The sequence below is a fragment of the Pyrus communis genome, chromosome 11 (assembly GCF_963583255.1).
Source record: "Pyrus communis chromosome 11, drPyrComm1.1, whole genome shotgun sequence".
NCBI classification, from domain to species: Eukaryota; Viridiplantae; Streptophyta; class Magnoliopsida; order Rosales; family Rosaceae; genus Pyrus; species Pyrus communis.
Genome location: NC_084813.1, coordinates 9,456,900 through 9,528,988, shown reverse-complemented (window position 1 = coordinate 9,528,988; position 72,089 = coordinate 9,456,900). Strand labels below are relative to the sequence as shown.

Below are 72,089 nucleotides of genomic sequence, written 5' to 3'. Positions count from 1 at the left end.
TTCAAGCCTTCAACAAATGCATGAAAAGCTAAACTTGATCGATAGTCATTAATCCAAAAGCTCAAGGAGATTAAAGAAAACATGATGGAGCAATGAAGAGTTAAGGGCCCACGATTTTTTCCCTTAGAAAACGTGGGTAATTTAATCTGGACATCCAGTAATCTAGGCTTTGACACTATTTAAGGGTGTCCATGATGAAAGGGCCCAAGAAAATGATTGCTATAAAGAAAAATTAAATCGTATAGGAAGAGAGTGCGCTTTTATTTCATTGTCTTTTGCAGAATGAACCTCCAATCCTTATCCAAAGAGGCAAATTAGGGTCTAAGTTGGGGGTTGTTTAGCTGAGATTGCATTGGTTCTGATTTTCTTTTTAATATTTTTTTTAAAATAAATAATATTATCTATACTAAAGAATTTGGACTAAGCCTCACAATATGCTAACAATAATGTGGTTTAAATTCGCTTTTGGTGAGAATCGAACCTAAGATCTCTCACTTACAATTGAAAAAGAATACTACTAGATCGTAGTACTGAGTGATTCATTTTCAATATCTTAGGTAAAGATGTAAACATTTCGATTAGAATCTAATAAAGCCTATATATTGTATACGGTAAAGATCCTAGTATAATTACAATTAATATAATTTGAAATATAATAAAAACTAAATCAAGACTACAAAGTCTATGGATTGTATATATAGGCCTTAAAACACTTTTTTTTTTTTTTTAAACAAACAATATTATTTAGAACGGGATGAACTTAGCCTCATAAAAGCTTTAAAACACTTACTAGCAAAGAAATTTATGAATATCCAACAACTTGTAAAATATATAAATTTTCAAGATTATTTTGACATTGAAAATTATGATCTGATCCTATCGACTCCAAAAATCAAAATCAAAAACCTTCTTTTCGATCCGATCCATCGGAAAATCATCTGAGTAACCGTCCACGGACCCTTGACCAATGAGAGAGTTTATGATGTTGGTTGGCTTGGATAAACTTCGATTTCTAATTTTCTAGGTCTACCTGAAGCTTAGGTCAAGATTCACTTTTACCATTTTGTTTGGTGTTTTTTGACAAGTCTTGAAAGTAATCAAGAGTGACACAACTTTCAACTTTATTTAATTAGGTGATTATTTACGGTTGTCACTCGCCATTACTTGATTAGACGCACAACTTTTTACATAATCAGCACTTGCTGGGGATTGCCAAAGATGTGTTTGTTGGATAAGATAGATTTTATTAAATTCTAATTGAAATATTTATATTTTAAGCAAAGATGTTAAAAAGAAACTCGAGACTAATACAATCTCATCCAAATGAACCACTAGTTTTTTATTTAACGCTGCAATAGAATGTGCCGCTTAACAAACTCTAGGGTCATACATATATTATAGTATATCGTGTTAATTCTAGATGAAATATACGTTAAGCCTCACGAGAGTAATTAGAATTCTTACTTAACTTAGTCAAGATGTAATCTCATATGTGTGCATTTACACTATCACAATAAATGAGAATTACAATTTCTACATGGTATTAATACACAAGCCTCTATGCCTACATTTTAACATGTAAAATGCTTTGTCACTGTCACATTTGCAATATTGTAATTTCTTGAATAACTGACTTACTTTAGGGCACTTCCACCCATTTCAAATCCCCTAGGGCATAGTCTATTTAATCCCCTTCCCCCCCCCCCCCCCCCCCCCCCCCCGGGCCTCAGTTGCTCACCCAGTCAGTAATCAACCGCCTAGCCCCTAGGCCATGGGACTGCAATGCTGACATCGCCAGTAGCAATTTTTATTTCCTGAAGGTTTGGTGAACCCAGCCTTCGAGGGAGAAGAGGTCAAGCCTTCGTCGTTGAAAATTCACAAACCCAACATCCACATCGTTGTTGCCCGCCTCCACATCCTTAAATCCCAGCCTTCGAGGAAGAAGAGGTCAAGCCTTCGTCATCGAAAATTCAAGGGGGAAAAAAAAAGAGAAAATATAATCAATTATGAAATTTTATTAATTTTTTAGTATCAATTGCCAGGGTAATTATTTTATGGGATGGAGATGCATTGGGTAATTAGTGTTCATTAAAGGCAATTACTGTACACTTGGGTGGGGAGGGGAAATTGAATTGCCTATTGCCTAGAGCTTTTTCGGGGTGAAAGTGCTCTTAGAAACGACAGACTTGAATGCTTTAGTTTATGTGGAAAGGTTTACCCTCGGTACCATATATAGATTACATATTTTTCATTATTTCTCCATCAAAACCTAGTTGAAACCTACCCACAGATTTTTTTAAGGCTTATTTTTAGCTTTGACAATCATACTTTTCTCCAAATTTCACTTTGCCTCCTATACTTTATATTGTCTTATTTTACTACTTACATTCTTCTTTTGTGTCCTACTTTACCCCTTATACTATATATTGTCTCATTTTAACATTTGCACTCTTCCTCAATGTCTCACTTTACCTCTACGCTCTATCTCATTTTAACATTTGCCCTCTTCCTCAATGTCTCACTTTCTATTAAAGAAGTTAAGGGACTCATTAATTGTATTGATGTGGCATGGATAATATAGTCCTTTTGTAACATCCCACATCGACCAACGGAAAGGGGGTGATGTGCTTTATATGTACATGCCCACCTCCATATAGCACGAGGCCTTTTGGGAATTCACTGGCTTCAGGTTACATCGAAACTCCGAAGTTAAGCGAGTTCGGGCAAGAGCGGTCCTAGGATGGATGACCCACTGGGAAGTTCTCCTGTGAGTTCCCAGAAACAAAATCGTGAGGGCGTGGCCGGGGCCCAAAGATGACAATATCGTACTACAGCGGAGTCGAGACTGAGATGTGACACTTTTCAACTATGTTGGCGAGTTAAATCTTGTAACAAAATCATAAAATTTTGAAATTGATTCGTGAATCATGAAATTCAACCCTCTCTTCTTCTTTTTTTGTTTTGTTTTTTTTTTTTTCTTCTCTTTATTTGGAGAAAATCAAACCCTAATTCAATCTCCACTAACATAACATTTCATATGCCACACAACCAACTTAGTTGATGGAATAGATTAAAGTGCGACATGACATGAAAGAAGAGTGCAAAGATAAAATGTGACAATATAGAGTGTAGAGTGTAAAGTAGGACATGGAAGAAGAATGTAGGTGGTAAAGTAAGATGATATAGAATATAAGAGAAAGTAAGTATACATAAGGGACAAGGACACTTTGGGCTAGTTGTAGGAATTTATTTGAATTCAAAATGGCAAACGGTTTGGGCCTTGTGGCCCATGGACATCTATTTTATCAAAACTGAAAAGTTTGTTGGAGTGGATAAAGGATATGTGATTTGCTTGCTTTTCTTTATTCTTGCAATGAGATGTCATATAAAAAGATATGGTTATCCAGAAGGGTTTGATAATTTGATTGATTGTCAATGATCGCGTTACAAAAAAAGAAAGGAAAGTAAAAATACATTTTGGTGAATACTGTAATCTTGATTGACAATATTCTTTGTTTTTGATTTAATGGATGAATTTTATTTTATTTTTGATCAAACGATAGATTTATTATATTAAATGTTAGTTTAGAGAGCCAACGAGATTCAAACTCACGCCGTGATGTAAGAGCAACACTTCTCTCCACCACTGTAGTAGAGGGTCACTTGGATTTAATGGGTGAAATTAGGTGTTTGGTGAATTACCCTTAATAACCATTTCATTAGCTAAAAAGAAGGATTATGCACGTTATTCAAATTCAATTTCATAACGTTTTTTATATCATGCATTGTAGTGAAAAAATCTCTGATTTCTCTTATGGTTGTATGAGTATTACTTTCAAGTCTAATATGTGGACAACACAAATTGGATGAAATGGATCACGTATGGCCGTTGAGCTTTACACATGAGATAATCTGATTTGATGTTATAAAGAAAGTTAAGGTTCCAACATAAAACCAATTGAAAATATGGAGAGTAGTCTTCTAATAAGCACCCCATATGAGATTTATATTCTCAACACAGTCCAAGTACTCATGATGAAAAACTATCCTCAAGGAAAGACGGTTTATGATGTTGGTTGGCTTGGGAACACTTTGATTTCTAATTGTCTACGTCTATCTAATATTGGCTTGGATTAGACATTCAACTTTATACATAATCAGCATTTGCACACAGGATCGACAAAGATATATATGTTGGCATGCTGCTATTGACATTTGTTTCAGAGTTTGGCAAGTAATGCATTTTGTTGAAACATAACGAACCTGCACAAGGCATTGATGAATGCATTTGCAACATGTAGACCTTTGTAATTTATTTTGTGCTGATACTTGTAAGAACTTATTCAGTTGCAGACTTGCAGTGGCAAAATCATAGTTTAGTAAGTTGACGGATTAGTCAAATCACCTAAATCAAATTGTTTAAAACAAATTTGAACTTATGTACAACTACAACTAGAAAGAGTTTACAAAAACAATAGGCATAGCATGCGGTTATTTTGACTATTTAAATTAATTCAATATTATATGTACCACCTAATCCGCCTAAAATGATCAATTGCTTTAAGATACACAATTGAAACACATAAGCAGCCACCTGTGACAACAAAACAAAACAAAAAACAGAGAAAAGCTACGGCAATAGAATTCACATCGTCTTCTGCAACATTTGTCTCAGTAGTTGCCTATAAAAACATTAGATGACCAGAAACCAAATTAGTGATCACGAGAAGACTTGTCAGTTATTAAATAATGTTTAAATGGATGGTTTCATAACAATAAGCACTTGTTTTCAACACTTACTTTCATAACAATAAGTGTGAAAGTTTTAATCATTCATATTGTGGTAGACTGAGACTCCATGTATACCCATCCCACACCAAAACCGAAGAGAAGTTCCAATAGTCTCAGAGCAAGAACAAGCACTCAAGTCCATGTCTCCAAGCAGTATCAAGTGGGGTGTTGATATGATTGTTACCACGTGTAAATGTAGGGATAAAAATACTTAAAAATACTTGTAAGAGAACAAGGTAGTTGTAGTATAAATTGTTGGAACTTTACAATTAGCAAGAACCCTAAATCACAAGCCACATACATGTATCTGAACAAGAGTTTGGTTATGAATTCAATCCAAATGCATTTGATGGAAAGAAATAAATAACTTCTCACCCTTGGCTGTTGTATGTCTAATAAAGCCGTGAAACGGTGAATAAGGAATAATCTTCTACTTAATGGGGACCTTATGTTCTAGCTAGAATAGGGCTAGTTTCCGTGTAGAACTATTTCCTCTTGAGCAGGGACCATTCCATATATAGACGCTGATCCAAACTGCATTCCACCTATTATGGACAACAGTTGGTAATTGAAAGCACTACTCAATCCTCAGAGACGTGGGGCTTTCCATCACTTCAACATGTTTGCCTTAAGGTCCTACTTTAAAGGAAGTTAACCTAATAATTAACTCTAACTGATTATAATTATAATGTGACAATTCCTTATCATGATTTGTAGAGTCCAAATAAGATTCCAACATAAATGGCTCAAGCAATGTTGTTCTCCATAGAGATTGAATGAATAATTTGTATTTAAACTAAATCTTAATTAATTACATGAAACAAAGTTTGGAAAAAGTTGATTTCGTTGTAGGCCTAATTTACTAGACAATATAAAGGGCAAAGAGATGTGTAACCCCATTGTGCCTTTATTTATAATAGCAAGGAAGGTAGACTCCTTACCCCAATGGGATTACAACTCTAAAAGGATAATATCTAGTCCAAGAGATATGATAGAATCCCACAAGGATATCCCAAATATTATAGGATTTACACAATCACATTCCTAATCTAATAGGATTGCAACACTCCCTCTTGAGTGTGTAAATACTCAAGTAAACGGCGCATTAGGTCTTCCGCGATGAAGTAAGTTTAGTTGATAAAATTGTCGACACGATGAGCGAATGCGAGTCTCAAATCAACGGAAAAATACATAAAAAGTAAAACTCATAAAACCTCACTATGGCAAAACCCAAGGTGGGATAAAAACCCATAGACTAAGGAGAAAAGTGAGAAGTTGCATTAAGTCAAACTGTACGTCTTCTGGAAGCAAGTGGAAGAGCTCACAAGGGTATGACCAGCCCAGGATGGGTGCCTCGTCAAAACCTAGTTAGGTAGCAAAAACTCAGTAGGACAAATGCTCCTAATCGTTGGAAAAAGAGTATATTAAGATCAAGTGAGTATACTTCTGGATACTCTCCCTGAGTTTAACAAAACTTCCAAATAAGAACTACAAGCATTGCATGTGTATAGTTAGGCATACTAATTCCTCGAACAAGCTTCTGGAAGATGGACTTCAGCAGTGACATGTAGAGGACAGCAAGGTTGTCTAGGATCGACTTGCATGACTTCAATTTTCTGATACTTTGCTGATGTGATGTAGACATAATATGTCTTAACATTGATTTCATTGATGTATCATGTCTTGGTTTGGTTGATACATGCGGTATAGTCCTCATCGATCGTTGTTGGGACTCAACGATGGATAAAAATAACAAGTAATTAGAATATGCTCAACAAGAGCTCTTAATCATGTCTCACGTATAATGTAGTGAAGAAAGGTGAGTCTTGGAATGATCCAAAGATTTTGCAACTAAAGTCATATCGTGGACCTCCAAGATATTGCGATATCCCTAACGGTAAAAATATAACCATTTGGGAATGTGCCCTGTGCAGGTTTGTTAAGTAACTTGCATCATCATAACAAACAAGGCAAACATCATTCCAAGGATTAACGGGGTCGGATCCGTTCAGGATGTGTTGGGATTAGCCCAAATCCGTAGTACCTTCAAGGTAGCGGAAAAACATCTTTAATACCCAATTCAGTGGGTACATGTAGGCGCAGTGATGCATCTTTACCAATAGATCAATAATGGAGGAAATTTCATATCTAATACAATGAGCTAAGTACGACAAAACGTAAAGTTGGACTTAGATATGAAACTTCGGGTTTCATAACCTTTTCAAAGGTAACACCTTCGTGGTGTAGTTCGACTAGTGGATCAAAATACCGTCAGAACAATGCTTGAAACTTCAGGTCAAGGCATAAACGAGTTTTCCCAATATCCTTCATCTCAAATTTCGTCTTAAGGTGCGAAGCATTTTTCTCAAGCTTTTCCAAAGTATTAGTGAGATTCGTGTCAACGAGATAAACTGCAACTCTAGCAATTTGTAATACGACTTCATATTGGCTGCAGGTCACACAAAATGCAACTCTAGAAATTCATAATATTTCTAAGCCCATATATGTTTTAATGTTGGCTGCAGGCCACACAAAGAATTAGGCCTAAATTAGGCTCGGGTAGGCTGCACGTGTTGCCTATTTGTACTGTGCAAGTTGCAAGCTGCAACAGGATGGGCTGAGAGGACAATAAGGCATCCCAACAGCAGCTGGGTACGAGCCAAAACAAAGAAGCCTAAGTGGGCTGTTAGGACAAATCAGCCCAACTTCAGGCTGGTTGTGGGTCGATAGGGCAAGAAGCCTAGAAGAAAAAACCGAAGTCCAAGTGGGCTGAGTCTGGGCAAGGCCTAAACAAATCGGATTTGATTTGAGCACCCTAGCTTCGCTGGGAGTGTGCTATCGCCGCAGAGTTGAACAGTGCCGCCACGATCGGTATTCTTCTTAGACGAGGCCGAGTTGGGGTTCAATGAGAACCCTTAAAATCACGACAGAGAACCTGATACTCCCAATCTCCGTGTCAGGCTCCCTGCCATGTTTGAGGGTTTGTATAAGAATAGATGAGTCTGACTCGATGATTAAGCATAGAAGAATATGAAGATTGATAGAGAAGAGGAAAAAAAGGAAGGGGAGTATCAGAGAGTCAAAACACAATTAACTATTGCCACACCTCCATTCTATATTTATACAGATCATATAACAAGAAGGATTCCAATTTTTCTAAAAAAAATGGGGAGCACCATCTTGACCATTGGATTGGCTTTAAAGAAATTATGTGGTTGAGATTAAATAGCTCATAAAATCTTTTGGGTAAATTACATAAAACTACCTCAAATATTGGGTTAGTTACAGTTTCATACCTCATCTTTAAAAAATGTCAATGTCATATCTAATCTTACGAATCTATTTCAATTTCATACCTTCCGTCAGTTTGTTTGTCAATTTTTCTGTTAAATAGTGACGTGACTTGAGACGGAACCTACTCTCTATTAAAAATTTAATTAAATATTAAAAAATAAAAAAATAAAATCATTAAAAAAAAAATTTTGCATGACGGACCCACCCCTTATCCCCCTCACCTTTCTTCTCGTCTTCCCCTAACCCAAAACCAGAACCACCTAACCCAGATCCTACCCGCCTTCGCCTCCTCCACTTCCAGCTTCTCTTCCCGCCCTCCACCTTCTTCGACCACGCCGCTTCACCCCCCCCCCCGAGCCGCTTTAGAGCAAGAGGTTGATCTCGAGGTCGCCACCGTGGAAGAGGATATGCATGAGGCCGACGCATGAGAGGAGGATGAGGTCGTTGACGGCAGAGGCTTGGAAGGACTTGGATTTCATGGCGGCCTCTTGCCTTGAAATTTTTGGATGAAGGGGAGATACTTGGCAAGGATGTCGACTTGAAGTTGTCTCGGAGTGGGATCAGGAGACGATGGGGACGACGGAGGGAGAGGTTGTTTGGGAGCTTGAGTGATGGCAATGGGTTTATTAGGGTTTTAGCTGCCAACATGTTCCTTTTCAGTGAGGCAGTGGAAGCGTGAGAGTGAAGTGAGACTGAAGTGAAAACTGGGCGGAGAGGGTGATGGGTAGTGGTGAGGGTGATGGGTGTGTAGGAAGGGGATAGGGAAGAGCGCCATGAGAGGGAGGTGGAGATGGAGGAAGAGAGGGTGGGAGTTGCAGAGAGGTGAAGGGGAAGGAAGGGGATCTGGGTGTGGGTGTGGGTTTTTATTTATTTATTTTTTTCTAATTTTTTTTTTTATTTTAATTTTAATTTTTTAATATTTAGTTAATTTTTTAAGCTAGTTGGAATTGAAAGTGGGCCCATCTTAAGCCATGTCACTATTTAACAGAAGAATTAACAGACAAACTGACAGAAGGTACGAAATTGTAATAAATTCGTAAGATGAGGTATGACATTGACATTTTTTAAAGATGGGGTATGAAACTGTGATTGGCCCAATAGTTGAGGTAGTTTTGTGTAATTTATCCAAATCTTTTTTTGTCCTTTTTTTTTTATCCTTTTTTTTTTCCCTATTTCCTTTTTCTTTTCTGGTTCTTTCTTGTTCCTTGCGACACAGAAGCACATGCATCTCCCACGAATAGAGCTTCGCACTCAGCCAAATCACAGGCCATCATTCTAACCTTTAAGATTTTAGGTATGGGTCTCCTTCTCATTCACTATTTTAGGTGATTAATTTGGATATTGGGTTGAACAATTGGGGGTTTATATTTTCAAATTCTAAACGCAAAAACCTATTTCCGTTCTGATTCATGATGGTTCCGGTTTCGTATGGGTCCATAAATTTGGTGGTTTTCTTTCGGATTTTAGGGTAAAAACCTTTTGAGTTCTAATTCAAATTGGTTATAGATTTGATGGGTCCATAAATTTGGTGGTTTTCTTTCGGGTTTTAAGGTAAAAACCTTTTTAGTTCTAATTCAAATTGGCTTACATATTTGAATGTGTTAGTGGAGTAGTTGAATAATTTGACTTTTGTTCTTCTTTTCAAGTTTCGTTGATGTTTTTATTATTCTTTTTGGTGTGGATGTTTGATTGTGCTAATGTTCATGTTTAAGTTATGGAAGGTAAAGAGATGGCTATTGAAGTTATGGAAACTGACGAAATGCCTATTCAAGTTATAAAAGCTACTGAAATGCTAGTTCCCATGAAAAATCAGTAAAAAATTGTAGCTGGTATTTGCTTTTTTTCTATCCTCAAGTAACGGATAAGCTCAAGCCTGCCATAGGTCAATATTTTGAAACATTAGACGAAGTGCTTGAATACAACAACTATGCAAGGGAGGTTGGGTTTAGTGTCTAAATGCATTCAAGTAAGAAAAATAAGGATGGTGAGATTACGAAAAAGGAGTTTGTGTGCAACAAAGAGCGAAGTAATACAAAAGAATGGATTGGTGACGAACAATTCGTGGATTAACCAAAGAGGGTTGTAAAGCAAGATTGATATTTGTGAGATCTAAACTTGGTGGGTATGCAGTTACTATATTGGACGAGGGTCATAATCATCCAATGGCATCCCCACGAAGACGCTACTTGATAAAGTCTCATCACAAAGTTACTAAATGTCATAAAATATTAGTTGATCAGTTAGACATGGCAAACATACCTCCACACAAACAATTTGACGTTCTTGGATTGCAGGTAAGTGGAATTGAAAATATTGGTTGTACACAAGAAGATTTATATAACTATCGAATAAAAGTGCGAAATCAGATGAAGGGGCATGATGGAAAAATGTTGCATGATCATTTTTTGCTAGAGCAAGAAAGAAATTCTGAATTCACATTCAAAATTCAAGCGGATGAAGAACACAAGATTACTCAATGTTTTTGGGCCAATGCAAGTTCTAGGTAGGCATACAAGTTTTATGGTGATGTGGTCATTTTTGACACTACATACAACACCAATTAGTATAGTATGATACTAGCTATAATTGTCCGCACTCCGCAGTGGGTTATGAATCCATAATCACAATTTAAAACTTTTATTTCTAAATAATTCATCAATATTGGATTTCTAAGTACCAACAATATACAATTCATATGATGAGTTTTTCATATGAATTTGAGAGTGATGGATGTTTAATTGGTATCTAAGGTGCAATACTAGTTGGTGGTGATGTGGCTAAAATGAGAGACTCAAAATTGAGTCATGATTCCTTGTAACATAAGTAGAAAGGGAGGTGGTGCAGCAAAATCTGTCAGTGATAATGTAACTTGTATCAAAGCTTTACTCAAAATTTACTATAGGTATCAACAATAATTTTATGCATATTTGAGACAAAGTTGAACCTGATGTTGCAACACATACATTACTATACACAAATCAACACATTCATTCCAAAACATTTTATAAATTAATAGAACAGCTAAACAAACAGGGTAAAATAGGTTTTTAAGTTACATGACATTCTATTTACTTTACATCAAAAGCATATTTGCAATCCAAAGGGGAAATTTCTAAGTTACATTTATATACACTTCCAAAAGTCTCCCACATTGATTAGTCGTTAATTTTGCACCTTTATTTTACTAAGTCTATGTTAAAAGTTCTATGTACAACCAAAAAAGCAGATTTGAACAACTAAAAGGATGGACTTTCAAGTCCCAAATATATATACTTTCAAAAATTGCCCACATGGTTCTATTTTTCATGTTACTTCTATGTCCATGAGCTCATAAAAAAAATCTTCCATTTGTTCTGTATTGTTACTGAGAACTTCAGTCATCTTTGCACTTGTTCTTGTTGTAGATTGAAATTAAATTCTTTGTATAAGAAATATGATAAAATTTGAGTTATGAAATTACATGCATTAATAACAAATAGATGTAACGTACTGGGTTTTGGAAGCAGTAAACACTATTTCAGAGTTGTTTGGAGACACTTGTTCCTGAGAGATTTGATGAGAAAATCTTCAATGTCCGAAGCGTTTTGTTCATCTATTTCTTCGGTAATTTTAGTTTTTCTTAAATCCATATAAACAGAAGAGAGATTAATGCATTACTAAATGTCAAGTTATTTGAAAATATAGATACAAATGAGATACTTACAGTGAAAACTCTTACCTTTTTTATTTTTTTCTAGTCTCAGAGCTGAAAAGACCCTTCTGAATTGAACTTTCTGTAGGCGATGTTGTGACAACAGTGGGTGAAATGGTGGAAGAGATATGTTTTAACTCTTTTTCAAAAAGTCGTGGGGTAGATGACAAATTCTGAGCTGCCGTATCTTACTCCTTAAATTCAGCCATTGATTCATAAGAAGCTTTGGAGCCTGATTAAATAACTTGTATTTTGTCATCGAAAATTGCTTGGATCAAAAGATCATTTTTGTTGAAATCATTTTTCAAATTTCCAAATCAAAGTTGAAATTTTTTTTGTCTGCCCTCGACATTGGAGAATTGCATATGGTAATTCTTGTTGATCATTAAACCCTTTTTGACAACTGAATCATAACATGAAGTTCCAAATAAACGTTCAACCAGTTTACCAATGATGATGGCACTAGTCTCATCGCTGACGTCTTCGAGGATTAAACTTACTTTGAACCTAATTATATGAAGGACAATATTTAAGTATAAAGCTTATGAAATTAGTTATAAACATTTGGTTTACCAGGGGAGGGTACTTAAATATTATGAAATTAGGTATAAACATTTGGCTTACCAGGGGAGGGGAATTTGGACATTGTGCCTTACACAAATTAGCACGTCATTATTTTCATCGTTTTTGAGTTGTTTGTAGCAGCATGGACATGCTTTGTACCACCATCCAGCATGCATGTCAAAATGTGTAATGGCTGCTCTACATAAGACTGAAGTGTTTTGAGTATGTGTACATACAGTGATTAATATATGGATAATGTAATGAGGGAACATAATATATCAAAAGTATCACTCCAATCTTGAAATATATGTATATAGACAATGATTAATAGTACGTGCATAGCCAATATATCAAAAACATCACTCCAATTTTGAGATATATGTATATGTGAAACATATTGTTCATGTTGCAGAATAGAGAAACCAAATCTTTTTTTTTTCTTTCAATTATATGTTTTTTTATATTCAAAGTTTAAAATCTAAGAACGATGTGTACTTAACTAATTTGTCATATATCATATGAGGAATATGATTTATTTAACAACAATAAACGATGCGTGTTAGTATCACAACAGCTACACATGTCTGATTTCAACACATATATGTATTAATCTTTAAGATCTACAAATCTCTAGGCTTCTTAGTATGGCATGGTTCACTGTGTTCATTTCTGGTTTTCAATTTCAGTAATTCAATAACTATACTTTTATTATTTAGATTAGTATCATTTAACTTGTATTCTAAACAATTCCTACATGTATATACAAATTTCTATTTAGATTTAGATTTTTATTTATGTTCATGTGGGAAATACTTTACTTTTAAAATTCTAAAACATTGAGAAAAGTTTGTTTACCTTGTACAAATATTGATCCAAAACATTCAGATCTTGAACAGACATTTTTTTCAGTGTTTTCTAATTCTTCTGATCCCATTAGTTGCCTTGCTGACATTGACAACATTTTTACAGAATGAGTCGGACCAACAAAGCTACATATATTTTTGTATTCAAATAAAATAGAATAAGAATCTAAACCGTGAAGGGATACTAACAACAAGTTCATTAAGCATTGATCAATTAAAAAAAAATTAAATATTATACCATCAGAAATTTGAAAGAATAATTTTCATACTTCTATAAATTTACTACATTACTATCTAATGCATATACAAACATCGCTTGTGTTTCTAAAGTGTGGGCTCTCAAAAGTTTGTCCAAATGTATATGCAAATGCTGTTATGGCAGATTAAAATGAACACATTCTTATGAGAGAATTTTTTTGCAAATAAGAAAAAAAAATCTCATGAATTTTAATAAACTAATCTATTTTGACCTTAAAGGGAGACAAATTCTACTTCATCTACCATACAACAACAACAACAACAACAATGTGCAGTATCATCCTTTTTTAAACAATTCTAGTCAACCTGACAAACCTTGCCAAGTTTGCACATAGCTTGCATAAGTTTACAATAGGTCTACTAGATTGTAACGTACAATTTTAGGTAGTTGTAGCGAAGTATTTGGTCAGAGTTACACTAAAAAAAGCTAGATCATAGGCTTTTAATTTTAGAAACATGTAAACAAAAAATAAATATATAAACGTTGTATTTCCAAATGTGCTTACTTGAAGGAACAATTTCATATTTACATGCATATCATTAGTAAACAGGTATATCCATATTTTTTTTCCCTCATACTCAATTTCAACATGAAAAAAATATTTAAAATTATTTGAAACTTAGGAAATGAAGTAAGGGGTTGTCTCAGGAATGTCTGGATTAATGAAAATCATTGTGGAAATACTGTTGTTCAACACAATGTTTTCTGGTTGTTTATAGATGAGGAATTAAATCATTATTTTATACAATAAATATGAACAATTGAAATAGAACAGAAAAATTTCATACCTCTGAATCGTTTAACCTTAAGGCTTGTAAAAACATCCAAAATTGGTGGTGTCAAGGGTTCCCAAGCTTCGAAATCAAAGGTCTTTCCAGTATCTCCCCACAACATCAAGTTAACATCTTCTTTCCTAAGTGAATGGATATTAAGACAAAAAATTAGTATTTTGAATAAGATGTGCACCAATTTTAAGAAATTCAGATGTCTTGATATATTGTTTACTTGATATTTTGCAACTTAACTTCGCATATTTTCTCGGTTCTCTCATTACCGATCATTTTGTCCTCCAAATATTTTATTGCAATGATGCGTCCTAGAACATCACAAAATTTGTCCAAAGATTGTAGTCAGATCTCAAAATGCTTAAAAATATATTGACAAATTGATACTAAACTAATATTAATTTATGTATATATATATGTACAATTACCTGTGAGAATATCATGTCGATTGATGTGAGAAGACAGTTAAGAATAATCAAGTAAGTAAAACCGATGTGAGGGAATGTGTAGATGAACACTTGGTAACTTTTCAAAATTTGTTTTTCTATTGAAGCACACTTGCGCGTCATGGGGGACAATTTTGTAGGACGGTTTACAACGACTAGAACAAAAGTGTGTGATCTCATAAACATAATTAGATTTAATCTTTGGAGCAATGTACTCATAATCCATTTCTTTTGCAGAGGCTTGAATTGCATCTTTCTACATGACTAAAAATAAATTTAAAAAAAATTAGGAAGATAAATATGAACAGTACATCATTTAAAATCAAAAAATATCATACAATAGTTAATAAAATCATGACTTTGTAAGTGAAGTCAGAACCAAAAGACAGTCTAGCAACACTAATGTATGTAAGTTAGGTGCAAATTGGAACGAAACTTGATAACACACCTTATTTGTGTAATATGAGATCAGATGATAAATCAAGTAGACCTTCCAAATCCAATCCTATAGGTGAAGTGAGTGTGAAGAGACAGTCGAGCAATATTGGTGTAAAGTTATTTTGGTGATATGAGATCTGAAGAGAAATCTAGTAGGCCTTCCTTCCTATCTAATTCAAGCATTGGCAATGATGACCAGGAAGATGTTTTTAAGATTGAGTGATGACATTTCTTATTTAGGTCAACATTATTGATAAATTCTTGGATCATGGTATTATCAAAATTAAAAACCTAAAAAAAACAAAATTCTTACCATTTCATCAACCAATATACATTGAAGACCGCCAAACGTATTATCCTTTCCTATAACTTTAGGTCTCCAAATTTGGCATACTTGGGACTCTAATCTTCTTATTAGACTGAAAAGGTAATAAACTTCGAATAGGATCTATCTTCATTCCGCAACAAAACTGCAAGCAAATATAGATGGGATTAGAATAGATGTGTAGAAATGTATGAAAATTTATGCAAAAACATTCTAGCAAAGAATAGGAACACAAATAATCTTTTCAGAACACTATAAATACAGATGATCTTATCAAAAGACTACAAATTAGCATGTTTTGTCCAAACCATAGTCTTCTTCCTATCATTATGTTTACTAACTCATATCGTGTACAAAAACTAATCGCTTAAGATATGACTTGAAAAAAAATCACACGCCTACTTAAACACATAAAGCATCAAACTTTACTCAATCTGAAAATCCAAATCAGAAAATAAAACCAAATTTAAACAAAAAAAAAAGTGAGGTGAGGTGATCTTTTACCAGACACCCATCTTTGTGCCTTCAAAGGCAAGTGCTCAACTTCAACTACTGATTCCTCCAACCTCGTATACGCCTGCTTATTACTGATTAATCATTGAAACAAAAGCTTTAAGTTAAGTAGATGCCATTGTCTTCTTCCATTTCCTTAAAACAACCACAAACCCATGTCGATGTGGATTTGGGAAAAAAGATATTTCAAAATCTAATCATCAAAATTAGGACAAAACAACTAAAATTAAAAATAAATAAAAAAATTGAACCCTGGGAAGAGAATATTTTCTGAAAATCAAAATAACCCATATGAAGAAGTGAAAAGATTTGTCGAGGAAGATTAAGAGTTCAATCCATATCTTGAATACTCGATAGTGAAGTCGCGAGGGATAGGTGTGAGAGATTGCGAAATTGAATTTGTTGGTTTGAAGGCTAGGGGGTATTCCAATGGCTGTGAGTGAGAGAAAAAGGCAACGAGGGTTATCAGGCAGTGAAAAGGTAAACCAAATAGATAGGAGACGACACGCACATTAGATTACAGCGCACTATCGTATAAAAGCAACACATATGTCTTGGCTTTTTAGTCATTTCACTGTGCAACAAAGAAAAAGACAGAACAATTTAAACAAAAAAACAGGGGCAACGCCGTCGTTACACTGTTCTTATGAACATTGTTTTTTTCCTTAGGGCTTTAGTATATATTATTTGCCTAGTTCGTTTTTCTATTGCCTTTCTAAGTGACGAGACAACATATTCATTCATTTGGTCATTTAGAGAATTTTTTAATGCAATGCCAGGTGATGCTCCAAAAAATGATAATTACTAATCAAGATCCGGCAATGAAAAAACCCACTCCTACTATTTTCCAAACACGTTTCATAAATTCTATACATGGCATATTTTGGATAAGTTCTCGAACAAGCTTCATGCGATCAACTACAAAGATCATTCTTTAGATTTCAAATCATGTATTTGGGAGTCAGAGACTAGAGAGGAGTTTGATGTTAAATGGATGGCCATTGTTTCAAAAAGTGGATTATCTGGTAATAACTGGTTGTAATCGATATATAGGATTCGATCTACTTAGGTTCCAACCTATGTGAATCATTTTTTTTTCCTGCAAATTGCTCAACTAGTCAGAGAGCTAAGAGTGGACATTCATTTCTAAATAAGTATGTTTCCAAGAATAACTCCTTCCTTGAGTTTATGGTTAAATATAATAAGGCATTGGTACGGTAATGACATTCAGAGTTGAAGGCAGATCACATTGATTTGAACGAGAGGCCAAAACTCAAATGCCATATTAAGATGGATGCGCAAATAGCCAATATTTATACATGTAGCTCTTACCTTGATTTGTAAGAGTAATTGTGGGAAAGTTACAGCTATAATATTGAGCTTACAAGTCAAAATGATACTTGCAGCATGTTTAAAGTTTTACGCATTGAAGACGAAAAGGGTATAGTTCATGAAATTTTGTATGAAAAATCCAGGGCTTTTGGCATATTTGCATAATATACGTCAACTTCAAATATTATCGGAGGAATACATTTTGAATAGATGGACTACATCTGCATAATCTTCGGTTATAGTAGACAACTCTGGTGTCAAGATATCTGATGACAAATCCGTACTTGAAAGGCATGATACATTATTTCAACAATATTCGCATTTGATTGATAAAGTCATTCTAAATGATGAGGCAATTAAACTCTTTTGTGAGGTGATTGATGTTGTGAATGAAAAGATTAAGCCATTGGTTGGTAGTAGCAATGAAAATGTGGAATCTCCTGCAACCAAAGAAGATGTGGAACATCCTACAAAAAAAAATCAATAGTAGATGATGTTGGTTTTCTTGAACCGGATCCTGTTAAGACCAAAGGATCTGGAAAAAGACTTAAAAAGGGTTAATGGTAACCTTTGTCATATGTGTGGCCAATATGAAGTTAATCATGACAAAAGAAATTGTCCGAAGCTCCACAATCGGTAAGAATATGTACTCCGCGTGTTTTTTTATGTATATCGTGCAATTAATATATCAATAGTTGAAATGCGTTTGTTGTCTTTGATGTAGAATGGTCACTGTGGACCAAAATGTTCCATGAAAGTGTTATTGATAACAGGTAACCCTTCTAGCATTATTTGTAGGTATAATAGCATTATTATTTTTAATCAACATTTTTATGATTTCTATTATCGTTAACTGCAAGATGAGGAGCACTCAATATCTAAAGGATGCTAATCTCATATTTTTTGTTCCTGTGTTAATGGGGTTCCTCTGTTTTGTATAAGTTTATTCTATGAATTTGGAGGAATTGCCATGAACTTGAAGGAATTCAATTATTTTGTATGACTTTATTCAAAAGTTTATATTTCAATGACAAAGAACAATAACACCAACTTTGGAATCAACATGGAAGACATCAAATGCCTTTTTTTTATTTCATGAATATCAATCCAATTCTTTTACAATGCTTCCCATACACAGTGAAAAACAATACCAATTTACAAAAATCAATAAATAAAGACTTGAAGGGCTCCTGCTTGATCAAGCAACAAGTGATTATTCATGGATAGTCCATATTCATAGTAAATACTTGAAGGACTCCTGCAAAAAAAAGTGACAAGCAAAATCATTCGCGTTGTTTGATAGAGAATTTTCTAGTGGGAAGAACACCAAAGGATCAACTACATCTAAGAAATATACTCAAAAGCAAATGGCAGCCTCAATAGAAAGCAAATGTTCAAATGAGTATTGCAAATGGCATGATTGGCAAGATATGGCATATACACAGTCAATTTAATAAGTAAAAGCAAATGGCAAACAATTTAATTAGTAATGAAAATGGCAGCCTCAATAGCAAGTCCTTGCCAATTGGTGGCTTTCCTTGCGAAATCAAAACCCAAAAGGATATAAAGTCCCAAGTTCATACTCTATTAATTTATTCCATTCAAATCTGTAAGCAAATTTGAATTAGAAATCAAAAGGTCTTTATCTTAAAACCTGAAAGAAAACCACCAAATTTATGGACCCATTCAAATTTGTAACCAATTTGAATTAGAACTCAAAAGGCACTACAAAACTATGAACAAGTAGAGGCCAATATATTTGCACCTATTAATTAGAAATAGGGGCAAAAATTGAGGATTTCCGCACCTAATAGTTAGGAGTGGCGGATATTGAAATTGCACCTAAAAGAGCATTGCTATTAATAAATAGGGGCAAATAAGCAATTATTTCCGTCCCTAATAGTTTTATAGTATTAGGGGCGATTATTAAAACCCCTACTTTATTATATGTTTAATGTATTTATATTTATTATTACTGCATTTTGGGAATTATATTAATTAAAAACGTTTTTTAGGGTCAAATATGTTTACAATTATTTTTATTTTCCCCCACCACCCTAGAAGAAAAAATAAACTGTCAATAAAAAAATTAATATTAAAATGATTCATACTTCATTGATCATATACAAATGGTACAAGTACCATGATGAAGTTTAAGCCTATTAGATACAAATGGTAGTCTAAACAAAATTTATATGTCTAATCAATCTTTAGCATCTCAAACACTGAAATGATGAAGTTTAAACCTATAATAATAAGGGATATTTTATACACACCTTCGAATTTTATGAATCCACCCCACATCCAAAAAATTCCTCCAAAATTCCAACTTTGTCCCTCATATTTCTGAAGCCACCCCGCCCCAAAAACAAAAACAAAAAGAAACACCAAACATCTCCATCCCTAAACCCCATCAACTTCGCATCTCCGACCTCTCTCGTTCTCTACCTAACATCCTGAGTCCCACACCCAAACTCACCAACCTCGTTTCCAAAGAAAATAAAAAAGAATGTACCAGTCCTTCACTTCAATTAAGCAATGAAAATCCCCAAGTTTTAGAGGTTTTATACTCGCGGAGAATTGTAGAAACATGCAACAAGAAAATGAAAATTAGAAGTGCAGAAGCACATATCAAATCAACAAGATCTAGTTGTCTTGACAATTGATGCCAGATATCAATTACAGAGAATTCTTTCGAACAAGAAGATGAACTTTAGATAAAGTGGTGCCATGTTAAGTGGATGGGTGTGAGGTGGTAGCCTGCTGGCAAATAATTGGACAGTTGGTTTTTTTTTTTTTTGCTCACCTTAATTCAAATAGGGGTAAAAGAGGAAGTTCACGTGACAAACTTAAGTATGGGGTGTCTTCATAAGATTGTGGGATGTTAATAGAATTACCCTAATAATAATAATAATAATAAATAAATAAACAGCTCAAGACCTAGCAATCCAAATAAAAGTTATAAAACAATTGAGAATGAACTTCACATATATGGAAGAAAGGATCTTGCATGGACATATATATAAGGATTTAAGCTACTTTCTATTTTGCCAATTAGTTTCATAATGGAATCTTAAAACTTTTTTTTTTATTTTTTATTTTGGCAAAAGGAGATGCCGTATTGAAGCTAAAAAAATGAAAGATTCTAACACGCAATTGAAGAACTTTGGTAAGTACTTTTTGCAAACATAAAGCTTCAAGTAATGTCACTGAAAGATCAAACTGCTACATATTTGCTTCATTTTTGTTTTGATAAGCTTTTCTTCCTCTTGTTGTCCTCGATAATTATTGATATAAGATTTGAACTCATGATCCCATCGAGTATCACTAGACATAATTTTCATGGGATTTACCCTTGACGCTTAGTGTTGGTTGTGAGATCCACACACATAATTCTCCTCTGCGTGAAAGATGAATTCTGTGTTAATTTGAAGGTGCCTTAGCAAAACCTCTAGCATGCTCCTAGGCTCTCTTACACATTTATTTTTCAGGTGTGCTACTATTGGTTAAGACCAACAATTGATTGATTAGTTTGTTTGTTTTTAGGTCATTTTCTTTCACCACATGTAAATTGAGCTTCTTATCAAAAGATTGTACCATGAGGAGGGGTTAAATCTATGTTAGTTTCTTTTATATGCCTTGTTGACAATAGCTTTATATTTTCCTTATGTTCATGCAAAGGAAAAACCACAAACTGCTTAGAACTAATTCAAGTCAATTTGTAATCCTTATGTAAAGAGAATGACAGAAAGTAAAGCAAAACAAAGAATAAGTGAAACATTGAATATAAAAAACTTGTAAAGACTTGCCAAATGTTAACTAAAATAGCAATAAATTGTGGAAATAAATGACAAATTCAAGTATTCAGACAAAGTTTAAACCTTTCGGGCAAGCTTAACAACTAGTCGAGCAAGTTCTTGCAAGCATAGAATATGTTTAGGAAAGAAAATTCTATTACTGAAAATTGATACTATAAGGGAAGTAATAGAGCTATAAATATAAAGAGTGCTTGGACTCCAAAAGGAATGTATGAAAAAGTAGGATGAAGAGCTTTGTTGAAGTCCTTTTGCCGCTGGCCTCTTGCCATGGCTTGGGGCCGGTGGCAACCCTTCCATATCTCCTCTAGCTTCATTTTCCTTCCTTTCTTCACTTAGTTTTCCTTCTCCTCCCTTCCGCTCCTCCTCCAACCTTCTTCCCCCGTCTCATTTTCAACACAATTTCTTTTCTCCTTCCCATTTGTTCTTTCCCACCATTTTGTGTACTGCAATTCTAGGTCTTCGTGTCTTCTACCCAGATCCGAGTTTTGCCATTCTCAGTTTCTTAATTTGGGTTTGATTCGGGTCTAGGGTTTGGATTGGGATTGTTGGTGGTTCGAATCCACTTCCATCTACCTGATTCGGTGTTGTGGTGCTCTCATCGACGTTTTTTGTGGTGCCTTGCCTTCTGCGCCCAAATATGTTGCGCCACCCTGTGCACATACTACAGCGCCCCTGCGCCGCAGCACCATAGCCTTGGGTATGCTAATCTGGAAGTTGCACCATTTGTGGCAGCCTCGTGGGATGAAGATTTCAGATCTGGAATCTCCGGCCTGAGTTTCGATATTTGCGGCTCTACTGCTTGTTTTGAATTGTTGAGTTTTGTGCCATTGCAGGTGGCCCTTGTTTGGGTTTCGTATCCATCCACGAATTAAGCAACATGTGGTTCCGTTCTCGGAGTAGGCTGTAATTTGTTTGGAGTAGTCTGGTTTAGTTTGATTTAGATTAGTTTAATTTAGTTTTGCTTTGTTAGTTATGTCGTCTCGCCTAGTGTGTGTTGTGGCCTCGCTACAACGATGGCTGGGTATGGTTTTCGCATTGAGTGATGTGTTATGTGGTCTCGTCTACCTACGATGACTTTATGTGGCCTTGCTTCCGCGATAACTTTATGTGGTCTTGTTATTCGGCAGTGACCTTTTTACAATTGCTGATACAAGTCTGTTATATGGGTGGCTTGTGAAGTTTTCGTACATGTGGTAGCTGCTAAGAGGTTTACTATGTTGTCTCGTTTGAGCAAATTCACCTCCAAATCATTTTCTTGGTCACTGGAGTTTTATACCCAATTGGCACTTATGTATTGTTTGAGGTGATTAATGGAATACCAATCTATCGTTACTTGTCAAAAAATAAAAAAATAAAAGTATTTTTATATGTTGCGTTAAGTGTCATTTTCTTCAACTTTCCCGCTACCTTTTACATAATTGCTTCTTTCTTCTAGAATAAGTTCTCAGTTCAGTCCCGCTTGTCCAAGTGATTGATGTGATTTTGTCAGGGAATGAATTTCCACTTGGATACTTGAGTTTTGATCCTCTTGAACTACAAACTCGCCATTGAAAAACAATTTTTTCTCTGTAAAACGCAACCGAACAACCTTCCTTGAGTGTTGCCGCCTAATATTATCACATCATAAAGCATACCCGATAAAAAAAATTTGGTGAACGAGGTGGGCCTTGAGCAGGCCCAATGCCTAATTTAAGTCCAAACACTTAAGAATATTTTGATTTTAGTTTTTTAATAGATGATGCAACATCACTTCATATTTACAAGAACGAGATTTTCACACAGAACTCTCTATTTCTTATCATAAAATTGAATAAATCATACAGAACAAATGTAAAAAGATAAATAAAGTGTGTAAATTATTTTGGTATTTGAAACGTAAAGGCAAAACATAGACAAGATCCAAAAGTAGTGGGGCCTTGGGCAGAGATTCATGTATCAAATCAGCAATGCAAGCTTAGAAATATTCTCAAGTACAAAGCGGCCAGTCTGGATTATTGATTGCTTAGTACAAAAATAATGATTAATTTTAATTCATTACCATAAATCACTTGACAGCGTACAACTAAAGGTTCACAGATAGCACATCAATTGTCTTATGTCACATAATTAACTACTCGGATACCAAACCAAATCCACATCACATGCCCCCAGCATCCAGCTTGCCCAACGGGTCCCATCATTGCGTTTGGTCTTCTTCACTGCTGGATGCCTAATCAATTAGGTTTCCGTTTTAAGGAATTTTCGTTTCTTTCAAGCCCGCCACTTTTTCAATAATACGGATAAGCAAAAATATAATTGTTATTATTTATTTATATAATCTTTTTAATAGAAATAAGATTTACATGCGTTGAAAGTTTTACTTTTTTTTATTTAAAACTTGAATTGTATACTGCATTCAAACAAAGGATAGTCGCATTTGGATGATTGTAGAAAATGATGGGCCGGATGATTCTTTGAATATTTGTATTTATTCTTAATTTTGCACTCCTTTTCCCTTTCTGCATACTTTCTTTAACTATTATAATTGTTTATTATCTTTTAATTTGTTCAATCTAAGTTAGTTCAAACAAGAAGCGTGCAAGAAGTGAAAATAGTATGCATAAATCATTTTTCAAAGGGTAATTGTTATTACTTAAATGTTAGTTAACGTACTATTTTTTTTAGTGATACATCACATAATTTATAAATTTGGTCTATCTAATATTATCTCATTTTTAAGATACGGAGAGAAATTTCATATTGTGTGTGTTAAGTAAAATGGCGAAATAATTTCAACTTTTTAGTAGTTTTAACTGATCTAGTGAACAATAAAGACTAGATTAAACAATAATTAGATGAGTTCTACCTAGCTCCTCAAGGATAAAGAGAGATTTTCAAAATACTTGTTGGACGATGCACATAACTCTAAAAATTCGACCACGAAGTGTTAACATCATAATTATTTTTTTTAACAAATGATATTATATAGGGGTGTGATATACACACATCTCATTTTACTTCTTACACACCTTTTTAAATTTCGACCGTCAGATTGGATGAATTGAAGAAGATCAACGGACAAAAATTATCAAGAGTGTGTGAGAAGTAAAATAGGATGTGTGGATAGCACACCCCCATTATATATACTAAGAGAGTGGGGGGATAAGTTAAGTTTCACAATGAGTTAATAATAATGTGGTTCAAATTTGTCTTTAACAAAAATCGAACATAAAACCTTTTTCACTTAAAAATAAAAGAGTAATATCATTACATCGTAATACTAATTGGGTGTTAATTTCTTAAATGAGGTAGAGGCTATTTGGCAAGAACCCTAACCCACATGAAAAAAGAAAAGGGTGGAAGATTGAAAGGACACGTAAAATAAAGCAGATGGTACGGCATTATACAGTTGTAGTAGGTAATAATTAGTGTTCTCTTTTGGGGGGTTAGGGTTATAGTATTATCATATCTTTTGGCGTTTACTCCAGGTTAGTATCTCTCTCTCTCCTGCTGTGCATGACTCTGTCCCATGAACGGCGTCGGTGCACCCAATTAATCATTAATATTTTATTTACAGTTGTCCAGAACCCACGTGCGGTCCTGCCCAGTCAAATCCCAACCTCACCTCTCCGATTTTATGCTCTTCCATCAGAAGATCGCCGAGCAACGGGCAGGTATTTCCTACCTGCGATACTACTGTAGTGTCAGCTCTAGATAGATGATCACGAGGCATATGCACGCGTGGAAATCAAATTTTTTTTGCCTTCAAAATGAATGTGACTTTTATGTATTCTTAATTATTAACTGATACGTATTTATAAATTTAATTTTTATTAACTTAATTATCATAAACTTTATATGTATTAGTCAGTAATTCAGATCACAGACGATTTGATCTCTCATATTTGTTAAATAGATTGTTAAAAGATTAATTGGAAATTTCGTTGACACTATCCAAATTTTAGATCATGTTCCTAGCCAATCGGCGAAAAAGAAAATGTTGTAAATAAAAATTAAATTATGATTGTTTCTCCTTATTTTCTATTGAAGAATGTTTCATATCAGAAATATGATGGACATATATATATATATATATATATATATATATATATATAAATTATATCAACTAGTTTCACTACTAATCGTACCAATTTTTTGTGATAAAATTATAAGCCTGTTGAAGCACAGGTAGTTAAGTTAAATAAAATATCAATGTAATTAATAGCGGACTGTCAGACCATCTCTGAAACCTAATACTTTCATGCTTACATTTTTTTTAAAGAGTCAAGAGTTATTTTTTCTTTTAAATAAAACAATAAGCCATGGATGTGATTAATTTTTGAGTTTATTCAAAATTATTTTATTATGTTGGATAACCTTCCTTTCACATGACACAAAAAGAGAATCGTTATGAAGATTAATTCGTTTTGGAAAATGATAAGGAGACTATCTAGTTTTGTACATATCATGTGATTGATGAATTTATGTCATTAAATGTTGATTAGTGAAAGTACACGTAGCAGATGATTAAGTATATGGTGAGCATGCACCATAGTTATAGTGGTAAACAAAAAAGCTCCTAAATTTGTAAACCACATGACATAAAAGTTGATGATTGGATTATTACTTAAGTATTGATTAACTTGCTTATTTCTTATTGGTGACACGTTATTTGACTTGCGAATTTAATCTATAAATTGGTCTGGATTATTACTTAAGTATTGATTAACATACTTATTTCTTATTGGTGACACGTTACTTGACTTGCGAATTTAATCTATAAATTGGTCTATCTAGCATTACTCGAGTGCAAATATTGTTAGACCTACAACTGATTAGTCTTCGCCAAGGATCACAAATAACATACACACACACACACACACACACACACACACACATATATATATATATTTGAGGAGTCTGAGTATGATCATACCCGAGGATGCCATGATACAAGCAGCAAAACAATAACACATAGAGTTTTCTACTCACTGAGGAACCTGATATCAAAATCCTAGCGATAGTTCTAGATCTTGTTTTGACGTTATCTTCCCGTGGACAGGGACACCTCCTATATAGACTTATAACCCCAACTGCATCCCAACTATCGTGGGATCGTCAAAGCCTAAAAAACCTCCACATTTGTCAGTTATTAAACCACAAATGAAGCACACATTTACTATCCTGCAATCAAGGGATTTTATCCTTTAAATGTTTTTGACTTTAATTAATTAATTCCACGTATGATAGTCCTTATTATGCTCAGTGACAATTCAATAGAGTTCTAACAAATATCTCCATTGATTCACCACTAGGTTAGATTCCCTTTGTTCCATCTTCCATGTAAACAAACGGCTATGAATTTTTTGTTGTATTTTAACTTGGTGTGAACACTAAGTACCTTAAAATGTGTCACTGTCGGTTACTTGGTAGTCTAATGACAAGATTCCATGAATTTTCACCTACATGACCTTGGAATCGTCGGCGGCAAGTTTTTGAGACATTGGTGCCATATTCGTGGGACCCGACCAACTGTCAATCTCTTTGCCAGCTCTTCGCAACTTGTGCCCATCTTCCTTTCGCAAAACAACCCTTCGTTTACCATTCTACCCTCGCCCCTTTTTATAGAAGTATTTTGGAAATTATTTTAAGAAAAAATTAGTATCCGGTCTCTAGTTTCTAATGTTTATTGACTGAGACCTTATTAATTTTCAAATTTTGATTGAAGTTTCTAGCATTAATGTGATAATGAATTTACATGTTTATTGCATAATTTTTTTAATATAAAAATTAGTAATTAATTTAGGGTTTAATACTCACACTTCTATTAAACTCCTAATTAATTTTCAATTCAAACATTTCCAAAATAATAATAAAAAAATTAGATTAAGTTTGTACCTAGTAGTTTTTTTTTTTTTTAATAAAAAGATTCATAACTTTTTAATCTTAAATGTACCCATTCATATAATTTTTCAATTTTTTTAATCTTAAATTTACCCATTCTTAAATATACCAATTTGTTATATGTAAAATGCACCTTTTTTTTAATATAAAATCCATTCAAAATTTTTAATCCATTTTTAAACTTATATGGGTACATTCTTTTTCGTTGATTTGAGAATGTATCCATGATCGAAGAAACTTACTAATGTTATGAAGCCTGATGTCTTTTTTTTTTTTTTTTTTTTTTTTTTCTGTTGTTTTGAAGACTGTACCCATGCTTTGGTGCAATAATTTTTTTTGTTAATTTTGGTGAATGTACCCATATATATATGTCTATATATATACACACATACAATATAACAGGGAGTATAATTTATTTTATTATTTTTAATCCCAGAAATTATGGGTTTTATTTAAAATCTCATTAATATAAACAATTACAAATTTCAATTTTTAATTTAAAAAATATAGTAACTTACATTATTACATTAATGTTCGGAACTTCGATCAAAAACTAAAAACTAACAAGGTTTCAGTTAAAGAATATTGATAGTTAAGGACCACATCCAAAGTGTCCCTTATTTTAATTGTTTGGTTAATAGCAATTATTAACATCTTGATCAAAACTTCATTTTCAATCTAAATCTTGTTTTTGTCCCTTAATATCTTGATCCAAACTTCATTTTCAAACTAAATCTTGTTTTTTACCCTTTTATTCAATAGTCTACGGGTTGGTTTGGGATTGTGATGCTTAAAAAAAAAAATAGAATACTAAATGTGTTTGGTAAAATTAAAAAAAAATGTTGTCAATGAAAGTAGAAAAGTAGAAACATGGTATACCATGCTTGTAAAACGAGTGCTTTTTTTTCTTTTTCAAAGCATAGTAATCAATGCTCATTTAATGAAATTTTCAAATAGCAAGTATACCCCCACATGTTTTACAAAATTACAGTTTTTGCCCCTACAATTATGTGGTTGACAATTATTATAAGGAATTGTTATTAGTACTCCAAAAATCTCATTCTACACTCCTCACAAGTGTATTTTTCTTTCTAATTATAGAAAGTTGTGCCAAATGAGATTTTTGGAGTGCTAATAATAATTCCCTTATTATATCACATTAAATATCATATCATTTTTAGTCATTTAACATATTCAAAGCAATTTATAAAAAAAAATTTACCAAACACTCAAACACTGTTTTTTTTTTTTATTAAAGTACTTTTACAAAAAAAAAAAAAAAAGTTTACTAAACACTAACACAGTAGAAATAGTTTTTTTTTTTTTTTTTTTTTTTTTTTTTTTTTTTTTTTTTTTAAAGCAAAGCAATATCAAACTAGCTGTACAGAATAAAATCTACTGAAAATTTAACTTTCCCACTCCAAATTTATTTTTTCTAGCCCATAACCCATCATATCATATATTATCTGAATAAAACCCAATAATCAGGATCCAACTAAGCAACTTACCAAATTACGGTTATGTGTTAGTTTTTATACTTTTTGGATCCCTAATATACCTTCAACTAAGCCAGTATGGAAAGATCTTGTAATTACATTTTAATTGATCACGTGCATTGAATTTGGCAAGGTATTGTAGCCATGAAATATGGTTCTAGATGTAGGAATTAATTTGGAAATATTTTTAATTTCAACAATAAATTTAATTTGAAAATGCCTAATTTAGTGTTTAATTTGAACAGTATCTATTGTTTAATTTTATAAAAATAATTTACCTACTATATAATTATATAAAAATAATTTAACTACCATGAAAATAAGCTACCTACTCTTTACTTTTTATAAAAATATTGTGCCTATCCTTGACTTTTTACAAAGTTAATGTATCTACTTTTTAATTTTTTTACAAAATTAATTTACCAACTCCTTTTTATGGTTTTTTGTTTTTTTTAATATGTAGAATATGTTCCGCATATATTTGATCTAATTAGGTTTTGGATTGGGGGGAGTTCACACAAAATTAAAATATATTAAACAAATTAAATGTCTAAAAAACGTATAAGAGAGATATGGTGGCATGATTTTGTAAATAAACACAAATTCATAGACATCTTTTATTCAACATGACATCATATTCAAAATTTGAGTTTTATTTAGAAATTATCATACCTGTGGGTTTTTGTCTAAAGTTTAGGAGTTGCAAGGGTTTAAATCTAAAGAATCTTAAAATCTATCCTAACTACTTATTGGTCCACAAAAATTCCTCATTTCTTAAATATGTGAAATAACTTTATATTCTAAATTACACACACAAAAAAAAAAAAAAAAAAAAAAAAAAAAACATCTTACATATAAATCATTCATCAATTACATGTTATGTGATGATCAACAATTATTCTAAATCATTCATCAATTACAAATTGTGTGATGATCAATAATATAGTTAAAGAGCAATCCAACAAACTCATCGTGACAATGCAAGAATTTTTTAATAATTAAACTTCTTGTTAAAGTGATCCGATCTATAAAATAAATAAATAAATTAAAAAAAAAAAGAAAAAAGAGTTTTTGAAGAGCGGCCATGGAATTTCGTTTCAGGAAAAAAAAAGGCTGAGTACACAATAGACCAAAAAGAGGCCGAAGACCAAAGGCCAGCCTCCTCACCGTTATATTCAATCACAAAAAATCAGCTAACAAATCCGGTGGTTCCTTGAACCACGACCAAAATCCCTCCACCTGCAATCTAAATGATGAAACGTTTGAATAGACTTAATTCAAAAATTTGTAGCCCCTCATAACTAGTCTAGGACAACAACCTTGAGGGGTTAAACACCGATTCATTTAAATTATGAGCGCGTTAGAGAGCATCGATTAGCCCTCTCAACAAAATCGAATGTAGGTTAAGCATAGGGGGAATGTATTGTATATTGAGTTTGATATATTTTCATGGAATTATGAACACATAGATTTTTGAAAAAGTTTACTTGACTTCGTGATGTAGACAAAGTAGCATTTACATACATGAATAATTGTGATATTCATGCACAAGGAAGTCCGTACAGTGCATTAAAAAGTAATTTTTGCTTAAATAATATTCCATGTACTAGGATTATCTAAGAGTCATCATAAGTATTTTGTACCAGGCTCATTGTATTGGGATTAATTGGGTTCATGCATCAAATTAATTTGGGTGATGAGTTCAATGTATGGGATGGGGGATGAACACTACAAATCATTGTAAGTCTAGGTTTGTCAAGACAACTTTTGGATTTTAAATTACAAGCACGAGTTTACTATCTTTCGTTCTATCAATTTGGGTATTCTGTAGGAATCAACATGGCATAGGTTTCCTTTGTTCTTGGCTATTCTCATCTATGGGAATCAACAAAAATTAAGGATTTTATTGTGTTCTTGAGTTTGTTCCCTTTTTTCAATATGATATACTGCATCATTTATGACACACCCCGACCGAGATCAGGGCGTACTGGCCGTCACACGGAGGTGACGTAACCATGTGCACGTGCGGAAGCTAATAAAATAGTAATATAAAAAGTACGAATAATTAAAAACTAGCATACAAAGTACTAAAAACAAGTGCTAGCGTAAGTGAGACGCTAAGTTCAGAGCATTAAGTCTACAGCAATCCAAAGAAAAATGATTCGACAATAGTACACCCGAAGGTGACCCTACGCTGGTGAGCGTCTGTCAGAAATGCCGGGAAAGCCCTCTGGGAAACCACCGAAACTGCTAAGCAACTAGAACCTGGAGGGGCGCAAAACAAAAGCGTGAGTGGGAAAAAACAAAGCTTTTCGAAAACCATTTAGAAAAATACATTCTAACCCCTCGCCGTAAAACCTGTATACTTCCCAGAAAATAAACATATGTACGTATGTATATAGACATGCCAATCATGCTCAAGAGTATGCCATGTCGAAACCTCTGAATGAAATGCAAGTGCTCAGGTATAAATCATATCAATAACATATAATTTGGCAGCCGGAGTCACCTAAAGTGACCTATACGGCTGCATGTAGAGCTCAAATCTCAAACTCAATAACTGAACCTTCCCACTAGTCGGAACCACCTAAAGTGGTCTGTACGACAGGCCTGGGTGTAATACATATATACGCTCTAGTGCTACGATCACGTGAAGGCTGTGCGAATAATCGCGGGTCACCTACGAGTCGGAACCACCTAATGTGGTCTGTACGACAGGACTGTGCACCTAACTTGGATCCAAGCTGAGCGTGTGGTGCGGGAGGTGAACATCACGTGAAAGACTGTGCCCTACTCTGGGCGGGAGCACTAACACCGGGGGTGCAGGTTATGAGCTCTCTAAGTATCTAAGACCACTACTGAAATATAAACATGAATAACACTTACCTGGCACTTACCTGTGCGTCCACAGCACCCAATATGCATATGTGTGTGTATATATATATATATGCAACTACTAATGCAACCAACGATGCATGACTAACGATAATGTAATGCATGGCATATAACTGATAACCATTTAATCAATTTCTGGGAAAAATATAGTATATAGGCATATACGGAAAACCAAAAGCCCACTCACTGGTATGTGGAAAGGTCGTAGCCCCCCTGCCTCGAGTGACCATGCTCGTCCTCGGGATACGTATCACCTATATGCGAAACAACTATAAAAACGTTAATTTTAAAGCACATAACCAACTTCTCGTAATAACTTCTCATACATTGCTCAAATTGGACAAATGAATATACCAACGTGCTCTACACAACCTCAGGGTCACACCCAAATTTTTAGAAAAATTTTCCACCGCCGCACGCGCCCCCACGCGCAGGCACGTGCCTGGCACGCTGACGGCGTCAACTGACGCCGTAAGGAATATTCCGTCAGTTTTGATAGATTCCATTAACGGTGTCAGGAATATTCCGTCTCTTTCTCCGGCGCCGTCGCCGGCGCCGGAAAACTGGAAAAACTTCAAACGTTGATATCTCGTCCGTTTTTCACCCAAATTTCACGAAATTACTACCAAATTAAAGCTTAGACCTAGGAGAACACCAATATACCACTTTTAAGGGTAAAAAAAATTACGAGATCTCACCTGTCACCACACTCCAATTCCGGCCAGCTTCGAAAACGGCGATCCCGACGTCCAATTTCTTCAAACGAACTACTCCGAGACTCCTTGGGACCCCACCAAGCTACCTACAAGCTTCATTTTCCCTAAAACGTGAGAATTCACGTTTGCATGAATAGTACCCCAAAACGGACTTCGTGAAATCGACGTGAGAATGGTGGTTTTCTTACCTGAAAATGGCACTGCTGTACTCCTCTCAGCCTCACGAGCTCGACTATGGTCTTGGTTCCCTCGATCTGTGGAGATTTGGTATGTTTGTGTGTGTGTCCGTACGTTAACAAGGGAAATGAGAGGAAATGGGGCTCGGGAGAGAGACAGGGAAAGGGACAGAGGGTTAGGGAGAGTGACAATGTGAGTGTGTGGCCCAACACATGCCAACACCACACCAAACCACCAATAAACGTAAAAGAAACTAACTAGGGGCAAAGTAGTCATTTCACACATGAGTTTTCGATATTTTCGAGACGGGATGTCACAATTTACATTATTAAAGTCGATTGAATTCTACATGGACTTTAATAGAGTTTTTGAGACTTTAACCATGGAGTAATAGAGTTATGTGGATTGTCATGGACTTTTTAATGACCAATCTATTAATAAAATACTGTTATTTTCAAATATTTCACACTATTTGAAATGATGATTATGACCATGACAAAATGGTCGTATGAGATTGTGGAAGTGTCATGTGATGATTTTTAGCAATATGTTGGTAGTAAAGTAGTGTGTTTGGTCATTGCGATAATCGTACGGGTGGAAATAGTGGCGGGTTGGGGTGGTGGAGTAGGGTTGGGGTGGTAGTGATGATGGTGGTAGAGGTGGCGGTCACAATAAAGATGATATCAGTGGTGGTCATAGTTGGGGTGAGGATGATAATAAAAAGGTAGTCGTAGGAGGTTGTGGTATGGTGGTGAAAATGGGACAATGGTGACAGTCATGGTAAGGTGGTAGTAGTCGAGGAGGTTTGGCATGGAGGTGGCTGTGGCGATGGAGTGGTGCTCATGGCAATGATGGTGCTGACAATGCTAATGATAATGGTGACAGTTGGGCTGGAGAGATGGTCATGGTAAGGTGGTGGTAGCGGCAAGGTGGTGGAAGGATAAACATTACTTTATGGTGGATGGTGGAGTATATTATCAAAATGAAAAAAAAATGAAATCCATCAAAATTTTAAGGGTGGAGGTTGGATTTGAAATGACAATAAACTTACTGTAAGCACTCAAAGTCTATTAAAATCCTTTAAAATCAATGAAATTTTAAATACACTTAGAATTCTGTTATTTGCAAAAAGTCACAAAATTTTCATAAACTTTCTAGAAGTCAAAAAAGTCTTTGTCCAGAGTGACTTTTATTGATTCCTTAAAATGTTGTATTAAATACACCTAAAATTCAAAAACAAGCAAAGTCCATCAAACACCATATACAATACATCCCCTAGGTTGTAAATTCAACTTTACCAAATTATATTATAGAAATTGAATCATCAACATGATACTACAACCCGAATGCACAGTTTGATATATGAGCCTAATTTAGACACAAATTCAGTATGCTGAATTCCACATAACTTGTTATTCAAGCTCAACCAAATTGATGTACACAACTAGAGTTTTAGCCTAATTTTTCTACGTTTTTATTGAATTTATTTGAACTTGGTCAAAGTAGATAGGATTTCCAAACTAAAATTGAGTATAATGAGTTATTGAGATCACATCTCTTCTATTTTTAATGAGTGAATAAGGGCTCCAATTTTTCAATATATTTTTCACCTCCCTTTCTTTGATTGAGAAAAAGAAAAGATTAGGAAGCCATGAAAGGGGCAATTTAGTCACAAAATCAGAAAAATCAAATGGTCCACAATATGCCCAGGTGGGTGGCTCTCTGCAAATCTGTATACTCTCTGTTTTTTTCACTGCATTCTGTTGCATGCAAAATTTTAACCAAAGAGCTAAGTCAATCAGTGAGTTTTCTACACAAATGCTCTGTTTGCAGTCCCTTCTTCCTTCCTGCCATCCCCTAGTCCCCACCCACCCTCCCTACTTATTCCTCCATTTCCATACTCTTGCTGCTAAATTCTTCCTATTTCCTGCCGAATCTTTCTCTCACTCCAAATCCAAATCACCACTTAAAATATACAAAAATTACAATTAAATTAAGAACCCCTTTTTAGATTTTAGCCATAAATTTTTGTCACCAACTCACGCTAATTTCAGCAGCAGTTTGGACTTTGTTAGTCAGTTTCTTGATCTCACTCCACAAGTCTTACTATTTCTTCCCAAACCCATCATATCAATTTAGCTCAACTTTATGCTTCTCCATCGAAGTTCTTGCTGTCACACCCAGTTCGTCAAATCTTTGATCTCCCTCCACCAATTGATCAAGACACCATTTTTCCACAATCCACACCCATAAATTGAGCTAATTAGAACAACTCACTTCCCAATTCTTCCCCTTTTTTTCTTTTTGTGTTACCAATGTACTGCAATCATTCTGCTGAACAGATCCCAATTTGTCAAATCTTTGATCTCACCCCACCAATTGATCAAGCCACCATTTTTTCCACAACCCACTTCACAATTCTTCAACTTCTTCCTTTTTTCTGAACTAATTTTCTTGACCATGAAGCTTCAATGGAATCCAATACCAATACTTTTACACCTTTTTCTTCAAATTACCCTTTCCACAGCTTTCTCCCCAAGCCCCATGAACTGTACGGACACAACTCGCCTGTGCACCTCCTTTTTGGCCTTTAAGCCGGAACCCAATGAGACTCTGCCGGTGATTCAGAGCATGTTCGACGTACTGCCGGAAGATGTGACCGTTGAGGGCGGCGACGGGCGGGGCTACGTGTTTGTGAAGAAGAACTGTTCTTGTGCGGAGGGGATCAAGAGTTACTTGACCAACACAACGTTTACTGTGAAATCTGCAAATGGGAATGTTTATGACATGGTTATGGAGGCCTATGGTGGGCTGACTTTTCTGCCTAATACCACTAGGCAGGCCGGGTACGGCGCAGTTGTGTCGTTGAGGCTGATGTGTGGGTGCTCGAGTGGGTTGTGGAACTATCTGATGAGTTATGTGATGAGGGATGGGGATAGCATTGAGTCTCTGGCTAGCCGGTTCGGGGTTAGTATGGATAGCATTGAGAAGGTGAATGGGATTAGTGACCCTGATAATGTGACTGTTGGCGATCTGTATTACATTCCTTTGAATTCAGGTGAGTCTTTTTTTGCTTTATTTTTTCTGTTCATGTGATTTAGTTATGATTTACTCTGTTTGTGTAATTTAGTGGAGGTGTTTATTGGGTATAATTGTTGGTACACTGCGAGGGAAAGCTGTCCATTTTAATCTGGTTTCGGGTTAGATTTGTTCAAAGTTATCGAAAATGCAATTCAGTTAAACTTGTGTAGTAAACTGTGGGAACAATGTATTAGAATTTAGAGATGAATTACTGAGTGAAACTGAGGAAGCATAGTGCAGGTCTATCAGTTTATTAATAATTTTAAATGAGATATCATGTCATGTTTAGTGGAGCAATGATCAAATCACCATGATTGTACCTTTTCCAAATTTTGCTGCTAACACTTACAATCAAGTGTAAGTATGGTATGAAAAGGAAAAATTCATTGGTTTGCTGGGCGAATGGATGATGCTCAATAGAAATTGGTCGATCGGGAATCAGTACTTGTTTAAATTTTCGTATGTATTCCTATCTCTTTTATGGATCTTCCTGTTCCTGGGTCACTATGGTTAGAGCTAAATTCCAATGTTGTAAATTTATTTGTTTGATTTTTTATCATGGTTCTAGTTCCTGGTGAGCCGTATCCTTTGGAGACGATTTCTCCTGCTCCTGTTCCTTCTCCATCCAATGCCAGTGTTTCAGGTATGGTTTTGATATATCATGAGGAATTACGATAATTTAATTTGAAATGGCAAGCTGATAGTTTTATTAATGTAATATGCACGAAATTAAAACTAAAACTGGTTGCTTTGGTAGTAGTTCTTTTATTGTCAAATTTTGTTGACCTTAATGTAGAGGAAACATTGGAGTCATTACAGTAGCAGAACAATTAAGGGTTTTACATGATAAAGTGTTTTTCATTAGAGACATAGATTCAAGTTTATGCTGCCCTTCTTTGAATAAAATGAAAGATGATCAGAAACAAATTAAGATTCTCAATGCAATATCTCAATGGGGATCTTGTGAAGAAATGTGGGCTAATTTATAGTGTAAATCTGTTACTTTTAATGTTTAAAATTATTGTCAAGAAGGCAAAGAAAGATGGCCGTGTAAGTACGCATGAAATTCGTTTTCATTTTTTAATTGTGATGCATTTCTAATCTTTTGCACGCACTTTAGGCACAGAGGAGCAGAGGCAACAAAATCTATTGCAAATTTTGTTTCCAGACAATTTTGTTAGTTCGATGAGAATATTAGTTGTTAATGCTTTGAAACAAACTGTTTTTTTAAACATCCCCTCCTATTTCTCTTTCTTCTTAGCTTTCCCTTGCCTTTCTAATTTCCCTGGATTTTCCCACTCAATAACGATGTAGTGCACAATACTGCATCTTTTAAATCATTATAATAAGTTGTTTACTTTTTGTTTGCAGCAAATGAAGAGAATCATAAGGCGCATCTGCCATATTTATGGATTGTAGGGAGTTTAGGGATCATTCTTGTTGTGATTGTATTAGGCATAGTTTTATATGTTTGCCTGAGGTCATCAAGCTGCTTTACTGAAGCACAAAGAAGTAGTTCAAAAGATCCTGATGGTCAAATTAGGTTTCATGTTCTTCGGAAGCCAAGTTTTTGTTGTGCTTCGGGTAGGTACATGTGTTGCACCTCATCAGATTGGAAGCAAACTAATGGAGATCCTTGCAGTCAGCAGACAACTATCCCCAAAGGTTTTAATGTCTGAACTTTATTATCTCAAATTGTATTTTATTCCTCATGTTTAACTACGAAGTTCTGCCTTTCTAAATGAGTGATGAGTATTCTCTGTATGAGGAAAAAAAAGAGAACGTAGAATGCAGTTTGTGCGTGTGTAACCTGCTTCTTTATCCAATCTTTATATACCAAAATGTGGTCTTCCTCCTTAATCTTGGAATGTCCGACTGATCCCCTCCGTTACTTGTTGCAGCTATTGGCAGTCATGTACTTGACGTGGAGAAGCCTGTCGTTTTCACATATGAAGATATTTTTTCCTCAACAGATGGGTTTTCTGATTCGCGTCTTCTGGGCCATGGAACATATGGTTCCGTGTATTATGGCCTCCTCCGTGAGCAGGTTCGCAGATTTCTACTTTGATTCCCATAATTTACATTTTCTTTTACCATCTAGCGTAAGTTTCCTTGTCACACCTTTGTCAACTTGTGGGTAATGGTTTGACTTCTATCCAGGAAGTTGCTATTAAAAGAATGACTGCAACAAAAACTAAAGAGTTTCTGGCAGAAATAAAAGTTCTATGCAAGGTTCATCATTCAAATCTAGTAAGTCTCATTGTAGTTTTGGAGCTTGTTGCTTTCGATGTTTTAGAAATCTGACTTTTATTTGCGTTTAATTATGTCAAGGTAGAATTGATTGGTTATGCAGCAAATGACGAGGAGCTCTTCCTTCTATATGAATATGCCCAAAAAGGTTCACTTAAAAGCCATTTGCATGATCCTCATAACAAAGGTAATTTGCATGGTAACACTAAAATGTCATAAGCTAGCCTGGAGGCTCTTTTTTTTTTACTTTCCTGTTGCTTTCTTTGGTACATAATTGTATTCAGGTTAAAGCGTATTAAAAATTGGCTAATAATCTACTCTGTGTTCCAAAATTATGTGAATTTTGTGTTGTTAAGCCATGCAAATGTTATTGACCTTTGTGAATGATTAAAACTGTCTTATAGGTCATACATCACTTTCCTGGGTCATGAGGGTCCAGATTGCACTTGATGCTGCTAGAGGTCTCGAGTACATTCATGAGCACACTAAAACTCATTATGTCCACCGCGATATCAAGACAAGCAACATCTTGCTTGACGGTTCCTTCAGGGCAAAGGTTCTAAGATAGTGTAGTGATTCCATTTGTGTTGTGCATTATACATTTTATACATTTCACTTATTGAACTTATTGTCTTTGTATTTTAGATTTCAGACTTTGGGTTGGCAAGAATTTTTGGTAAAACGAGTGATGGAGAAGCTACCGTAACCAAAGTTGTTGGTACATATGGTTATCTGGCCCCAGAGTAAGAAACCGTACTTGCAGTTGACTACTTTGTCTTCAACAAATTCAAGTTTTAATTTCTTATCTCTTGCTTCCGTAGATACTTGAGTGATGGTCGTGCTACTACAAAAAGTGATATTTATGCTTTTGGAGTTGTTCTTTTTGAGCTTATATCGGGGAAGGAGGCTGTTATACGAACTGAAGGCACAGCCACAAAAAATTCTGAGAGACGTTCACTGGTGTCAATTGTAAGTTCTGCTGAGGAGACATAATTTTGTTCTCAATAGATAAACGATATAATGATCCTTTGGAACATAACATTTCTTTACGAGTAAGTCAAATTTATATGATTTTACCTATACATATTGGTGACACATCATTTGGTTTAAAAATTTGGTCTCCCTAGCATATTACCCTTATGGAAAATCAGAGCAATCTCCATTCAAATGTCAAAATTCTGTACTTAAAAACCATGCGCTTGACAACATTCAATGAGAAATAAAAGCTAGATTTTAGTTATTCCATTGCACCTGCATTTTGTACTTACTTTGCATCTCTTAGAAAAATTGACATGCGACTCAGTCTCCTTTGGGTTTTCCGTATCCCTTTGTTGCCCTTTTTAGTTACAGTTTCCAAATATTTTCTATTAGTTGCAAATGTTTCTAGTGCAAAAATTCTTGTTATTTGCTCTATTTGTATGACACGTCCCTATTTTTGGTTGAATGCAAGATGCAAACAGCTCTAAGGACTTCACCAGACTCCACGAGCATGTCAAACTTGAAGGATTACATTGACCCAAATATGATGGACTTGTATCCTCATGATTGCCTATTCAAGGTAAAGTAATCACCTTTTGAACTCATCCGGAGTGATGAATATTTTTGCTTGCTTTTACTGACCGTACCTCTCCGGTACAAGAAAGTGCTATAATTTTCCGATGAAAATCGACATATAAATTGATTTATATGAAAATCCGAGTGATAAAGTGGCGCTTATTCTTTCAATGGCCTGCGGGAATGGGGATCGCAACCTGTGAGAGAATTATAAGTTGAAAGTAAATTATACTAGAATTGACCCATCAGCTTGAATATGGAAATGTGACATTGATTTTAAGTCATCCTGAGCTTTGTTAATCAAGTTATCATGCTACAGAAAGTGGCTGTTAATACTTCACACCTCTCTTGCAAGTAATTATATCGTCAAAGTATACAAAACAAACGACAGGTTAATTTTGAAGTCGTATTTCAATGTTCATCAGTAACGCGTACATTTCTTGTTGTTGGCGTAACTGATTACACAGGTGGCCATGATAGCAAAGCAATGTGTAGACGAGGACCCCATCCTACGGCCTGACATGAAGGGAGTTGTGATTTCTCTATCACAGATCCTCCTATCTTCAGTGGAGTGGGAAGCTACTCTTGCAGGGAACAGCCAGGTATTCAGTGGCCTTGTTCAGGGAAGATAGTGAAACCGCAATTCCTTTTCAACCCGATGCCTTACAATATTTCATTCTTTCGCCCCTCGTTTATCTGTATCATTATGTGTGTATAGCGGCACATACGTAGTCATAAGCTGGTGGTATTTATAGTGGCCTTTTTCGTTCGGTCATCTTTTTTGCCCGTTTAATGTTTTATTCTTTGTATTGTCATTTGTGGGAATTTTTTGATTTAATGTAAAATTAGATGGAGGAGCTGAGGAAGGGTTGTTTCCTTGTATTACAAGTAAAGCTTTCAGTAGCTTAATTATATAAGTTATCTTCAGTTGAAACTTTTATCTTACTTTTAACATGGAATTTCTGTTATACCCCTACATATAATGTGGCGTAGCAAGTTTTCATCTTCAATTTCTAGAAAGCCTTGAGCTTCTTCGTTGATATTCAGTGTCTCGTTTCTACGTCCGATTTGCGCTTCAAAATCCAGCCGTTCGAGTGGATGAAAGCGTTTAGTATATACTTCCAATTCAAGGGAACATCCACACAAATATCAGTAAAAGTTACGAAGAGAAACTGAAACCTATAGACCTGAACTATTTGCAGAGCGAAGCCAGGACTCTGCGAGGTGGAGTGAACGATTTCCGGGAGTGAAGGACAGCCAAGTTATCGAGCACTACAACATCGGCTCTGCTCCAAGGGAAGGCAACGCTTTCCTCTTCAAGAACTTTGAAGCAGTCGTGGATGATATCCGCCGGCAATGGGCTGCCATCTCCAAAAGTGACGGCCTTTACACGGTCGTTCCTTGCATCTTTCCAGCCGGTATATGCGCTGCCACCATGCTGTTGAACCAAATCTTGCGCTGCGTTGTGCTGTTAAATTTGATGGCAGGGATTGGTCCCATGATTGACTTCACTCCATCATCCAACCATTCTAACTTCATGCCAAGCTTAGCAGCCCTGCCAAAAGTTTTAGTAAAAACATTTGAGGGCTCATCTGATTTACGTATTAGACGAATGCATGTTATCTGCGTGGCATGTTGACGTGGTGTTACATGCTCACTCAATTTATGTGATTTACCTTTCTAGAGTTTACGCAGTTTAGATAATAATAATTGCACACGTCTTATATATACATTTTGGTTGGGCTTGTGACACTACGATACTAACGTGGTGTTAGTGTTACGATCACGCTGAAAAATGTGTTTGGAATGACACGTGGTGTTAGTGTTGAGAGCCCACTGAAAAATTACTCATTGTACAGCTAAAGTGAAGTAGAGTTTGTACAATTTGAAGCAATACCTTTGCTCAGCTATGCTCGTCTTTGGTCAAGAAGGTGGACTTCCAGCCGCGGCCGATTGGAGAAGAAGAATCGTCGTCTTCCCCCAAAACCCGGTTATATAACAACCCGTGCTCCTCCAACTTGTCGACGAACTCCGGGTACTTCTCTTTCATCCTCTCGTACACAATGTGGCGCAGAACAATCGGAGTTTCTCCCCCACTTCCAGGCTCCACTTCACAGAAGAAAAACAACTTGGATGGGTACTCCGGCACCACACCACAGGCGCCGTGCAATGAGAGCATACCTGAGCCATTTCGTGGTGGGATGGAATCTTCTGGTCGGGCGGGGGACTCGTTGGCGATAAAAACCCGACCCACGACGTTGGTCCGAGGAGCGGCCCCGCCCACATAGGGTTTTTCGGCTTCGATGGTTTTGGTGATGCAGGAGGCGAAGATATAACTAGCGGGAATTGGCTTTCGCCGTTGAGCTTCTGCTGTGAAATTCGGGTTTCCACCAAGGTACCAGCCATGCTGCCTCTCTGGTATGGGGTGGCAAGTGGTTTGACGCGCCGGTTTGCAGTGTCGGGGTGAGTTGGTGAACTGGGTTAGGGAGTGAAATAATATGGAGCTGTGTTGGGTGGGTCTTTCAGGTCCGAAATTGTCTAGGTTCAATTAGACATTTCTCATCATGTCTTTTGGTCAGAAGGTTCAATTTCGACCAAAAGGCTATAAGTCACTTTTAGCTCATATTTGTGAAAAATGTGTCTAGCTAATAACCAAATGAATGTGTTAAAAAGAATGACGGTCAACTCTAGCAAATCCGCAAGAAAAACTGATTTGGTATTGCTGTGCTTTGAAAAAAAGTTGATTCTGCTGTGATGTGAGAATAAGCGGTTGTGAAATAAAGCAGCAGAGTGTTTGGTAAACTTTTTTGTAAAAGTGCTTTTGAAAAAAAAAACAATATTATAGTGTTTGGTAAACTTTTATGTAAAACAGATTTGAAAAAAAGCCGATTTTTCAAAGCTGGGTTTTGCAACTTCTTGTTTTTGGCTTTTTTTCATCCAAAACTGTGAAAAAAAGCTGAAGCTGAATGTTTACCAAACACAAAAACAGCTCACAGCTTTTTTTGATACCAGCTTTTTTCAGAATCACCTCAGTACCAAACCAGGTCGCTATAAGTCACTTTTAACTCAGATTTGTGAAAAATGTGTCTAGCTAATAACCAAAATGAATGTGTTAAAAAGAATGACGGTCAACTCTAGCAAATCCGCAAGAAAGCTTTATCCTAATGAGAGTATCTCCAAATGAAATGTCAAATTGTCCAAATCAGCAATAACGGTAACAAAAGACATCATTAATGTTTTCTAACCGAGAAGCCAAAACTGATGTGGCATGATATGGATTGACATCTCTCCCCCTTGTTGCTAAATTTAACAGCACCTTCAGATTTTTTTAATTAATTAGGATAAAGTACAAAAAACTACCTCAACTATTAATCTCAAGACACTTTGATACCTCATCTTTTAAAAATGACAATGTCATACCTCATCTTACGAATTTGTGCCAATGTCAGACCTCCGTCATTTTTTCTGTTACTTTTTCTGTTAAATACTGACGTGGCCAAAGACGGGATCTACTCACTAATCCAACTAGATTAAAAAAATAATAAAATATATTTTTGATAATAAAATATCCAAAATTAAAAAAAAGTTAAAAAATTAAACAAATAAAAAAGGCCTAGGGATGCAGACCTTCATTTCTTCCACCCGCACCAACCTTTCTCTCTTTCTTCTCTTTATCTTTTCCTGCATCTCTCTCCCATTCTAACTCCCTCTTTTCTCTGCAACCATCGACACCGAGGAGGAGAACAACGGTGGGAACAAGGGGAGGGTTTAAGGGCGAAGAGAGCGGAGGTGGGAAGGAGGAGGAGGGTTTTAACAGCCGAGAAGAGGAGGAAATCGAGAAGTCGAGAGACGGAGAGAGGTCAGAGGAGGTGTGGGGTCGACAGCGAATCAGACGGAAAAGAGAGGTCAGATGAGGGATCTGGGTGTGGGTTTGGTATATGGTGTACGGACTCAACCTACTCTTCTCGTTCAGAGCCAAAAGTGCCTCTTTTATTATCTGAAAACAAAATTCGCAGCCAAAATTCAAAACCCAGAAGCAAATGCTGGTGGAGAAAATAAAGAAACCATGATCTGAGATCACGAATCCAAGTACTTGAAAGTATGGAGGATGAGCGGCAGTTTTGGTTTTGGGTTTAGGCTGTTATGGCTTCCTTTCTTTCGAAGTCCTAGGTTTTGTCTGCTTAATCAGCTTTTCTTCCTTCTTGGGCTACTTCGTCGCCAGAGCATTCATTGGTCGCGGGACAGAGGAGGGATGGGTCGGGTTATGATTTTTATGGTGGGAGCAATCTGTGGCCGGGTTGGGAGGTGGTGGAGAGGGAAAGACGAGTGCGGGTAAGGATAGGGACAGAGGAGGGAGATCGAATCCCAGAGAGAGAGAAAGATAGAGGGTGGTGGAGGAAGGTTGGGGGAACGGGGAAGGGTTTGGTGGCTGTCGAAGAGAAGAAGAAAAAGGCTTGGTGCGGGTGGAAGGGAAGGCCGGATCCCTTAGGCCATTTTTAATTTTTTTTAGTTTTTTAATTTTTAATTTTTTTAATATTTAATTATTAAAAACATATATTTTTTACTTTTTTAACATCTTTAGCCATGTCAGCATTTAACAGAAAAAGTAACAGAAAAACTAACGGATGTCTGACATTGGCACAATTTCGTAAGATGAGGTATGACATTGTCATTTTTAAAAGATGAGGTATGAAAGTGTATTGAGACCAATAGTTGAGGTAATTTTTTGTACTTTACCCTAATTATTAAATATTTTTTATTAATTTTTTATTAGTTTAAAGCATTTTCCTTTTGTTTTTTTTTTCATTCCCAATGTAAAGAAAGTACATGAATTATTATTTTATGTTTAAAATTTGATATATTGATTGGAGAGCAAAAGTTTCAAATTTGGTACCATGTAAGCATTCAAATTTAAATTTTAGGTTTAAAATTTGATATCTCTTTTGGAGATAGTCACTGCTCGTGAAATTGTGACCTAGAATATATTCACTCACACACACAAAGAGATAGGAACCCTACCTAAGCTTCATAAACAAGATGACCCATACTTAGGGCTGGAAAAAAATTCCCGAAAATCCCAAACCAAAAAATTCCCCAAATTTTCGGGATGACATACCGAACCGATCTCAAAATTTCGGTACGAGAATCAGTATTGTCTCCTCAATTTTTTGGTATATATATTATTACACATTTGAATTGTTGCTAACTTCTAGTAACAATATAATTAGCGTTTTATCACCACGTCTATAGGTACGAACCTCCCACACACGCACACTCACCTTGCACTGCTGCTTCTCAACCAAATGTGTCTATGTCTTCAACATGAAATCAAAAAAGTGTATTGTTAGTTTTCGAACATATTAGGTTTGTAACTTATATTTTTGCTTTTGGTGGTTTGTTACTTATTTTATTTTGGTTGCATGTTAATTTGACTTCGTATGAATGATTGGTATTTCAATATATATGAAATTTGGGAATACCGAACCATCCCTAAATACAGCAAATATTTCGGGAATCCCAAAAATTGAGAATACCGAAATTTTGGTTCGGAATTGGTCTTCAAATACCAGTCCCGAAAATTTTCGATTTTCGATTTGGGATCTCATACCGAACCACCCCTACCCCTAGTCTAGTCAAAAGATTAAAGACCCTTTAAACTGAAAAAAGGTGACCTGGGAAAACAAAAAAAAAAAAAAAAAAAAAAAAGCTAACATGACTAAAAATATTGAATTAAATTTGCTACTTAATACTACGGTCTAGTAGTATTCATCTCCATTTGTAAGTGAGAGGTCTTAGGTTCAAATCTCGTGAATGGTGAATTTGATACCAAATTAAATTGCCCAATGTGTGGTTTAGCCGAACTTCCTCTCTCCTTAGTGTAAAAGTATGATGTCCTAAAAAAAAAAATTTTAGAAATAAATCTGATTGACAGTGCTAAATATGGACTCATAGTCTAAGTTCAATTATGTGGTGGGCTGGGGTGTAATGGGCCGGGCCCGGATCAAATAAAGTGATGGACCCAATAACTACAGCAAAAAATGGGAATGAAAATTGAGCGCCACTGATGAAATTCAAAAGGAGAGAGTGACGGAGACAGAGAGCGGAAGAGAGATGCCGAGGAACGAAGAGAAAGGGAGGTCAGTAAGGACGGCGTTGAGGGAGATATCGAACAACAATGGCGGCAGATGCGGCGGCGGAGTAAGGTTCTCTAAATTCTCCGCCACCGCGAAGAAGAAAGAAAAGGAAGGGCACAAGTTTAGGGTCGAAGAACATGATAAAGAAGAAAAGGACCACCAAAACGACGACGCTCTCGATCGGCTCCTGCTAGTTCAGTCCGATCTCTCTGCCCTAACTCACCAGGTAACACAATTCCTCCATCGATCTCAACAACCAGAACTGGGAATTACAGAAAAGTTGAAGTTTTCGCCTTTATTTGAAAATTTCATTTTCTTTAGGGTTTTGTGAATCTGTCAGAATGTATGATTTGGGTTGAAATTGAATGGTAGATTGATGAATTGGTTGTGCAAGCATTTAAATGCCGAGGAAAAGCAACCAAAGAAGTCGAATCGTTCGTGAATTTCTTGTCCGAAATGCTTTCGTCTTTGAAGGTCTGCAAATTTATACCCATCATATGATTAGTCTTTGAATTTCGTTATTATCTGCACTTTATGCAAATTTATGCAATTGCTTGCAGCCATGGGTGCCCGGGTTTCAGAAGGCACTCTCCGATCCGGTGGAGTATGCTGCAGATGAAGTCGAAAGGGTGGAGATTGAGAGTCCACAAGACTCGTTAATCTCTCCTTCCCCCCTTGTGTCCTGGCGCGCGGAGTGCACTATTGAAAGAGGGAGACATCTGTTTAAGCTAACCCCTCTTCCCATTTCAAAGTCTCTGTCATCCAGACCCCCGGTCCCTTCTAGGTCATCAGTCTTTGAGAGAATTACTTCGTGTACTGTCGATAGGATACCAAAGTTCAAAGCCACTTTCGGAGATGCAAATGATAATTTGCTTGAACTCGTGACAACAAAGTCAACTCCAAGTAAGCCTTCTGATTCAGTTGCTACTGAAGAAGGAAGTAGTCTTGAGCCTGAGTTTGTTTCTCCACCGCCAATGTTTCCGAAACAAGGGGGATCCATGGTTATGAATGTGATGACTCCATTCCTAAAAATGTCTCCTCCTAAATCATGTATTATGCTCGAACCCATTTCAGAGTCTTCTCCCAAGGGTCGTCACGCGGTTCATAAATCCACCCCGTTTCCTGTTGGATTCACTTATTCCAGTGATTCCTCTGGCAACAAAGCTTCTGGGGATCTTGCTTTCAGGTATCCAGAGCTGTTGGCGCTACAACAGCCGTTCAAATCAGGAATTAGAAAGAACGATGTTGAATCATCACCAGAATGGTGCATATCGCCTCCTAAAACTTGTGTTTTACTTAATCCCCATGATGAAAAGTCTCCAGGCAATGCTGCTACTGGTTTACAATTGCCAATTACTGGGCATCTTCTAGATAAGAAAATTAGTTTGTCTGTATCAAAAGAAAATGGTTTTCAAGGAGGCACTCACCCAATCAAGACATCTTGTCTTCAAGGTATTTTCACCATTCATTGTTTGCTTCTTACTATTTTACTTGTGAGCACACGGATAACATACTGGGCATGTTTTGATTTAAATCCTCTGTATTATTCTTTTGTCACAGAGACCGCAGGCGGCAGATTTTTGCTGATGGAAAGCACTCCCATCTGGAAAGAAGCTGAAAGCTTTGTTGGAACGGGCAGAAATCCTGGTGAGAATACTTTAAAGAGGGAGCTATGGACAAAGTTTGAAGCAGCTTCTTTGAATGGGGTTCGATTTAACAACACTGTAACTCATAAGGGATTTCTTGACCGATTGGATGAGGTTGTCGATGGAGTTTAGCAGTTGGCTTTTGGTTACATAGTTTCATGATCTTTCGAAACTTCTGATTTGCTTGTACAAGGTGGTTCGTATCTATCTTATAGAAGCACAAGGCGCTTATTACATGTAATTTTGTATCCCCAGTATCTCGAACAACCAGCAAGGGCATGTAATTTTGCAGACTTCATGGTTTAAAAATTAGAAATTCATCGTTGTTGTAAGCCCTTTGGTTGCTACTGGAGTTTGCCTTTCTCTCTCTCAGTGGTGGTGTTCATGAACCAACAATCAGAAAATAAGCTTGAGGCTTATTTATTCGAGCGATATTCTATTTAATCTAAACTATGGGTGATTAAATCAGAACAAAAATGTGCTTGTCAAATAGAGAACAATGGTGCTTAAAATTGGCTAGAAAAAAGCTTTCAAATAACCAAAAGTTTTCATGACTGATGTTAAGCAGAATGAGTTAAAAGTGCCTTTATAAAAAAACATGGATTTTTAATATAATGTTTTAATTTTTTTTTAGTAAAAGCACTTTTGACATAATTGTGTTTTAGAAAATTATTTTTGAACTAAACGTGTAAGACTATACAATAAGTTGAGAAGATTATAAATGTACGCTTCTTAATTTAGCGAAATAAAAGAGGTATGTTTATACCATTTTTAAAATTTTAATAAATTAATAACAATGAACTATTTTGTAACGATTTTTTTTTCTAATATAAGAAGCGAGGGAATTAAATAAAAAAAATAAAAAATAACACAATAACAATAATAATTTGTGCTAAGGTCACAAATTCCTAAAACCCTCCCCTTTCTTCAACACTTCCTAAAACCCTGAAACCTCAATATTCGCTGGCAATGGTTGGACCGAGTGAATTGATTCATCACATTGAGTCGTACGTCGACACGTCCCGCTCTCCTCCCCAGCAGGTTCACGCCCCACTCAATTTCTCCAACTTTTTAACAACAATTCTCTGCTACTTTGAGTTCCTCACTGTTCGGAAAATTATGGAATCAAACGTTAATCAATCGAAATTATTATTAAATTATGAAACCTTTTAAGGTTAAATTCTGTTTACAATCCTGGAGTTTTGAGGTTTTCAACATTTAGTACATCAAAAAAATTTCCATGTGGATCTCTTAATGAGACATAATACCTATGTGGACAATGATTATGCACCACGTCTCATTAAGAGGTCCACATGGAATTTTTTTTTTTTTTCTTGGAGGAGGGGTTAAAAAAAATTAAAAAAAGAAAAGAAAAAGTCTTCTACCACCCCAACCCCTCCCCCCCCCCCCCACCCATCTTCCTTCCCTTCTCTCCTCTGCAACTCTCATCTCTTCTGATCCATAGCCTGCCTCAACTCCCCCAAAGTGTAAAACACCTGCAGCCTAGTCCGGTCAATAAGTTGAGTAACCAAAAACCTTGAATTCCTGAATTAAAATCTGAATCCCAGCTCAAATCCTAGTACCAAATTCTCGATACTAAAACCCTAGTCATGGCATCCGACGACGAGATAGAGAAGACGCAGGAAGAGAGGAAGAGGATGGAGAAGCAATTGGACTCCCTCACCTCTGTCACCCTTTGAAACAGACCTCTACGGTGGCACCGACAAGGGCGCATATGTCTCGTCGATCCCTGTGAATGACGACGATGACAACGTGGAGGCCATGGACAATGAAATTGCTCAGAGGATGGTAGCGTCGTACATGGCCCCTAAGTCGGTGCTGAACGAGAGGCCGAGAGACGGCGACATCGATGAGGATTTGGAGTTCAAGAAGCCGCAGAGGATTATCGATCTGGAGGATGATTATCGACGACAGAGGTTGAACTGTATCATATCGCCTGAGCGGCACGACCCGTTTGTGTCCGGGGAGAAGACTCTGGACCCGTCGGTGAGGACTTATGCCGATGTGATGAGGGAGGAAGCCCTGAAGAGGGAGAAAGATGAGACTCTGAAGCTTATTGCTAAGAAGATGAAGAAGAAAGAGAAGGCGGCTGCTCTCATTTTTCTCTCTCGGTCTCCAATTGGGACCCATTTCTGGGTTGTGGGTAAAGGTTGGTGGTTACTAAGTTTTCTCACAGAAGAGGGAGAAAGACAGAGGAAGAAAGGAAGAGAGAAGGGAGGGAAAAGGTACGGGGGATGAGGGACGGAGAGGGTGCGGGGGAGGTTGAAGACGGTTTTTTTTTTTTTTTTTTTTTTTTTGAATCTTGAATTTTTTTAACCCCTTCTCAAAAAATTAAAAACAAAATTTACGTGGACTCTTTAATGACACATGACGTTCAGTTATTGTCCACATAGGTGCCACATCATCAATTAACGGCAGACTTAACAGTTTAACTAACGGATGTATGAGACTGTCCCAAAATTAACACTTTTATGACTCTAAGACGAAAAAAACTTGATGTACTAAATATTGAAAACCACGAAACATGAGAGTAGTAAACAGTTTTTTGCCCAACTTTTTATCTTTTTTTGTCATCTGGGAGCTTCGAATTTAATAAGTTTCGGTACTTGCATTAGTTTGAATTAGTGTAGGATGGTTTTGAAGCTCCGAATGTGTTTGCATTGCAGGCTGCGAGCTTGAATTCGATCGTTACGCTCATGAAGAGTGACTTTTTAACCATCCAAGTGCTGGTGCGGCTAAATTTTCCATATTTTTGTGTTTCAGTTTGATTTAGAGCTCGTTTGGATATTCTATTAAAATGATTAAAAGTGTTTTTGGTGAAAATATTATTGGAAACAATCCTTAGTAAAAACCTTAGTAAATCTTGGAAAAGTACTTAAAGTGCTTCATTGAAGAAGCTTATAACTTGTGTTTCTTGTATAAAGCATTTTGAGTGCTTTTGAAACCCAAAAATATTTTCTTTAAAAGTGTTTTAAGTCATTTTAAAAGCACATTCAAACAAGCCCTTAATTGGTTTGTTGTAGCTAATTTCTATGTATTTTAAATAGGTGAAAGAGATGAGGATGTATTTGAGCACTACGCATAATGTCATCCGTGCTTAAGGTAAATGTTGTGCCGTATAAGATTTGTTTTTTTGTGCGCTAGTGACTCTCTCTGCCGCCGGGATTCGGTTAGATGATAGGAATACTTATGAACTTGGGATCCAGTAATGTTGCTCTAGATTGGTTTTGTTCTTTAACTCTGATAAATATCGGTGCTGATTCTTGTTTTCTGTTCTAAGTTTAGGAGGTGAAGGATAGAATTTGAATTCTTGATCATATATGCTATATGAAGGGTTACGAGGTCTAGGGCTGGTTTGGTATTTCTGTGCTTTGAAAAAAATGCCCTAGTAGAGGATGTTTAAGCGGCTACAGGGATTGGTTTTCGAGATATTGGTGCTGGGATTTTCTGGCAGCAGAAGAAGATTCCAGGTTTTAGGGAATGGCTCTAAAATTCTTTGGTAGGGATAAAGGATGTGCATAATACCTGGGGTTCCTCGGTTTAAAGAGAAGGTGAGAGTTTTGACAAGAGAAGGAAGAAACTTGGGTTGCGGAAGCACTACCCGCATGAACAGTGCATAAACAAGTGAGAGACAGAAGCTAGGTACACAGCTTCAGTAACTGGAATGCTTAATTCATCAAGCGCTGTATGGATTGGTCTCAAAAAATGTATATTTGTTTATAAACTCTTTCACATTTTTTCTTACAGAAAACCATAAAACAAGCATCTATTTTGCAAGTAAACTAAGCTAAGGGCAGCATGCGATGCCCCTTAATTATACTTGAGTTATGTTACCCTCTTCTTTCTCCAACAAGTTTGTAGCTGCACAAATAGTGCTGCTCTACAATCCCGGATTGCAAGATTTTTTTCCCTATAATTTTCTCTTCTTAGTACTGAAAAGGATAAATTCCAAGACAAAATCTGAGAGCTTCTTGGGACATGGTATCCTTCTTCTGGCAGAAGTTGTAACGGTTCTGTCATCAAAGCCACTAGATAGTGCAATTATTCATAGCTTGATAGGGTTCTTCACAGACAGACTGGTGCGTTGGCTCATTTATTCTGGAACCTCTGTTTCGTGGCGTTGTATTTTTGCTTTCTCCAAAGTAAATTAGTGATATCATTCTTTATCAGGCAGATTGGAGAGCTTTACGTGGTGCACTTGTTGGTTGCTTGGCGCTGCTGAGGAGGAAAGCTAATGCTGGAATGGTCTCTGCTGGTGATGCAAAAGTTGTTGCTAAGACTTACCTAGAGTCCCTACTGGTGCAAGCTTTAAGGCACCATGACAGAAAGGTAGGGTTTGTGGATGCCATTCTTAGTGCCTAGGAAATTGGACGAAGAAAAATTACCTGGCTGTTAAATGTATAGCCAATGACTAAGAAAACAAATATGCTTGACTTCCATCTCCAAATTATGTTGCAGCTTTGCTTTGGGCTTTTGCAATGCCTTTTAGTGCACCATCCCAATGAAGTTGCATCGCAGGTATTTCTCCTGTCTAGCTTTCTTCAGCTTGTTTGTGTTCTTCTTTCTGTTTTTGTCTCTTTTCAGCAATATATGATGATCATTAATGTGAAATGTCGATCAACATTTCACACACGCATGCAAATATACAGAATTGCATGAAGCTAAAACCGAATTGTTACTCCTTCTCTAGTTTTATACACTCACTTCCCTCGGACTCCATTCACAACGAACATGGTTAGGGTCATCGACTTTTCCAACGCTAGCTCAACAAATCGAATCGTGCTGTGAATTCAACGTTTAACCGTGTGGGGATCGCTCATCGTTGTACGTAAAACGGCTTGTACTTGTTGAGCGTTTGAGTAGTTGTAAATATTCGAATACACAGCGTAGTTGTGTTGGCAGCTAGGCGATTACGTGAAGAGGCAACTTAGTTTTCTGTAGAATGTTTTACATTGTTCAATATAGCAAGGGCACTAAATCCCTCAATTCACTTCCATGAATGTTTTAGCTTCAACGAGCTCTTATTGTCGTTAGTGCAAATTTAAGGCTAGTTTGGTATTGTTGTGTTTAAAAAAAAAAACTACTTCTATTGTGCTATGAGAATAAAAAGTTGTAAAATAAAGTTGTTGAATGTTTGGTAATTTTTTTTTTTTTTTGGTAGAATTGCTGTTAACAATCATTCGATTATTAACAGCACTTCGATCCAGCGGACCCAGCTGCTGCTTGCTTAACTCTTCCGCCCACGTGCGGAGATGATGATTTTGATTCTTGAAATTTGATCCAACGACTAAAGTTATTATAACTTTTAAAGGAGACCTGTTTTTAACCGTTGGATCAAATTTCAAGGACCCAGATTGGTGAATTTGATAGAAGGGATCCGGAGAGGATCTCTTTCCTGACCCTGAGACCTTTTGCCAGCCTCCGGACCCAAAACTCGCCAAAAATTCATACTCAGAAACCTTGACAAAAAGGAATGCTACAGACGCTTAAGCACGCTTTGGTTTGGACGGTTACAGCAAAGTAGATGGTCGTCCCAAAATCCAATAGAATTTTACGAGCGAATCCAAGCTGCTTAAAATGCAATGTAGGCCATAATCTGAGTAATTGACTTGAGGTAAAGAAGGCATATTTGTGGATTTGCCCCTGGAACTTATATAGAGTTATCAATTTCCCCCGTAAATTTTAATTTTAACCGATTATTCCCTGAAGCCAATTTCCTTCTTGAACTTTAATTTTAGCCGATTACCTGCTAGAACTTTTATAAATAGCCAATTCTCCCTCCTAACGCTAGATTTTAAAAAATCTCATCTACTTTTCCCTTCATTTTGATCACGCAAACAATACATAACAATATGAGGGCAAAAATGATGAAAATTTTTAAAATCTAACGGTAAGGGGAAAATTGGCTATTTATAAAAGTTTAGAGAGGTAATCGACTAAAGTTAAAGTTCAAAGGGGAAATTAGCTAATTATAAAAGTTCAGAAGAGTAATCGGCTAAAATTAAAGTTTAGAAGAAAAATTTGCAGCTCTAGCGAGCGGATGAACGGACAAATACCTCTGTAAAGTACGTAATATATTAATAACAAAATCAAATATTCAATAAAACAAGCAGGCGCACAATTTATTGCTGAATACCATATTACCTAATCAAGTAAAAGACACGGATTAGAACTGGTGGGAGGGAAAACCTATTCTTTCTGGATGAACTCGAGAGCACTATATTCAAATCAAAACGTTCTAAAACACGTCTAACTTCTTTACAAGGTTTCTTTTTCATCTTACCATTTCATGGTATCTGAGGAAAAATGTCTTCTGGCTAACGATACGTGCAGATATTTTGAAGATCGAATGGACGTCCCAAAAACAAGCTGTCAAATGAGTTCGAACTTGCCTTTACTTTGCATTGACATCCGATCGCAATTGGGCAGATTCCAGATAAGTTGCTAGCCTTCACGACAGTCAGCGACATTGACATCAATGGAGAAGTTAATCAGATAAATCATCGTCACCACCACTATATTCATCCATATCTTGGTGCCGTGCAATCTTTTGTGGCCTTTCAAGGGTATCTTCAACATCATAGCCTCTTGTTCTCAATTTTGATACAGATCCCCTTGAATAATCCTGAAAACAGCGGCAAGTCATGCAATTACAATCATTCGATTATTAAAACCCTATATTACCCCATAGAAATTTAAATTTCAACAAATAGGTTCTCATACCCCTGCATCCTTTAGTTCAATTGACGCAACAGTTGGTCTCCGCCTAACCGTCACTCTTGCAGGTGCAGGAAAATGCTCAACTTCATCACTGGTTTTTCCCTCTTTGGATCTCTTTTTTCTTAAAACAAGCTTTGTGGGAAGGGGCTGCATTGTAATGGAAAATTTATAACAACGATACCCTTGAAGACTTCTCCAAAAACAAAGATCAAGAAATACGTGCATGCATAATTAAAGATTAAATTCTCGATTCAAGGGGATACCGCATAGCGTGCTTCATCATCATCAAAGGAAACAAGGTACGTTGTGGGATCGTGGACATCATCACCTCTTACCTGTTGAGACATGAATAGGCTTGTTATTAAATAAACAGTCAAAAAGTCAAACTTATTAACTTCTTAAACTGTGGACAAGGTACATACATCGTAATGATACTCGCGAACCCAAGAATATGAAACATCTTCAGATTCATCATAGGGATCTTTTGATAGCTGCCACGATTGAAATGGTAAATAATATATGAGCCCCGAGAGCAGCTATAAACTGTTAATGCTAATGTTCTCAAAACAAGCATGCCTACCTCATTCGGTGAAGGGACCATGTAAGCCAAAAATTTCTCAGGATTAGCTGGATCTACACCTGTTACCTTATAACTTTTCATTATGGCCTGTAATGGATGAGATCATAATAGATTACTAGCCAATTATTGGATGCTGAAGAAACATGAAAATATTCTAAGTACAACTTTGGAGAAATATGAAAACATTCAAATTCATCTAAAGCTAGGGACATTATGTTGTGCGATGGCACTTACATGCATTATTAATTGTTTCCCAACCAAAACGAATAAGCAACCACCTAAGACACATTAACAGGAAGTGAAGCAATACTGTTTGAAATATGGTTAGGAGCAAACCTGGGTAATTTTTTTAGTGGGAGACGAAGTGGATACAGGTTCTATTAGTTTTTCTTGTTTGCCTGCCAGAGCTTTAACCAGACTAATTCGTACAAATATGTTGGTCTTCAATTCATACAAATATGTTGGTCTTCTATTAGTTTTTTTTAATTCTATTATACTTCACTGATTTTGGGGCTTTCACTTCTAAACAATGTTATAGACTGCAATGCCCAAGACATTGAAAATGGAAGGTTTTGAACATCTAAAATTTACGGCAAAAAACTGGTTGCATGCATCATAACCCCAACTCACTCTTGATTCATAGGCATCATGAACCGACAGGTCCAACTTGCTGTAGATTTCTGAATCAGCAGTAGGAGCACCATCAAATGCTGCAAGGACAAATTGGTCGTCATACCTGTTACAAAAGAATCATCAGTAACAGCCCCAAGTAAATATGAACATTCTAGAGGCAATACAATTTCTTTAAGTAAATGCTTTAGGTATTTAATTAATCAGCCACCAGCCCAATTGTTCATTCTCTGATTTGTCATCATTGAAATAATATCTACAATCTGCATGTACGCACGCCCATTTATGAACATAGATGCTTCTGATTTCTAAGTGTCTGGCGCCTAAAATAACAAGCTGTTAATAAACAGCACAGCTTGACTTAACCATACTCCATTGCCACCACGTATAATGACTTTACTTATATAGATCAGCAATAAAAGGATATATCATCATGTTAATAGAACATTAAATATTACATACCGGTCAAAATCAGGCAACAGAGGTAGAACCTCTTCAGCGTATAAGTTCTTGTTGGTTGCATGAACAGGTCGTGACTTGCAGGCCTCAAATGATGCCTCAATTTCCTTGATTTGTCTTTCCCTGAAAAATGATTCATTATAATTAGTTAATAAATAATAAACATTAGTTTCACAATCACAAGAGTAGGTGGGCGCAGAGCAACCTGTCATTGAGGTTCTCCAAAATGTTGCGACCCTTCATTTCCCGCAGTTCTTTTGCTTGTTTTTCAGTTAAAGACTGTAGATGGCAATGCACATAATTATAACATAGCTTACCAATAATTTAAAGACATATTTCTCATCTAAAATAGAGCATTGTTTGACTACCTGTCTTGCAGACTCCATGCTAAGAGGAGATATATATTGGGTTTTAACTAGCCATGCAACCCCTTTATCAGTAGGCCGCTCTTTTCTTCTGATGCCATCCTTTTTCACAGGTGTCACTGCTACATCATCCCGCAATAATTCCTCATCTTCCAAAGCAAGGTGTAGTCTAACACTTGGAGGAGGAGGACTGATTGAACCAGTAAAAACATATGTTCGGAATTGTCTTGCAATACAAAACTATTGATCTTAAAAAGTTTAGGGTTGAGTATGATACTTGTATACACTGAGGTCGAGTAGGTCAAGAGGAATCCCAAGATCTGGCTCAACGAAAAGCTTGGGCTTGTATGTTTTCTCCAACGATGTTATTGTGTATTTTGTATATCTGGGGGAGGGAGGGAAGATTGTAAAACTTACCACAAAATAATAATTGAATTTGATCATGAAATTCGATAATTTGATAACAAAGGAATAAGGATAACAATTAAACAGCCGATCATATGTCATAAAGTCATTATTTGAACCATAAGAATTGGTTCCCATAGTCCAAGCTTCAACAATAACTTAAAAACATGCTTGATCCCAGAATCCCAATGATACTTAAACCATAGAGTGGGTGTTAAAACATGAAAAAAATGAACTCAACCTAGACTATTAGTTTCCCCAAAAGATTTAAAACTAAGCCGAGCCATGTAAATTAGTGTCCCCCACCACACCAATCTTTTCTGGATTTTATATTCCAACAGTTAAAATTTCATAAACTGCCAGTTACTCATTCTTGCATACTCAAAAGTCCATGAACCAGTGAACACGCATTACAACAAGGACAAGCCTAAATGCATAATTGTCTAGATGGTTGAACAACAGAAGAGATGACTTACTGATCTTTCTCTTTCTTCAATGACATAAGCTTTGGCTGTGCACTAGGATCTGGAAGTTCATTCCTGAATCTTCAAAGAAAATACAATTTAATTAGAGTCATCATAGGAGTAAACAGAGTGGTGAGCGGACACTATTTCAAACTAAAATTATTTTGTTCTATTTTTCTTTGGAGTAGACTAAAAGAATGTTGTTCAGACATCTAGGACATATGAGACTGACTGTGACATACCGTTGGTAGTTTGAGACAAGTTTACATTTTAAAACATGTTATATTGCTTAAAAGATCATTATGTTCCACTAAACATATAGAATCAAATGAGTAGCAGTTCAACTTAAACTGTTAGGGAATGAATTATCATCATATTATCAAATCGATATGGATGTATCAAGGTTTGAAGTCGGTTTCCATTAAAACAGAAAAAGATTGAGTTCAATTAGAAGGGGCAAATTTATGTTCTTCAAACAAAGGTAATTGTTAGCATACTTACTTCAACTTGCATACAAATGTCGTTGGCTTCTTTAGCCTATTTTCAGTCCTCTCACCACTCAAAAATGGAGTAGCTCTCCTTTCCCCCATTCGCGACCCAACAATGGAACCATGTCCCTTCCCAGAAGACAACATATGCGTCTTCTGCAAAACTGAGTTTTGGGAATCCTTCAGCTGCTGCCTATGCTTCTCTTCTTGCCTTTGTTTCTCAAACTCTCTCTTCTTCCTTAATCTCCTCTCTTCCTCTGTTTCCACTCTCCCTGGCGGCCCATTTGCTTTTTTTGCTGGCACTGAAGGAACAGGGGGCTTCTGCTGTTTTTCAGGAACCCCATGATTCATATACCCACGTTCACGCCTCCCAGAAAGTGATGCCTCTCTGGAAGCCCCTTTGTCATGGGATCCCCTATCTACCCCACTATCCTTACTTTGAGGAGGCGGTGGTGGAGGTGAACCAGGGGGAGGTGGCGGCGGTGGTACCGAAGAATTCGGGGACAAAGGTGGTGGGGGCGGAGGTGGTGGCTGCTGGATTGACTGGTGACTATACTGAGAATTCTGGTAGTACATGGGGGCTTGCGGAGGCTGTAATGGCATATTACTTTGCCCCACTGGAGGAGCTTGAGGGGGCGGTGGTGGTGGGTATGAAGACTCGGGTGGTGGTGGAGGCGGTGGTTGATAGTTGTATTGTGGTGGTGGACGAGGGTGTTGAGTTCTTGGAGGGGCATAACTACTATGCTGGTAATTGTAATTTGGTGGATACGAAGAAGGAGCCGCCGGAACAGCCCCATCGCTGCCACCAGAACCACCACTACTAGCATTATATCCCCAATTCTGGTTATACTGATTGCCTCGCTGTTGCGGTAGCGGCGGTGCTGGCGGTAGAGGGTTTTGATTTGGTGGTGGCGCGAACGATGATTGGGGTGGGAATGGCCGGTATGAAGCCATAGCTGAGCAAATTCTCGAGCACCAAACAATCTACTTTACCACAAAAAGCCAAATTCTACAACGTCCCTTCCAAATTCGCTCTTATCAAAACCCTAAGGCAACAAATTTATCATCAAAATCCAAAACAAAATTCCCAATTGTAAGCTATATATACGCACTTACATATCGAATAGCTGAGATATCTAAACAAAATCGAATACCAGAACCCTAGAAAATTGAAAATTTGACTTGAATGAGGGAGATTATATGCGAACGACAGGAAGCTAAGATTTCGCTCCAAACCCTAAATTACAGTTGCAGAGAGGATCAGAAAACCCTAAATTGAGTGACCAGAGAGAGATCGGAGATCGGAGGGAAGGAGACGCTGTTCCTCTGGGTATTTATATATGACACGACGAGGTGCACAGTGTGTTTGGTGAGCTCTCGGATTCCTTCACCACGTCACTCTGTTATTCTGTTTTTGGGTACAAGAAAGCTTTTATCTTAGATTTCATGATTTGGCTGCATGTTAGTTTTTAACATTTTTTTTTCAAATTTTTATTGAAATTTTACAAAATTACAAATATGTGAAACTTTTAATTGTTTTTTTTTTTTTTTTAAATTTTGTAAACGCTCCCAATGATTTGTATAATTTTGGTGTGCGCCAACATGGGTTTATATTTTTATTGAGTAATTTAGTTATGTGGCCGTATCAACCAAATTTTAACAAAATTAACAGACTAATCACAACGAACTTTCAAATTATGATCTTGAAGATGATCTTGTTTCCATAATAAGAGGGTATTTATTACCCTAAATTTGGAATCCCATATTCGGTGAGACCAGAATATCATGTTTATTATAGTGTTTCTTAAATTAACGCATAAATCCTCACGTTTATTGTGTGTGTGTGTGTGTGTGTGTGTGTGTGTGTGTGTCGTATGTTACCAAGTTTGAATATGAGACACATGACATCTCATCAAGGCTACTGACGGTGCATTAATCAAAAAATATATATAATTGTTTTAGGAGGGATGTACAATAACATGTTAGCTAGTATATTTAGAAAACTAATGAAAATGGTCTAACAAAACTAATTTTACTTTTAATTAATTGAAACTGTAGTAGGGCTTTGAACTCGAGTGTATTGGGTGCATCTGCTATAGTAAATATAAAGTTAAATTACATTTTAGTTCCTCAAAGTCAATTGTAACCTCATAAAAAATCTTTAAAACATTTCAATTTCATACATTTACTTATTGTTTTATTTTAATCTCATACATGACATGGCTGCCAACTTGTGTCACATGACTAAACAATTAATAAAATATTTAATTATTTTTAACATCTGTGGGGGCATTTGTGGAACAAAAAATAATCCCAAAAATCATGGAGGCGACATGTGAACTTTTACTCAAGTAAGACAAGACTACTCTCATTAAATAGGTAGGACTCTCAATCAATTTGGGATATTCCCATTAAGATATTATCTCCTAATTAATATCTTGGAAATACCATTTCCTTGCACATCACATAACTTAGCCAATAGGAAGCTGTCATGTATAGGACAAAACCTTCAGCATGGCATGCCACTACCTCTTATAAATACCCTCATCACCTCCAAGTTTCGGTAAGTTTTTTGCTAAGAATATAAGCCTTAAACACTTACTCTTTCTAGAAAAACTAACTTAGGCATCAATGATTCAACGTGAGGCTTTGGTATTTGATTAAAAGTGTTGATTGCTTTGTAGGTACAAATTTATCAAGACTGAAAACAGCGGATTGTTGCTACCATAATATAGTTAATTAAAATAATGACTGTTGAATTCGTTGAAAAAGTAACAAGATGATTGTATATTAGGGGTGTAGTCAAACTCGGATTTGAGAGGATTTTAAAAGACTCTAAAATACTAGGCAGTCCTCAAATCTCTACCAACCCCAGCCACACACAGGTACCACCATATACTTTGGTAGAATCTCTTTTTGTAAGCATTTCACAGTATTGTACACAATCTGAGCTGGGTTTTTTTTATGAGTTCTTGAGTCAAAGGGGAATCACGTTGATGCTTGTAATACCCCGTATTAAAAAAAATGGTTATGTGTGTGTGTGTGTGTGTGTGGGTAATTATTTACGTAATGATTTTATTAGATTTCTTTTATGCAAGAACCTACTTTCGATATGTAAAATAGTTTCAATGTAAAATAGTTTTTGCTACAAATTATTTCAAAAACTAGCTAGTAGTATTTCATGTTCATATGTAATTAGAGATATTTTTAGTTTGAATTGGAGAAGGAGATTATGATGAGTTTGGCTTTACTTTTCTCACAAAGGCTAAGTGGCATTTTGGCAACCATTAGAGAATAAAGAGGAGGGGTTAGTCACTACTCTAGATAGGTTGAGGTGGAGTTGTAATCATTAGGAGTTAATGATTGGTGATTATTCACCACTCCAAAATGTGGAGGTGGGAAGCCTTTGGCTTATATGTGTGACTAACTGCATGAGTTGGCAATATTTTGTGGTTTTAGAGTGATGATTCACAAGGTTAAGAGGAATCTTAATCATTTGGCTACAATATTCTCTATTCAATTTTGTTCCAAATCTTCCAATGAGGTGAGAACGGGTGGGATTCATATTCCTTAGAGTTTGGACGTGGCTTTTGATGCAAGGAACATCTTGCATGATATTCATTTGCTCATAATTAACTAGACACTTGTTGATTTGCCACTTGAACACTTATCATTCTTAATCATTAGGACAACACTTGTTGCTTTGTTATTGGAACACATTTTATGTCTAATGATTGGCACCACACTTGGTTTCTTTCTATTAGCACACTTGGGAGATATTTTGGAGATGAAGATGTCATGCAATCTTTATAAAGGAAGGAGCAAGAACCAATGGAAGACATGGAGAAAAAGAGAGACGAAGAAGAAGAAAAAAAGAAGAAGAAGGAACCACTCCAACAAGAAAGCAATTCTCCCTTTCATATTAGCTTCTTATATTTCTTTAAAATGTTCTTAGGGCTTTAAGCCATCTTTCATTGTATTTGTAAGTCCCTTATATATATAGTGAAATACAATGAAAACAAACCTGAGTGGATGTAGTCGATTTGGCGAACCATTTAAATCTTGTGTTGTTTATGCATTTACATTGGGAGATCATTGCCATGAGAAGCACTTCCACCAAATTATCGAAAATCTCTATTTATTTCCCCTGAGAATGATGTACAAAAAGTGTGAGACAAATCCCAGAAAAAATACATGAGACCTTACCCAACAAATCTCCACCAAACTCACCGTCATTTTCATCTATCAAAAGAAAGATATCCAAAAAACTAGAAATTCGTCCAGCCTATTTAAGAGCCCAAAACACCATCATCCATAGATTACATCATAGTACTTTCTTCATGAGAGTTGTTTGTCTGTCTGTCTACCATGATATATCCAACTTTCAGGAAAATCCAACAGTGCGATCGTCCAATATGTTTAAAATACCAACTCAGTCTCTATCCCGCAGAAAACTGGACAGCCATGTTATGAGCACCAAAACCCCATTTTTTAGAGCTCCAATAAAAACACTTCCTTCACAAAAGTTGTTCCTTATCATCTCATCTATAACACATCCAAAAACCACAACAATCCAACCTATGTTCTGACTTGTACCCCAGTTCGAACAGATGATGTTCAGTTGAGCTAGCCTTCTCTGCCATCCTTTTTGCATGGCCAACATCTCCAGTTTCTTTCTCTCCTTTTCATGGAAGTTTTTCAGCAATCCGACTCCTATTATATATGTAGAATTTCAGCTATATTAAAGAAGAGGAAGGGGAAGTGGTGAAGGAAGAAAGAGAACAAAAGGGAGGAAATGAAATTGAAACAATAAAAAAATGAGGAAATGGTAACATATTGCTTATCATTTACATTAAATATTATTATTTTATTAATATTATGATTATATTACTCTTGTTACTAATCAAATTGATTTATATTGAAACTTGCAGGCTTGTTAGATAAAATGTAGGTATTGGTATCTATATGAACATGACATATACATAAACATTCATGCAAAGCAAGAAAAAGAGTTGTGTTGAGTTGTGTAAAGTGTTTGCGTTGTGAGGATATTCAAGGGCTGAAGTTTGCCTTGAAAATAAAATAATGAACCTTGTATATGTCAGGAGTAGGATGTAGGGCTTGAATATATAAATTCGTTGATTATAAAATAATGAAATCTTGTATATGTCAGGCGTCAAGGGAAGGGCTTGAATATACAATTAGGCATCGGTGGAAGTACCTGTTTAATAAAGTGGAAATTGAGAGTTTAATTACAAAAATTGGGTTAAGGGATGAACGGGAGTTAACTCATATTCTAAGGTATTCAAAACCAAGTGGTATAAGCATGGTATAAGACGTGCAGGCTTGGGTGCCTTAGGTATGTGTTGACTGTTATCCATATTGTTTGTATGATCAAAACACAAGATATACAATTATATAAATTTATATGAAGCACTTACTTGTTGAAGGTGCAGTAGCCATGCAAACAATGCGTGATTGAGAGAACACCAACTCTGGTATGTTTGTCGTGATCAAGAGAAAACACCAACTCTTCTACGAACTCCTAGCTTGATGACAATGCTCTATGGGAAGCCTTAGTTGTCGTGTCTAGGGTTAGTAGGGATTGGTGTTTATATACTAGCCAAAAAGTCTTAGATTCCGTCCATAAGAGAAAATTAAAACTCTCTTTTCTTGGCTCTCAAGTAAAATATCATAATCATATATTATTAAGGATTCAATCAAAACCTATTTACAATGTAAGACACTTAATGTAGGGTTGATATAAGTAAATCAAATCGCAACTTAACTGATCTCCAACTTATACATTCCTATTACATATAGTAGACCATTTATGGTTGATTTATGTTGAATAAATCCAACATTCTCCCACTTGATCTACTAATTGTAATGATCATGCTTCAAAACATATGTCAGAGGTCATTGTTTCTTTAATGGCCATATCACTGCGATCCAATCCCATCCTTAATTCAAATTTCTGTCAAATGGACTTCTCAATGTAAGATTAACAAGGTTGTAAAGATATTTCATCTCAAAACCTTCATAATCACATACACCGAGTCAACCATTCACATGAAAACCATCAGATTATGATCTAAAGATGAACTTTAACTCAAGAACTGTCTTACTCTGTATCATCTCAGGTCCACTTTATCGTAACTTTCATAAGTCACACCTTATGCTTTTAAACGGTCTACATGTTTACCAATGTAAACTTTTTACCATTCCAAACCTAACCTCGGAAACAAACCACATCTCGAAACTCAAAGCTCAGTGAGTTTAGCTCACTTATTTTACTGCAGTTAAAAAACAATTTTCTACTCCCACTAACTCAGCATATCAAAGTTCGAGATCAATCCCATATTTTCTACATGCTTCTTCAAAGACATGACTAAAAGTGGCTTGTTCAAGGGATCTACAAGCATTGATGCAATATCAATATAGCTAATCTTTATGAAGCTTAATCTTTTCCCTAATCAACTTGTACTTGATATGCATGTGTTTGGTCCCAGAAGACCTTTTGTTGTTCTTTGAATAGAAAACTGCAACAGTATTGTCACAAAATATCTGCAACAGATTTATGACAATATTGAGAACTCTATTTCCCTCTATAAACTTTCCAGTCCATACTGCCTGGGAAGTAGCTTTAAAACAGGCCATGTATTCTGCCATCATGGTAGATGCCGCTATGTTCTTTTGTTTCATACTTTTCCACAAGATTCCACCTTCTACCATCATAAAAATGTAGCTAGAAGTTGATTTCAATGAGTCTTGACATCTTGCAAAATCTGAATCACAGTAGCCAACCAACTCGAGCTTATCACTTCTCTTGTATACCAATTTATAGTCTTTGGTTTTTTGCAAATATCTGAGCACCTTTTTTGCTGCAATCCAATGAGCATGTCCAGGATTTGACTGATATCTCCCCAGCAAACTGAATGCAAAAGCAATGTTAGGTTTGGTGAATGCTTGTGCATACATTAGGCTCCCTACAACTGAAGCATTTGGTTTATCATTCATCTCAAGCTTTTCAGCTTCAATTTTGGGACTTTGCAGTTTACTCAACTTATCCCCTTTTGTTACTGGTACATCACAACCACTGCATGTTGACATATTGAACCTCTTGAGTATTTTCTCAATATACCCCTTCTATGATAGCCCAAGTAGTCCTCTGTTTTTGTCATGAGTGATTTCGATTCCCAAGGCATAAAAGGCTTCACCCATGTCCTTCATCTCAAAGTTGTCACTGAGTATTATTTTAGTTTCATGCAGCAAGGTCAAGTTAGTGCTTGCTATGAGAATATCATCCACGTAAAGCACCAATATGGTGAAGTGTCTCCCACTGGATTTAAAATATATACACTCATCTTTAGAATTCTCAATAAAACTGTGTGATTGCATGACTTCATCAAACCTCAAGTACCATTGTCTTGAGGCCCATTTTAGGCCATAAATCGACTTCTTGAGTTTGCAGACCAATTCCTTACCATCAGCATCAATGAATCCCTCAAGATGTCGCCTATAAGTTTCTTCCTCCAAAGTGCCATTTAGGAATGCAATTTTTACATCCATTTGATGTAAATGAAGATCATAGTGAGCCACCAAAGCCATTACAAACCTGAATGAATCTTTTGCTGAGACTGGTGATAATGTCTCAGTGTAATCAATTCCCTCTTGTTGAGTGTATCCCTTGGCTACAAGTCTAGCCTTAAATCTTTCAATTTCTCCCTTGGAGTCCTTCTTGGTCTTATATACCCACTTACATCCGATCGGTTTTGCTCCCTTTGGTAACACTGCAAGTTCCCACACTTGATTCTTTTTCATGGATTCAAGTTCACTCTCCATGGCTTTCACCCACTATTCTTGCTGTAATCCACTTATAGCCTCTTTATAAGTTGCAAATTCACCAATATTAACATCTGCTTCACTCAAATACAGCACAAAATCATTTGAGATGGCTGACTTCCTCAATCTTGTAGATTTTCGAAGCACAGGTGCAAGGACTTCAAGAATTGGTTATGTGACTTGTACTGGTTCATGTGGAGCATCATTAGTGACATGTGGTTCTTCCATGTTGCCTATGGTGTTATCAGTGACATCCATTAAATCATTTTGCTTGTGGCAAAAGAAGACTGTGACTTGTGTTTGAAGTCTCTACACTAGTGCCTTCTACATTTTCTTGTAAATTAGATTCATCTTGTTCTTCAAAAACCAAGTTGTGATTTGAGACTCCCTTTATCATCTCTTCTATGAACTTCACTCTATTTGTCTCAATGAAACACATAGAATTTCCAGGGCAATAAAATCTATATGCCTTTGTTTTGGAGTCTAACTTCTTTTCATGAGGATTATATGCCTTTGCTTCTACTTTACATCCTCATATTCTCAAATGTAACAAGCTAGGCTTTCTGTTGTTCCAAAGTTCAAAGGGTGTTGAAGTGACAGACTTGCTTGGTGCCCTGTTGCAAATATAGTTTTCAGTTTTAATTGCATCACCCCATAGAAACATTGGCAAGTTGGTAATGCTACAATTCCTTCAAGGTACGATTCTTTCTCTCAGATACACCATTCTGTTGTGGTGTTCCAGGATTTGTATATTGAGCTACAATTCCTTCACTTTGCAAGTAAAGTGCAAAAGGTCCTGGATTTCTTCCATGTTCAATGTATCTTCCATAGTATTCACCACCTCTGTCAGACCTCACAGTTTTGATTTTCTTATCCAACTGTTTTTCAACTTCAGCCTTGTAAATTTGAAAAGCATTCAGAGCACTGGACTTCTCAGTAAGCAAATATAAGTAACAATATCTCAAATGGTCATCTATGAATGTTATGAAGTACCTATAACCATCATACGTAGTCATAGGGAAAGGACCACATATGTCAGTGTGTATAAGCTCTAGTAATCCATTACTTCTGATTGCATCTTTCTTGTGTGAACTCACCATTTTTCATTTAATGCATTCAATACATGTAACTGGATTATCAAACTCAAGTGGTGGAAGTATGCCACTTTTACTTAGGTTCTTTATTCTCTCAATTGAAATATGCCCTAATCTTTTGTGCCAAAGAGTGGAGGAAGTCTCATTTTGATTCAATCTCTTTTGTCTGACCATGTGTGCTACATGTTTTAACTCTTTGCAATTCAGTCTAAACATCCCACCAACATGCAAACCATTTCCAACAAGCTGAGAATTTTTATAGATTGAAAAACCACTATCATTTATTGAAAAGACAAAATTCTTCATAACTAGCTGACTAACTGATACTAGATTCCTTTGAATTGAAGGTACATAGCACAAATTCTCAAGGTTTAAGCACCACTGTCACATGTATTAAAGCACCACTGTCAATCCACCAAGAATCCTTAGCATATTCAATATTATTTGTTTCAAAACAAACTAAAACTTCACCTTTAAAAATCATAACATTACCTTTCCCCTTGCCATTGTCAATCCACTTTTTGTATTTTTGGCAATGTATTTTTGGCAATCCACTTCTTGCAGAAAAAACACTTGCCTTTGATAGCTTTGGAACCTTTGTTTGCACCTAGCTTGGAGTGATTTGATGCCCCCTTGTTGTAATATTGCCTTGCAGTATTATTATGGTGGTCAGTCACCATATTCACTTTCTTTTCAAAAAATTTGTGCCTTATATGTTGCTCCTCATGCACACAAATCATAATCAGTTCATTCAAACTCTACTTTTGCTTTTGTGCATTGTATGTGCTTTCTAGTTGTGAATACTCATTTGGCAACGAGTTAAGTGCCACATGAACTAAGAAATGATCACTCATAGGGACCTTGAGAGCATTTAATTTTGCACCAATATCTAGCAATTCTAATATATGCTCCCTTACACAACCCATACCATTATACCTTTTGCACATGAGCTCATTCATGAGATTCCCAATTTCTGCCTTATCTGATTCCTTGAATTTTTCATCAATAGATGCCAAGAACTCCTTGGCATTCTCGGACTTAGGGATGCCACCTTTCACTGTATCAGACATGGACTTCTTGATCACCAAGAGAGCAATTCTATTAGCCTTCTGCCACTTTTCATATTTTGCTTTGACATCAACTGTAGCATCTGCAGCAAGTTCTGGAGGAGAATCTTCCCTTGTTGCCATATCTAAATCCATTAATCCCAGACAGATTTCCAAGTCTTGTTTCCACTTTTTGTAGTTTGTTCCACTTAGGGTCTGAACAGTGTTCACAGCATTTATCACTGAATATATATACAACATGCATGCATTGATTAAACCAATCCCAAAAACTTTATAAAAACGAAATTGATTCGACACTTGTGAGCAAGATGAATCAATATGTCTTCTGACACTGATTTATGTGTTATACCAGTTACCTTCATGTTGATTCCCAACACTTGTGAGCAAGATGAGAACCTTCACTACTGATATAGCACATAAATCATGTCATACCATTCATATATGATCCAGAAAACAATGATCAACACTTGTGAGCAAGAAGAACAGTCTCTATATCATATTGAATGCAATTTTATGAACAACAACTTTACTACATGATTCAATCTCTCATGATATACGGTTGTAGCTTGAATATATGATTAACTGAATTATGCAGATGATGTCCATATCAACCTTATAAGTATTGAAGTACTAATGATCATGCAGAACAGTTAAAACTGGCATGAATTAAAAACTATGCAAACACTGAATGTTTTCGATAGTCATCAAATATAGTTATAACTTTATACATGCAGGTTGATCAATCGAAAACATATGCGGTATTGATTCTTTATTGGTTTTAACCATACAAACAATGGCTCTGATACCAATTGTTATCCATATTGTTTGTATGATCAAAACACAAGATATACAATTATATAAATTTATATGAAGCACTTACTTGTTGAAGGTGCAACAGCCATGCAACCAATGCGTGATTGAGAGAACACCAACTCTGGTACGTTTGCCGTGATCGAGAGAAAACACCATCTTTTGTGCGAACTCCTAGCTTGATGACAATGCTCTATGGGAAGCCTTAGTTGTCATGTCTAGGGTTAGCAGGGACCGATGTTTATATACTAGTCAAAGTCTTAGATTCCGTCCATAAGGGAAAACTAAAACTCTCATTTCTTGGCTCTCAAGTAAAATAACATAATCATATATTATTAAGGATTCAATCAAAACCTACTTATAATGTAAGACACTTGATGTAGGGTTGATATAAGGAAATCAAATCGCAACTTAACTGATCTCCAACTTATACATTCCTATTACATATAGTAGATCATTTATGGTTGATTTATGTTGAATAAATCCAACATTGATGGGATTAAAAGGGAGTGAGTACATTCATGCATCTCATTGCATATATTTTATGTATTTGCAAGAGCTACTCATTTCAATTATTATTTTGTTGGTACTTTTTGTTGTGAATTAATTTATGTACTATTTTATTTCCGCTGCGTATTCAATAAATTATATGTGGTAAACTCAAGTTTTATCATGTAAGATTTTGTGCTGTGATGTATTGTGTTTTAGTTATTAATCAATTTCATTGTAAATTTTTTCACCATGTCTTGGTTGTAGAATTTATTTTTATAGCTAAGATATGGCTCACACCCTAACTCGTGAATAGTCTTTATTCGTAGGTTGGGGCATGACAATGCTCAACGATTAGAACCCAATGTAGTGTTCAACATCTTTGATCCCTATTCTACAGAATATTAGTTTGAAGCATTCAAGGATATATCATATATATAGGATTTTGGTTAATAATGGAAAAATGAAGTTAGAGTCAGGCTTGGTTGACTGCAAGGTGTGCAAGGGAGCAGGTAACAGTTTCTTATACTAGTTTTTTGTATTATTATGACCCCTAGACCTTAATTAGGCAGGTAACAGTTTCTAGGATTTTGTTTAATAATACTCTCTCGCCAGTCTGATTTTTTAATGTCTTTGGTACCACAAGCACTACTGAAGTACTACATTGTATGTCTCTAGCAAAAGGGCAATCGGTGGTGATGGTTGTTGATGATGTAGTGCTCAAAAGCTGACCAAAGTTCTGTTCATCTATCAATTGAGAGAGAGATGGAGCCGTAATGATGTGAAAGAGAACCCGAAAAGGGAGGGGATAAAGTGGCTGTCAAGTACAGTAGGGCAAGGAGAAAAGATTTGTCCTTTTTTTTTCAATAAAAAAATTATATGAAAATCCACTAAAATCTACAAACCAAATTCATTCAAATTCTTTAAAATCCATATGCATATGAATTTTGTAGGGAGTCTTAAATCCTCCTAAATCCTATCAAATCTATCACTTTTAAAATCCTTTAAAATCTTAGTTTGACTACACCCCTTAATTTATGGGAGTGCAATGAGACTACCCTAAAGGCAAATGATTTAGGACTACAATATCAAAGAATTAGCTATTGCAGGACCATCTGGAGTGGTAAATCGGCAGCCTCGCACTAGTTAAGGGTTACGGGTGGGGGAGCGGGGAGTATTTGGCAGTTTACTCGATGATGAATAAGACAGGAATGAGGATATAGCGGATATTTTGAGTGATGTTGGAATCAAATTCGAGCACGTCAGCGGACACAGGAGAAATCCAGTCAGAATTGCCCATAATCTCCGTCAAAGAGAGAAATGGAGTCGATTGGAAGTGGTTGAATCCAAAAAATCAAAGTCCCACACTTGACCACATAATGTGAAGAGGACGCACAGTCGGCCACGCCTGAGAAGACTTTCTCGTATCCGAGCTTTTTTTTCTTCCGTACAATCGACTCCGCAGTCGAACGCAAGAGTCCAATGGCCGAAAGGTCCCGTCAACTGGAGCATGAAGCATGTTTTCCCATCACTATTTATGTTTTTATATCAGATTGTATGCTAAGACTACAAGAAATTCAGATTTCATCGACAGAAGGCATAACTAAGTTACCAGGACCGCTCAGTTTCAAATTTCTAGCTGTTTACAATTAGAAAGAATTAACTTTTCTCCAACGAAATTTATCTAGCCTATGTTATTTATAAGCCTTCAGACTAGTGCACAACAAAAAGTACAAAACAGCCCGAAAAGAAGACCGAGATGCCGCTCCATTTCCCCAGATTCAGACTGCTTGGATCGCGCTGCTCTTGCCTTTGCTCACGTCCGGCTCACTAGCTGGAGCATTCGGGTGAAATGCTGACTGCCTTGACGGCTCTCCGAGTAGTCTTAAGGAGAGAGGTGAAGGCTCCTTAAGTCCTCCCTCCCTCTCTCCAAGACTGAGCTGAGACATGCCCAGCGCATCAACATTGACAGGCTCCTTAGGAACGATAGGAATCGGCCTTAAGACCGGTTGATGAGAGGGCTCACCAACCATTTCTCTAAAGGGCCCTGCACTTGGTGCCCAATATGGCCAAGGGTAGGACGTATAAGCTGGGATGTAAGGTGGAGCCATTGGCGGGAAACCGTTTGATCCCATTGCAGGCTCCTGATCAAGTTCTATTACTTTTTCTTCATGTGTGGTTTCCATGGGTTTGGTCTCAGAGCTGAGGGAAAGATTTAATGAAGGTAGTGAGTTTGCATCTTCAGATTCTCCTTCCCAAGAAGAAGGCGGAAAAACTTGTTCTTCTGGCACAGGAGGTGGATCCATAGCCTGGAAAACAAATAACAAACAATTCAATCGCAAGTTTTTGCATCATTATCAAACCTTTATCACAGAACCGAACACCAATTTATTTGACCAAATTACATAGTGATAGGTCAGATAGCTCAGAAGTCAGAATTGATAAACACAAGCTAAACCCATGCGATCGATCATCTTTTGGCAATACATTCATCTTTTAAATGAAAGAGAAGCGCAGCTTTACCATAAGATGCCTAATATAGAAAACCATATTCTGTGTCTGATAGCATGGTCACAATTGTGAGTAGAATATTTTAAAAGAAAAATAAATCATGGAGTAAGACATACCATATCGGGAACCATGTCAAAAAGGCTGGAGCGCCTCTTTCTTCGTGTAGCATTACTCTGTCGAATAAAATACTTCTGGGCATGGCTTGCCACCTGGGTGGGAGTCCTAGTCGTCACATAACTCCGTGCTATCCCACGCCAGTCTCCCTTCCCCAATTTCTGGAGACCTATCAAAAACATCCGATGCTCCTCTTCTGTCCAAGGCGTTCCTGAGAACCAAAGCCAGTAAAAATTGATTATAAACCCCAAGAATTGATCAACAAGTAAGATTGGGTTGCAAAACATGGTGGGCTTGGAGACAATTATAGTACATTTTACAATGATTTTATGCAAGCAACAACCTGTCAATTCAAGACCTGATGTGATAACAGAAACAGTTACAAACATTAGATGGGCATTTGCAGGCTTTGGAAACAACAAGAGTGAAAACAATAAGGTTTCTTACAGTTGAGGTTTTTAAGCATGCACAAGTCACAGGAAAACATTAATAAATACCCTGCCTTCCTCCGCTTACAGGGCCCTGTACTCGTAATCTTTTGATTTTCTTTTCAACCATGCATTGGATTACCAATCGTTTGAAACAGTCTTAGCGCAAATGAGTCAGCAGAAGGGAAAAAACGAGCAATCTGTAATGAAAGTCAAACATTTGGATATTTTGATGTGGCATGGAAAGTAACTGTCTTAGCACGATACCATCACCAAACACGAAATGCATACCAAGGACCATAAACATTACCTCATCTAAATTCCATTCAGGGCCAAGTATTTCAACTATTATCTAGACAGGACATCAACATTCACGTAGTGTACCCATGAACTCCCAGTACAAGTTATGCTCTTATTAGAGAAAGACTTTGGCAGTGTTTTGGGATCCTTTCCCTACCACCAGTTGTACACTATCGGTGGCAGGCAAGAATTACTAGTTTCCAAGAGGATGTTAACTGTTGTCAGAGCATTCTTCGAGGCACTATAACGCAGCCTTTGGCAGAATTTATGAATCGTCTAAAACCCTAAAATTGAATCCATCTTTTAGCTTGTCGGGGCATGGTAAAAGTGCAAGCATATGCTCCTGTT

The 72,089-nt window shown here is 36.2% G+C and overlaps 5 protein-coding genes and 1 pseudogene across 5 annotated transcripts in view; 2 read left to right on the top strand and 4 right to left on the bottom strand.

Annotated features, from left to right (window-relative positions):
- The first annotated feature begins 34,218 nt into the window (after positions 1-34,218).
- On the top strand, positions 34,219-40,139 carry LOC137708565 (lysM domain receptor-like kinase 3). Its single transcript, XM_068447673.1, has 11 exons — positions 34,219-35,344; positions 35,936-36,010; positions 36,739-37,032; positions 37,269-37,414; positions 37,528-37,617; positions 37,699-37,804; positions 38,022-38,173; positions 38,263-38,360; positions 38,439-38,586; positions 39,068-39,175; positions 39,639-40,139. Exons 1-11 carry the CDS (start codon positions 34,747-34,749, stop codon positions 39,801-39,803), a joined length of 1,980 nt encoding a protein of 659 aa, XP_068303774.1. The 5' UTR covers positions 34,219-34,746; the 3' UTR covers positions 39,804-40,139.
- Positions 40,140-40,291: 152 nt separating this feature from the next.
- Positions 40,292-41,577, bottom strand: LOC137749365 (clavaminate synthase-like protein At3g21360; annotated as a pseudogene).
- A 3,672-nt stretch (positions 41,578-45,249) lies between these two features.
- Positions 45,250-47,334, top strand: LOC137709513 (uncharacterized). Its single transcript, XM_068448599.1, has 4 exons — positions 45,250-45,531; positions 45,678-45,779; positions 45,866-46,757; positions 46,866-47,334. Exons 1-4 carry the CDS (start codon positions 45,283-45,285, stop codon positions 47,081-47,083), a joined length of 1,461 nt encoding a protein of 486 aa, XP_068304700.1. The 5' UTR covers positions 45,250-45,282; the 3' UTR covers positions 47,084-47,334.
- A 5,695-nt stretch (positions 47,335-53,029) lies between these two features.
- Positions 53,030-58,496, bottom strand: LOC137708464 (protein PAF1 homolog). The gene is made up of 12 exons (XM_068447546.1): positions 57,097-58,496; positions 56,608-56,676; positions 56,004-56,111; positions 55,730-55,916; positions 55,567-55,640; positions 55,365-55,484; positions 54,903-55,008; positions 54,273-54,359; positions 54,115-54,183; positions 53,956-54,027; positions 53,696-53,839; positions 53,030-53,597 (listed from the first exon to the last, which is right to left on the bottom strand). Exons 1-12 carry the CDS (start codon positions 58,035-58,037, stop codon positions 53,460-53,462), a joined length of 2,115 nt encoding a protein of 704 aa, XP_068303647.1. The 5' UTR covers positions 58,038-58,496; the 3' UTR covers positions 53,030-53,459.
- Positions 58,497-66,780: 8,284 nt separating this feature from the next.
- On the bottom strand, positions 66,781-67,212 carry LOC137708982 (uncharacterized). The gene has a single exon (XM_068448133.1). The coding sequence runs from the start codon at positions 67,210-67,212 to the stop codon at positions 66,781-66,783; it is 432 nt and encodes a 143-aa protein (XP_068304234.1).
- A 2,758-nt stretch (positions 67,213-69,970) lies between these two features.
- LOC137707530 (transcription factor MYBS3-like) overlaps positions 69,971-72,089 on the bottom strand; it is a 3,117-nt gene continuing 998 nt past the window's right edge. Inside the window, exons 2-3 of the mRNA XM_068446414.1 lie at positions 71,016-71,224; positions 69,971-70,697 (exon numbers count right to left, since the gene is read on the bottom strand). Coding sequence (XP_068302515.1) covers positions 70,170-70,697; positions 71,016-71,224 — 737 coding nt within the window. The 3' untranslated portion in view covers positions 69,971-70,169. The remainder of the gene's footprint in view (positions 70,698-71,015; positions 71,225-72,089) is intronic.

What these genes read in the sequence shown, in the direction of transcription:
- LOC137708982 (XM_068448133.1), bottom strand. Translation starts at nt 67,212, where the DNA reads ATGGCAACAAGGGAAGATTCTCCTCCAGAACTTGCTGCAGATGCTACA.
- LOC137708464 (XM_068447546.1), bottom strand. Translation starts at nt 58,037, where the DNA reads ATGGCTTCATACCGGCCATTCCCACCCCAATCATCGTTCGCGCCACCA. An exon ending in TTGAAGAAAGAGAAAGATCA is followed by an intron (nt 56,112 to 56,607) that starts GTAAGTCATCTC and finishes TCCCTCCCCCAG; the next exon opens with ATATACAAAATACACAATAA. An exon ending in ATGATGCCTATGAATCAAGA is followed by an intron (nt 54,360 to 54,902) that starts GTGAGTTGGGGT and finishes CATCCATTACAG; the next exon opens with GCCATAATGAAAAGTTATAA.
- LOC137708565 (XM_068447673.1), top strand. Translation starts at nt 34,747, where the DNA reads ATGAAGCTTCAATGGAATCCAATACCAATACTTTTACACCTTTTTCTT. An exon ending in ATCCAATGCCAGTGTTTCAG is followed by an intron (nt 36,011 to 36,738) that starts GTATGGTTTTGA and finishes TTTTGTTTGCAG; the next exon opens with CAAATGAAGAGAATCATAAG. An exon ending in GCATGATCCTCATAACAAAG is followed by an intron (nt 37,805 to 38,021) that starts GTAATTTGCATG and finishes ACTGTCTTATAG; the next exon opens with GTCATACATCACTTTCCTGG.
- LOC137709513 (XM_068448599.1), top strand. Translation starts at nt 45,283, where the DNA reads ATGCCGAGGAACGAAGAGAAAGGGAGGTCAGTAAGGACGGCGTTGAGG. An exon ending in TCTCTGCCCTAACTCACCAG is followed by an intron (nt 45,532 to 45,677) that starts GTAACACAATTC and finishes ATTGAATGGTAG; the next exon opens with ATTGATGAATTGGTTGTGCA. An exon ending in CAAGACATCTTGTCTTCAAG is followed by an intron (nt 46,758 to 46,865) that starts GTATTTTCACCA and finishes CTTTTGTCACAG; the next exon opens with AGACCGCAGGCGGCAGATTT.